Source organism: Melozone crissalis, unplaced genomic scaffold (genome assembly GCF_028551555.1).
Source record: "Melozone crissalis strain CALT ecotype California unplaced genomic scaffold, PUWL_Pcris_2 ptg000004l_1, whole genome shotgun sequence".
In the NCBI taxonomy this organism is placed as follows: domain Eukaryota; kingdom Metazoa; phylum Chordata; class Aves; order Passeriformes; family Passerellidae; genus Melozone; species Melozone crissalis.
The window spans coordinates 45,403,862-45,475,950 of NW_026535782.1; the positions used below are offsets into that span (position 1 = coordinate 45,403,862).

Genomic DNA, 72,089 nt, shown 5'->3' on the forward strand with positions numbered 1-72,089 from the left:
TGAGCTGCTCCTGCAGCACCCTCAGCTGGCACAGGTCAGAGCAGGACCCAGCCCGCTCCCCTCTTTGGTGGGACCAGGGCTTGCACTGGACATGCAAACACTAGGCAGTTGTCACTGTCATCCTGACAGACTGCTGCACCCCTGGCACCCAGCAAGACCGGGACTCTGATTTAATCTGCTTAAGTGAAGTTGCGCAGAGGTGAACACACGCCAGGACAATCTCTCACCTCTCCTGGCAGGCAGTCACGGGCACCCTTCATGTGCCCCCTAGGCCTCTCCTAGGCCCCTTCTGCCTCTTGCTGCTGCTGCATTCCCATCCCTGTGCCAGTCCTTACTTGCAGCAGGTCTGTCCTGCATTCCGACACATGGATGTCTCTTGAGGCATCCTCTCAAATGTGAGAAGAGCTATGTAAGTGGGTTTCAAACTGGGAGCATGGAAGTCAGCCAGGGCAGTAGCAGATGTCCCTCTGTCCCTCTCCTGCATGTTCAGGTAGCCCAGGCATTGCATATTCTGTGCCAGCTGGGGGGAATGCAACAGCACTTCAGAGCATAAAAACAACAAAAACCTTCAAGCTACAAATGTCATCTTGCTTCTTATAAAGAGAAGACCACAGAATTATTGTGCTTTCCACATTTAACATAAAGGAAGGGGTTACAGGAAGAAAACATCTGTTTTTTTTTTAAATGGTAACAGAGTGAAGCTTCCTTTACCTTTCCTACTTTAGAACAGCCACTTTTTGGTGCATTCTGTGAAAGACATGTTAGATTTCATGCTCCCAGACTTCGATCAATATTGGGCTTCCAAAGATCAAGAAGCCAGCATAGATGTTTCTTCTGAATGCTGCAGGATTCTTTCTGTCTTTTCCAACCCTTCTGGCATGGTGCTGGCTCCTGCCAGGACCAGGATAGTGCACTAGGCAGACTTGCCTTGAGCCAGCTGGACACTTTTGCTGATCCTAAAATGAAGGTGTAGTGATGTAATTAGAGAGAAACTTCTGTTTTTAAATTCAAGTCAGAGAAGATAAGGCTGCAACCTCAGGGCAGAGTGTTCACAGTCTCAGGAAGAAACCTTGCAGAAATCCAGCTTTACACACAGGCCCAGTGAGTTAGAGAAAGCAAACAAGCATCCTCACCAAAGCTGGTGCCTGGGTATCCCCCCATCACCTTGACACTCCAGAGTTAGTTGCCTTTGACAGAGCTGAGCCTTTGCAGGAGCCAGCCAGTAAAACTGTATGAGCACATGGATCAGCTTCTGTGCTAGCACTCCCCCACAGGGATGGGGCTATCGGCTCCTGAAATTCTGTGCCTTGATATTGCTGTGGCCACAGAGTGGAAGCCAAGATTTCAAAAGGTCTGTGTGTTATCTTTGCAGAGCAGACAACTGCTACTGTAATCTGCACTTTAAGAACATTCGGTGGGGAGGAGACACTGAACCAGGGCTCTCACTTGAAAGCCTTTGTGTTGTTCCAGAAAACTGGCCATAGTGGAGGATTCCAGAATTATTCCACCCCATGTAAATCTCCCATTTCTGCTACAAGTGACCATCTGCCTTCTCTGGCCATGCACCTGGGGATGGCTTCTTTTCTAAAGGGAACATATGATTCATCTTAACCTTAGTAAAATTTGTATATCTGTGTTGGTTTAAGTATTCAAGCTGTCTTTGAAAGAAATAACCCTTACTTTAAAATGAAGAAAGCATAAAACCGATGCATTCGTTGTATTTCAAAGATCCCGAAAGCAGACACGAGGTGTTCCTCAGCTCTTGGCGCAGATTTGCAAGTGAACCACAGCAGGACTGGGCCCAGGAAGGTTCCTCACCTGCAAAAACTTTGTGGAGCAGGCAAACAGTGCCTGCCCATGCCAAGGACAGGCGGCACCTGGGTGTGACTGAGTTTTTCTGCCAGCTCCACCAACATGGAAACCCGACAGGAAACCCTCGCCCGCTTCGTGAATGGGGAAAATTAGAGGTTTTCTGGAAAAACTTTCCAGACCTGTATTTGGTGTAGGTTTTCTCGAGCCCCTGCCCGTCGTCCCTGCAGGTGCACACACCAGACCCGCGGGGCCGGGGCCGGGGCCGGTGCTTCGCTTCGCCTCGCCTCAGCCCGGGGCCGCGGGGCCCAGGGGCTCGGCCCGGGGCCGCCGCGGCGCGGGGCTCGGCCCCGCTGAGGCGCCTTCCAGCGGCCCGGGAGAGCCGCGGCGGAACCTCCGTGCCCGCGGCGGAACCTGCACGTCCCCGGCGGACAAAGCAGTACCCCTAGCAGCAATCCCCACCGCTGCCACCCCCGCCCCATCCGCGGCTCTCGGGGCGGGGCGGGGCGGAGCGGGGCGGGGGGGGCGCAGGAGCCGCCCCACGCCGGTGCCGCCGCCGGGGCGGGCGGCGGGGAAGGGGCGGAGAGCGGGGGCGCCGCCACCGCCCCCTGGCCCGCCCCGCCCGCCGCGCCCCGTGGTGCCGGCGCGGGCGCGGGGCCGAGGCAGAGGCGGTGAGGCCGGCGGGGCTTTCGTACCGCGCCCGCTGCCGCCGGGCATGGAGGGCGCCGAGGCGGCCGCCCGCGCCAGCAGCAGTTCCAGCTCCAGCCCCGCGCCGCCCCGCTGCTCCTCCTGCGGCCCCGGCCCGCCCGGCGGCGAGGCGGCGGCGGCCATGGAGGAGCCGGTCCGGGCGGCTCCGTCCCCGGAGGTAACGGCGGCGAGGAAGCAGCAGGGGGTGAAACGGCATCACCACAAGCACAACCTGAAGCATCGCTACGAGCTGCAGGAGACCTTGGGCAAAGGCACCTATGGCAAAGTCAAGCGGGCCATCGAGAGGTTCTCTGGCAGAGTGGTAAGGCAACAGAGCGGCTTCTCTCTGCCTCTTCCTCTTATATGTACTCTTATGTATACAGGTATATATATAAGATCATATTCCAGCGCCTATTTCGGAACAGAGCTGGCCGGGTGCATCCGTCCTGTGTACAGGGCCGGCGGGTGGTGCCAAGGCGGGGACCCGCTCAGCATCGCACCCGTGCCTGCGGTCCGCGGCTTTGTTCAACCCTGCAGAGAGACTTTCATCTGAGAGGAGTGGTAGAGGCATTGTAGTAGCGCATTGCTACATTTTGGAGAGATGCGTTATTATTGGAAAATTAGGGTGACTTACTTTTTTTTCTGATTTTTTTTTTTTTTTTTAACACGCGTGTCCACTCTGAATAATTTTTTGCCCAGTGGAAATTCACGTTTTTGAGAAACCTGTCACATCCCCTGGCTAACCAGCGCTGCTCACAAAGTACTGTCAGAAGGGAAAACGTTTGCTTCTCTGGTTAAAAATGCTGTGATTCGCTCATACTTCTGTGAGCTGAACTTTGCTGACACCTAAAAAAATTGCAGGGACTGCAGCCCACCCCATTGGTTTTTATGATCCATTTCACTGCTCTGGTGCTGGCTGGCTTGAGACTTCAAGCAGCCTGGGGATTGTCCATCAATAACTCAGCTTCAGCATTTCCTCACTGGTGCAGCGCTCCAGCCGGGTGCAGAAATGCAATTGAAGCAACGTACGCGTTAGTCAGAATTATTGTCATTTTTCCTTCCCAGAAATACATAACTATCCACAGAGGGCAGGGGAATGAGAGGTAGGCATTTTTGTGTTAAAGAGATAGGAGTTTTTTTACAGAGGTCTTTGTCCTGAAGTGCACTATATGAGTTTTCACTGGACTTCATCTAAAAGCGAGGCATTTCCCTGGTGATGTCATTTACCTTTCCCTTTCAGTTGCTGGGGAGCTCAGCACGCACCCAGAAGCAGAAGGGCCTGTAAAAGAAAATGAAATTTCAGATGCTATGACTTTAATAAGGAACACTTTGCAACTGAATATCTTTGTGTTGACAGTGAAAATGAGAGTTCCGGCCAAGTTCTAGTCATATCATATATGCTTTCAGTTTATTAGCTCATTTGGAGGCTGGCTGAAGAGAAACCAGAGATGGACATCTCTGCACATGCTCACTCTAAGTCCATGATTTTTAAAGTTTGCTGTCTTGGCTGTTTTATGACTTCAGGCTAACAAAAGCTTCAGGGCTATATTATATGCTAACTACTATTTTTTAAGTAGATTAGTTTTGAGTTGCATTGTAAAATGTAGTAAACGAGCAAATAAGTTGAAAACATCTCTGTTCAAGGAGTTGAGAAATAAACAAAAAAAGGGTGGCAGTAATGTACCATGAGATTTGGGTTTGGAAAGAGCTCTCACAGAGGAAGATGGGCCGATGTAGAGTAGGTAGATGTGTGTCTCATCTAACTTAACAACACGCTAGGTCTTTCCATATTTTGCTAACTGTCAAGCTCTTCAGCCGCACAGTTAGAGTATACTTTGATGTTATCGTCAACTGAATTTGTATGGCTAATGCCATCTTGAAATGGAGAGAGTGTAAATCAGAATACCTATGCAATCTTAAATGCAATAAAAATATATCATTTGCTGTATCAGCTGATATGTAGAAGCTGAACAAGTCCTTACCAGGGTGTGAGTTTTTTACTGGAGTAATGCAAGCCTTGGCGTGTGGCACTCTGTAATTATTAACTAGTCTGCAGGCGAGCTCTGGCGTAACGTGTCTATTTGAACTGTAACATCTGTGAGTGTATGTAAAATATCCAGAGTTTGTCTGCTTGCAGAATAAAAGCTAGTTGTCAGGAATCAAGCCAGATCTCGGTGAATGGAAAACGCTTCTTGTTTTCTGACAGTTCCCTTGTCTGGCTGTTACTGATCACTGTGAACACTGATTCCTTTCCATGGGTGAGATAAGAGAACTGACTGCAGATGACTGATCAGAGAGCAGCAGTTTTTCTTTGCTTTTTCCACCCCTCTTTCTCTTCCCTTTCCTCTTCTCAGTTCTTTTTAGGGGCAGTGTTTGTGTTATCCATGAGCACGTTGGACCAGATGCTGCCGTGTCCAGCAGGGAATGCGATGTGGCTGGCGCTGTCTGTTGCACCATGTCCAATGCCAATCCTATTGCAACCAGCCGCAAGAGTCCTAAGGGTGCTCTTGTGCAGGCTGTTTGCTTCCTACTCTGTTACTGGTTTAGCTGATCATCACTTTCTTTACTCAGTGGTAAGCAGGTATTTGAAGCTGAATGGTAACAGATTGCAAAGCTGGACCTTGTGTTCCCATTCATCAGTCTTGTTCAAGCAATTCTCCTGTTTAGCCTTTCCACTTCTCTTGTCTGTCAAGAATTTCTTTAGCTGTATGGAATTTAATAAAGAGGTTTACGTGATTAGCCAGGCTTTTAATATGAAGCACAAACTTTGAATTTGTTGTCATCTATATAAACAGAGCTCAGAAATGAAATAAACTGTTAGGTTTTGGTAAATAAAGTAAAACCAAGGTGAGAAGGCAGTTCAGTGCAAAGTACAGATGTGCTTTAATGCTATGCCATTGGAAATCAGTAGCAGGATTTCTGTTGACTTAAATGAAATTAGTATTTGGCATGTGTTAGCAGGTTACAGGTTTATTCAAATTGTTATTCCTCTTAACTTTAACTTTGTTGTCTTTCCTTGTAATGCAGTGAGACGTGATCATAAAGTTTCCTGCCATAAAGCTCCAGGGTAGATTGTATGATACATTTGGTTTGTTACTGGAAACAACTTAGGTGAATTTGTGCATTAGTTACCACAGCAGCTACAGACAGTATTGCATGCTGCATGGAGCAGTTAAAATATTGCCCAGTATATGATGTATGAGGTGCCTAATCTTGCCAGCAAGGTTTCTTTATTTGTGCTGTCTCAGTATACACAGTTGTAACTTTCGACATTTTAAATTAAGGCACCTGTTAGCAACACTCACGTTTCTGTGGGTGTTTTTTCCACTTGTCATCTTGCACATGTTAAACCAAAGAACAGAACTTTTGTTAGTGTTATGTATTCAATGTTTGTTAGCCAAGAAATCCACAGTTACGCTTATTTCAGCCTTATTTAAGGTGTGTATTGACCACCTCTGGCTGATTCTATGCATGGTGCATGAAGATGGTAAATGCTGCTGGATTCTTCTTTGAGTAAACGATTCCACTGGAGTAAATAGTCAATAGAATGCAGATTTCGATTACAGATAGGTGTTTTCTGTTTGCCGTTTGCAAAAGCCGGGAAGTTTGTCTCCCTTTCTCTCCCTAGCCTGCGCTTGGGAGGTGATGGGGAGTAGCTGCAGGAGCCTGCCTCCCCTCCTCCTTCATCTTCCTCTTTCTGCCCAAGTCACGACATCTTTTCTTCCTCCTCACCAGCAGGTGGAGGAAGCACTATTCTCCTCCAGCCGTTCCTCCGGAAAGTTAATTCTTTTGGGAATTGATGACAAGCAGCAGCCCAGCATGGAGAGCAGGCACATGGTGCATATTTGGACAGCCATGTTATGTGTGGTGGCTGCCGTGTGTTATTTATCTCTTTTGCATAATAAGTGCGGGTAGAAGGATGTTGCCAAATGAAATTGGTTTCTGGATCAAAATCTTGTAAAAATCCCTCAAACTTTAGAGCAACCAAATATTTTATTTACAACTGCAGTGCAAGTCTTCACTTTGACACAGGTCTGGTTCTTGATGAGTTTGAAGGGTCGCACAGGGTCTTTGAAACCTGGAACAGCAACAGATTAGTGAAAGGAGGACTTTCGCTTTGCTGATTGTATTTCTCCATATCATGACAAAACCAAAATTTGAATATCCACAATTATGGCTCTGTCATGTCAGTAATTAAGGCCTTGTTGGGCACACAACCATTTCTTTGGAGTGTGGTTTTTATAAGTTCCTTGTAACAGGATAAAAGTGTGTTGATGGGTCACTGAGGGCAGTGAAAGCCAGGTGAAACATTTGTTCTCTCACCTGTGCTGCCAATATCACAGAAAATGTGAGTATCCCTCTGATGCATGTGATTCTTTTATCTTTAATAGTATATTTCCATTTTTTCCCCTGAGAATTTCTCCAGTTAGCACTTGGGTCACTGCTTCATATTGATTTTTATCTCAGTTGCTTGGTTTGCATCTTCTGCGGGATAATGTCCAAATCTGACACAGAATCTGTTTATTTCTTTTGAGGTTCTTGTTGCTCTGACTAAGACATCTTCCTTTGTGGCAGACACAGGAATAAGTATCTACACAATGCTGATGTGATGTGAAGTGTCTGTACAGTACTTTCTTAGCAGGTTCCTGATTCATGAATGTGGCTTCCACAGCTCTAATAATACACTTCAATTACAGTATTAATAGCTTGCATTACTACCCCATTTTATGCATGAGAAATGAAAAACTTGCCAATTAAAGCCAAAATCAGCAGAAGTTTCAGCTAGTTTTGAGTGCACAACCAAGTACCTGATTTGTCCAGACACGTAGTCTATGTGACATCAAGGTCCTGTGGATGACACCCTCCTCTTGCAGCACTCAGCCTGTCCTGCCTCCTGGCCTCTCTCTTTACCCAGGGCTTTTGTCCCTGTGTGACATCCAGCTTTGGTCTCCATTGCTGGCCCTTTTGTGCTGCGCTGCCTCCCGCTTTGTTGTGCGTGCCAGCGCGATGACCCGCGCAGGGTGTGCGGCTCTGCTCCCTGCTCTGGCAGCTGCCAGCAGGGCCTGTGCAGCCTGTGCTGCCTGCTGCGGGCACCTCTTCTGCCACGTCACATGGGGGCCAGAGGTTCTTCAGGGCAAAAGGGATTCTTGCAAAATATGTAGCCTAAATCTTATGCATGTGCATATGTATTTATTTATTTATTTATTTAAGATGTTCAGACTGAGTTCCTTTAGGGACTTGTAATGTGACTAAATCTGGACAGTGTTTTCATGGTGCTGAAGGCATGTTAGTGAAACTCGGGTCATCCTCTGCATGCATGGAAATTCTAGACCTGGAATGAATAGAAGTTGGAAAGAGTATATGGGATTGAAAACAGTTTTGCTGTTAATTTGTTATTTTTTCCACCCTTAACTATTATATATGTTCCGAGATTGTGGTTTAAAAAAAAGCAGCAAATGGAAAGAAAACCACTGGAATTATTCTAATGCAATTCACAGTGAATATTGTGGGCTTTATTACCATAGGAGTTACTACCTGGTTGTATCAAATTGCTGCAGTCTTCATATAATAGTCTTGGATAATTGAAATGCCAAAGAAGACCTTAACATTAAGGTGTGCAGACAGAAATAACTGATTACAGCATGAAGGTCATCAGGAGAAAGGCACTAGAACAGATTACTAGTTTTCTGCACTGAGAATTTCTGTTGGAGAAGCAGATTTGTTCAGGGAAGTATGGGTCAGTGGTATGAAAGTCTGAATTAATGACTTAATGAGCCAGTAAGGGGTCATCTGAATATATTTGTTTGTCAAGTCTTTTCCTAAATTAGAGAACAGCATGTTCTTTGAGCTTTGAGTAAAGATCAAATGATTTTTTCTCAATGATGTTGCACTTCCTTACAGGTGAAGAAATTAAAAGTTTCCAAGAGACTGTTGCCTTATTTTTTTTCTTCTGCATTGGATTGAGCAATTTTGGGCCGATAATAAACTTCCCTGTGTCTCAGTGTATTCCTTTCTGGAAGGGTTAGTATGGGAAAGTTAGACTAATGAACAGGGCACATTTTGGCTTGATGCATACATAGTGTGATTCCCTCTACATGTGAAATTTCACAACAGAATTTGAGCCAATGTTTTTAATGCAGCTTTCAGCTAAAAACACTATAAAATGCCTAAGTGTTTTTACAAATGGTTTCACAGCACCATGTGCTAGGTAACACAAGAGAATGGAAATTGCTTGTACAAAGTCTTTAATTAAATATTGCTAAAATGTACTGCATATTTTAGTGGCATGTGTTCTAAAAATTATTATTTTTTTAGGAACCGCAGTGTGGATTTGCCATGTGGAGACAGTTATTGTATATACTGTAGTTCGGGGTCATGCATGTTGAATGAAACTGTGTGGAATGTGCAGTTCTTGTGAACAATTGTTTATTTTTTACAGAACTGTAATTGTAGTTAGTCTGTGTTTTGTCTGGTAAATAAGTAACTGGAGAGCCTCTGCTGGAGTGAGGAATTGGGCGGAGGCACCCAGTGGGGCCACAGCAGTGCCAAGGAAGAATGACAAATGCGTGGGTTGAAAACCAGCTCTGGATATATCAGCCCTGAATACCAGCAGGTGAACATGTGTATAGCCATGATTATCCAAATGTAGAGCCTATGGGACGTGCTTTCAAAAGCTGTGTACCAGGCATTTGGAAACTGGTTGATGACCTTTGGTTTGACATGGGCATCTACCTGGTTCTAGTCTCTCCCTCCTGTATGCACTCATGTACCCTCTGTCTACATGAACTGGGATGCTGATGTCAAAGTTCCTCCTCTTGCTTGCAACCGTGCTCCTCTCAGCAAGACACTGTTCTCCTTACTGATGTCTTTTATGTTTTCCTCTAACAAGCGGGACCAAACAATGCTCTCTGCTACAGCTCTGAGCTATTCTCTGAAGCTAGAGGTTTGCCACCAGGCTTGGGGTGGGATAGGAGCATGGATAGCAAAAGCCATTGGTGGCTCCTCAGTGTGCTGGCCTGAGCCTTAGCAGCTCCTGACCTGGGCTAGGCTGGAGGCAACCAGCGTCCATCTCGGGTGTTCTGTGTTGATGGTTTCACACCACCAGTGATGGGCACATTGGCATGGGAATCTCTGACCTACAAGAGCATGTCCTTCTTGCCTCCTCCCTAAATTGCCCAGGTGTGCACCAGACACTTTATAGAAAAACCTCGTCATTAGCACTGATGGGTCAATGTGCTTAGGATAGTTGATATGTCAGAGGAAATGTCTCAGATAAAAAGGTCTCCAACTGAATATGTAAATGATATTTGTCAGTGTTTCCCTCAAATATCTTCCAGCAGATGTGAATACCATGTGTATCCATTTAATAAACTAAACTCAAAATAATTTCCACTTTGCTAGATATATAGGGAATAGCTGGGGAGGGTGGGGAGCGAACTACAAAGGAAGGTAAAAACTGCATATGTGTGTTGTTATATTTGATGACCGATTCATTAAAGCCATAAGTGTATCCAGGCTTTCAATAGTGTTCTCCTGCTGTTGCTTCCTGTACTCCCTGGCTACAAAATCAGTCTCTGTGGCTCTCATTCGTCTTACCCACATGAAAGACTTTGAGCATCTGCAAGTTATGATTTGGGAAGTATCTGCTTTTAAACAGAATATATTTTATCACTGTGTCTTCACAGGCAGCATAGTACGTTGTATAAATTAGGGGATCCTAGACCTTTGAACACTCGAAGGCTGGGTGAGGTACTCCGTGTGTGTACTGTGTCTGGCCATACCCCTCAAACATCCTGGACCCACACCAAAAATGCTGGATGTTTAGTGGATGTGGAGGCCCTCCTGTAACCTTTACTGTGTGCTGCAAAGCATGGAGGGGGCAAGGTTGCAACCATCCCTTGATCTTCCATGGTTCTTGTACTCTTATTTGAGCTCCACAATTTCTCTGTTTTCAACTACAGACCATGGGCCCATCCTCAATTCAGTCTGTTAAACTGTTGCATGGTATAAGTTCATTGTGTCCCTCAGCTCTCCAAAGACCGAACTTCCTTAGCTCTGATGGTTTATGAGCCATCAGTCCTTAAAGCTGCCATTGGTCCATGATGTGATGGAAGTCCTGGGTCTTGCTCAAGTATGGACTTTTCCAGGCTCTATGCTTACCAATGTAGGAGATAAAGAACCACCCATTGAAGTATTTTATTCACTTGAAAAAAACTCTGTCACAGGACAGCTGTGGGACAAGGGGTTAGCATGTCCCACACTTGTGAAACCATCCTGGCCAGTTGTAGATGAATGTGAAAATCACAAAATAAAAGCTGGTCTTGTTTTTTATAAATATTAAGAAAACTGCAGCTGAGATTGCTGAGCTTAACATGCTCCTAATGTAACTCTTAATTTCTGGATTCCTCCCCAGCCTTCCCTTCTCATTGTCAGCATTTCCCACTTCACCTCACCACACCTTCAGCATGGTGCCTGAGAGCGCTTGCTGCTTTGTCCCTGGGATGCTAGCCTGGTGAAGGGGAGGGTCTGCTGCACCTTGTGTGGGGCTGGCTGCCTCTTTGACAGAGCATTGTTGTTTGGCAGGCTGTGCTTCCCCTGTTGCCCGCCTTCCTGGGGAACATTGGTGATCCCAGAGCCCCTTGGCAACTCTGGTGCAGCATCACATATGGGATGACTTAAGGCTGGAGCAGTGTCTTTGTTCTGAGGTCTGGCTGCTTGATGGACTTGCAATTATCTTAATGTCTGGCTGGGCCATGGAGCTGAGTCAGCGTGTTCGGCCTTAAGCAGCACTGCTTCAGAATAAAGACACTAGTTAAGGGACATTAGGCTTAAAAAAATAATAATTTATTGTTCCTGTAAAAAGATACCAAGTTCAGGGACTAAATTTAGGTATTCCTTGGTAGATCAGAAAAATTGGGATCCTGCTCTTGATGGAGATCTCAAAGCCTTCATATCATGTTTCCTGTACACAATAAGGCATTTAATCTCTGATGGTATTTCTAATCTCTATTAAATGCCTGGTGGTGGAAGATATCTCCTTTTATTTGAGGTACAAGTGTTATTTTAAAAATGAGTGTGAATATTTTTTTAATCACAAAAGATAGCAATAGGGGTTGAGTAGAAATACTTCTTTGAGCTGTATGGTAACTAAGCAAATGTTTCTTTGTGTTTAACGGTGCTTTGTTATTGACACAAAAAGTTAAAGTCTTTTGCACACAAGTCTGACAGGGGAAGACAGCAAAGCATTTGTTAAAGAAATAACTTCCAAGACACGTGTTCAGAGCTGTCACTTATTTGCATATTTTTGCCACTCTGCACAAATCAAACATTATGGCTTCCCCAGCAGAGTGCAGCCCAGGAAGGAGGAGCAAAGGTTCCCGGAGATGCCTGGGGACAGCTGGCGCAGTGGATTCCGCAGGGCAGAGCTGAGGGCTGTTGTTTTGGTGTGAGAAATAAAATAGCCTTTGGGACGAGAAGAGGGGAGAGTGTAACCTTCCCATTTGGTATGTGCTCTAATGCCATGTGGTCTGGAACCGGCAAAATTCCTGTAAATACCTGGTGGAGGCAATGTGGGCTTAGCTGACTTGTGTAGGGATGTAACTGAGAGATGTTCATATTGGGAAGATACCTTTTTAATCAGGACTATACATGAGCAATAGCATCCTTCATGCTACTTCCTTTGTCATGTTTTTATTCTCTTCAGGGCACCAAAATGAGGTGAAACAATTAAATGGTGATCTGTGGGTTTAAGCTCCAATTCTTGTAGGAGCCAGCTGTTACAGCCATGCTTTGGACTTCCAGGAGGGTGAGTGGTTTCCCTGAGGTTCACCCAGAAACTCTGTGGTGGAGCCATGGGGAGAGAGCTGAGGTCGACCACAGCTCCAGCACTGTGCTGAGCCATTCCTTGTGTGGGTATAACCATCTCAGGAAAATTGCGCTTAAAATTAACATCTTCTTCCATAGTTTCAGTCACACTTTGAAGGGATGGTGCCAATTTTTCAAAAACCCGCCATCTCTTGTGCCTTGGAGACAGCTCTCACTGTTGATCACCACCTGATACAACTCAGTTGCCGTTGTGTCAGCACAGCCTGGGAGGAATGAGGGCCTTTAGGCTGGACTGTGCAGTGCTTTTGCACCCAGGCCAGAGACTAGCCATCCTTTTCAACTACGGGTTTTTTTTCTCTGTACAGTTTGAGAGTTTTCTACCAGTGTTTCAGTAAAACAAAGTATTCCTCCATTCTGTCTGGCATTTTATTGTGTAAATGTGGTCTAAGGGAACCTGTGATAGGCCTTGTTTTGGGTTATGCATTGCTCACAAGGAATTCATCAGGGAGAAAGATTTCATGCTGTACTTCAACCTCCTTCAGGCCTTTCTTGGATGAAAGGAAAACTCTGCAACCGTGAATGTAACTGATTATCATTATTGGGTGTCATTACTCACTCATTCTGAGCATAAGCCAAAAAAACTGCATTGCCTATGATGTATATGGGTAAAATGCTGCTCTCAGTTGCGTTAACATTTGTAAGCTGAAAAGTAGAGTTCGAGAGTTCGGCCCTTTTTTTTAATTGAAGTATTTGTTTAACACAGGCAAAGACTAAACAATACACTTGAAAGCGATTTGTGTTATTGTCTGTAGAGCAGAGCTTGTATTTTATGAACTGGCTGATCATAAAGACAGCATAAATCATGTAAAGCATTCTCATTTGTCTTTTCTTTCTTTCTTTTTCTTTTTTTCTTTTTGCAGATGGGTCTTATAGAGTAGAGTTGCAGTCAAATGTCTGCTCCAGGATATTTTAGTTGAACTGTGCAAGTCCATTAAACAAATGTAATGGATTTTTGGAAAGAAGAACTGCATGTTTCAAACCAAATGTTTTACATAGAGAACATCTGGTTAGTTCTGGATGTTTGTATGTAGAGCACATCAGACAGCAGCCGTAGTGAGTTCATCTGGGAGGCTGCCTGGGATGTCGTTGTAGGATATGACAGTTCAGTTGTTATGGGGAATAATTCCTATGAAGTATTGCCATAAATTGAATGTTTGGCACAAACAGCTGTATCTTTGTTTTACTGCACACCCAAGTTATTCTTCTTATCTGCCCAGCAAAACTCTAGACGCTGTTTAAATAACCCAGTAAAAGCTGGCACCTCAGAGGTGTATTAAAGCATACCCAAGGAGGGGATGCTTTATGTGTTCAGGGAAGCACTATGGATTTCTGCTGTGGGCAGTGCAGCACGAGTGAGCAATAAATGCAGTATGTGCAAATGGTTTGTGGGGCTGAGTTGGAAATGATCAGTGTTCCACTGGTGTTGTGTGGTGTTCCTTTGAGCAACATGTATATGCCAAACTGGTGAAATACATGTAATTAGCCTGACATTAGAGTTTATTAGGGCTACTGGAAGAACTTTAACCTGGGTAAATTAATAAGTCTGCTTTTATTTCACAGCATTGGACATAATATATTTCCCGGAAATGTAGAAAAATGTCTTACTTGGGAGTTGGTTCTTAAATTATTTCCTCAACTGAGGAATACGTAGTTCAAATGAGATTAAAGTTGTAATTTCCAGAGCAGCAATGCAGCTTCCCCTTTCAGGATTGTTTAACTAAAAAGTTAAACAAAGTGGGTTAGGCAGTCTCTTGGTCCAGTCCCTTGTGGACAGCAATTCACATTATACAGCACTGCTTTAATAGTCCTGCGTGGTCTGACATGATTTGTGGTATTTGCTGAGATGAGTTTCTGGAGCGAGCAGCATGGAAGGGAATTGCTCCTCACTCTGAGGAAGGGGGTATGTCCAAGTGTGTGCAAAGGTCACTGACAGGGTGAAGTGGGAATCCTGTGCTGCTGTTGTTACACTGCCTAACAGCTTAGCTTCTGGCAAGGGGATCCCAGAAACATGGGTTCTAACTCTCTCTTGTTCAACTGACTCCATCCAAAACACATGCCAAAAAAGGTGTTTGTGCATGTTGAAGAAGGGGGCAACAGTCCTGGAGCTCGCAGGGTCTGAAGGAGTTCTTAGGTAAAGCTTTCCATCCTGAAAAATAATTGCGTTGTGCTTTTTCCCTCCAAAGTTAAGTCTCCTCATAACTGCTTAGAGCAACTGCCTGCAGTTGTGAACTCCTCTTCTAGCAGGGAAAGCTGGAATTATGCATTTAAGGCTACAGAATTGCTAGATGGCCAGCCTCTTAATTGTAGGAAAGTATAATTCATTCCTCACCCTCTCACATTCATTCCAAGCCCAACTGGCTGCAGGGAGCAAGAGTGTTCCCGTTCCTGTTTTACTCTCTCTCCTGAGCCATTAGGGTGGCCCTGGTAATTTACTTTCAATAAACAGAAATGAACAACAGGAGGTTCCTCTACCTTCAGGGGTGTAAATATTTCTCAGAAATCAGAGACGGATGGGGAAGAAATCTTAGCAAACTCCTTTCCTCCCACTGTAGTAATTCCACCACATTCCATCATAAATTCTAAGATGATCCCTTCCCAGAAGGAACCATTAAATAGGTAATGTCCAGGCAGAACAATGTAATACCGAAGCAGTGTGTTAACAAAAACAAATTTAATATTGCAAAGCGATCTGTAAACCCTGGAGCAAAATAATCTGGGTGAGGCTTTGATACATGATTGCCAATCTTTTTGTATGCCAAGAGTATTTTTCCAGATAGGATATGGGTTTATGGTTTGTTAGATTCCCACCCGGAAGTGGTGTTTATATTTTGATCCACCTTAGATCAGTTTAGGAAAGTATACTAGATACAGGTGCTTCTGATATTTCCATGTCATTAACCCTTCCAACTGTGCTGCTTAAACACATCTGTGCACCCTCCATCATATAATTTCTGTGACCCACGGACTTTACATAATGAATCCTTGCTCATCAATGTAATTCTAAAAGACTAAAGTCTATAAATTCAGCTTTAAAAATCTCTTCACACTTAAAAATTCCATTCTGTTAATTAGGAATTTCAGGTGGTCAAACAGTATGGTTTTTGGTTTTAATGAGTGTTGTGGTGCATGAAAGTACAGACATTTCTTTCAAAAAACACTCTTCCCAAGTTTTTTCCTTGTACTATTGTAATTCTTGTGGTGAAACAGCACTTCTCTTTTTTCTCTGAAAGACTGTAGGACCAGAGAGCAAAATCAAAAGATCCCCACAATACCGGCTGACTTCACATTTGTGGTGGAAGAGGCATTGTAAATATGTGCAAAGCTCTCAGTGGTTCTGAGGTTTCTCTGAACTCACAGAAGCTACAGTGAAAAAGAGAGAATAATCCAAGTTACATTTATTTATCCACAACTTTTTCAAGCAGAACGTACCAATAAATGTAAATGTGCTGTGAGATGGCTTCTTGGGAAAAAATGGTTCTAAGAGTTCAAACAATGTCTAACCCTCTTCCTTGATTAACGTGAATTACAGCCTTGCACTGATGTAGTACCTTTCACCTAAACCTGCAAAATCACTTCAGAGACTCTGGTAACAGCTGAGGTTACCATTATTTAGCAGCACATTGTAACAGTTTGCAGCAGTTGCTTAGGGGGTGTGAATAACCCCATTTCCAATTTAAATTATTGGAGGAATTACAGGAGTAATTTTCAAACTGGAACTAGATCCAGGCACCAGGGCTTTTTACCTGTCTTCTTAAGAAAGTCATAAAGGGCTTTTTTTATAATGACACAGCCAAGATCTTGGTTTTGTGTTTCATCCCCAAATTGATGCCTTGAACAGTGTGCACTCCTACTTTGGAGGATTACTTCAGTGTGGTTCACTGCTTATTCACAATGAAAAAACAACATTGAATTAAAGTTCCTCTCTGCTGCCTCAGGTTAGCATTTTGCATTACATCAGCAGCTGTGGTAGCTGTGAGATCAAGCCCCAAAATTACTGTGAAATCTATCTTCCAGGTTTTGGAGAGTGGATCTGTGATACCCAAGTAACATTGAGAACAGTGAACTTGGGGCTTGTGAATTCTTTCAGTCCTCTTAAATTCTTTTGAGAATTCTTGTGAATTCTTTTCAGTCCTTGCCAGTAATTTAATTAGTGCTAAACAGTCTGCACACAGACTTGCAGAAATTAAAAGACTGACTGACACAGGATTCTCTTTCAGTGACTTTTCCTCTTTTGCTTATGTGCTGGATAGAGCTGTGCTGTTTGGAAGTCGGTCAGTAATGATTGCGCAATTCTAACCTCATTTAAACTATGATATAAACAGACATGATAGAAACGGATGCTACCAGGTTTTTTCCTACTTAAAAGTGAAGTCAGCTTTTTTTTTTCTGTTGGTTTTTTTTTCCCCCCTCCTTTTCCCTCCCTTTTTGGTTCCAACAAAATTGTAACCTGGAAGAAAAGCAATTAGACTTTGTGAAATCCCAACTCAGTGTAGTATTTGGCTTTGGTAAATGTGGAAGCCAAAAATAAACATCTGCTTGGCAACTTCACTAGAAGTTAACTGTAAGTGCAGTTTTCATCTTTTGAGTGAATGTGGCATTCAGTGCTGGTTAACATCTCTTAAGGAGAATGATCCATAGTTGAGGCTGCAAAGCATTTTTTTTTATTTTTTAATTACAGTTATGAACATCCATTGCCTTGGGGAAATCCCCTACCCCAGTTTCTTTCCAGACCTAATTTCTTATGTGCCAAAGCATGAACTTTTCTTGAAAGTCTGAAAGTAGTTGGATGGGATATTTGTGAGTTATTAGACATTGGAAAGGAGATGGTCTTCCATCAATCTGTGCATGATATGGAGTTACATTTGGAAGTGTATTAGAGAAAATGTAAACGGTCCCACTCTTTTCTCCAGGAGGGTGAAGTCTGCACATGATAGGGACTCTCCCAGGATGCCACACCAGCCTTAGGCTCCAGTTCTGATAGGACACAGCTGAAAATATCTTTAATAACCTGGTCATGTAATATCTTTGCTTTTCAACAAATCTTCTGCAACCTCTGCCCCTACCACAGCAAATTTGTTTTACTGTGGGTTAGGGAGGATTGAAGTGAATGCAGATTTGTGGTAGCATGCTATTGGGACAGTGGGGAGGGGTGAGAAGGGGCAACTTGAGGCATCACTAAGGGAAACACATCATTATTGCTAGGGATGGTGGTTATTTGTAGGATCTTTCTTCTAGAACTGAAGAGTGCTATGACTTAGGACTTCAGTAATGTGGTGTAAAAATCTTCTGGGAAGGGAGAAGTTTTTTGGTATATTTCTGACATACATTTCTTGAGGCAAGGATTCTCAGCATTAAATGAAGAAAGGTCTGCCAGGGAAATTTGTCAGAGAATGCATGGTGTAAATGTGCCAGACTTTTTAGACGTAGCTGAGGGTAGTGGGTACCAGACAATGAAGGGATGCAAATTTCCCAGTTAGGCAGTAGTTACTCAGAAAATGTGCTCACAAATCCTGATAACAAGCACCGTATGTGAGGGTGAGGAAAGAAGTGGAGGAAGGGTGTTGTATATTCCTCCTATCACCCACTTTATATATGTACAGTATAAATGTGTTCATCTGATACCTTCTACTGTTCATAAAAACTTGATTCCACAAACATCTTTCTCTGTGAATAAAGGGGGAACTAGAGAGAATATGTAATGCCCTTGCTGAGTGTTCGTGAATAGTTAATTCCTCTTCTCCACTTGGCGAATCATCGTTTATGATATGATAGCAGCAACTATATCCAGCAGAACCTGAAAAGGAAAATTAAACCTGAGGTAATCATACCTTCATTCTCCCAGAGACAGTGGCACATTGTCCCTCAGTTTATGCAAATAGAATTTTTATTTAACATTTACCACACTGACTCAGGACTTCTAGTGCCTTGACACAAGAGTGAGTTTCTCTGCAGTAGTGACATCAGCTTTGGTTTTTAGAAATATAATCTGTCTGGTACATTGTGAAGAGGGTAATGAAACAGGGAGACGCTGATGTTTGCTGTATGCTGTTACCATGCAGAGTGAGGCAGCTGTAAAAAATACCTTTATGTCCCACAAGCACATGGACCTGAGAGGTGCATCGAGGCACGTGCATCATTGCCCTCCATGTGTGCAGCTGCTGGCTGGCAGCAACAGTAATGATGTTTTGTTCTTGGTAACATCCAGGACACAAACAAACATGGTGGAACAAAGTAATGAGCAGAAGCTGAGATTTAAATCAGCATAAGCTCACTCGGGTGCAGATGGCACCAGTTACTGCTTTGAGCAACTCTCCCAATTACTGCACAGTTTGCCAGCATATCCAACAATAGAGTGGGGCTGCTGATAAATAATTAATAAGGATTTTGTTGAGTGCTTGTCTCCCAGACAGTATCACCACGGAGATGATCTGGCTTTTAGGATGTGAAAACTAACAATCTCTGAAACAATGGCATTGTGTCAACCTTACTCTTTCCCTGAAAGGGAGAGCTCTGAGAGATGTGTTAGCAGATTGCACAACGCCAGGCACTAATTTTGCTTACACTCACAGTGGCCTTTTGTCAACTTTTCAGTGACTGCATGAAATGTTTTCTATGACCATGCAGAATCTTATTCTTAGAATTGCATGTCCTGCATGATGCTCTTTAATACTGCATCTGGCCCAGGGCTGGAATCTCAAGATAACTTTTTTCAGCAAATGGACACGGCAAAGGTATAATCATGTGGTAGGAGGCTTACAAAAAGAACTCCTCATAAGTGTACCTTTTCAGAACCCTTTGGATGCTTCATTTTCCACTTTTCAGAACCCTTTGGATCCTTCTTCCCACCTGGAAGGTCCAGAGGCTAATTAGACAGTTATTCAGCCCTCCCCCTGCCTTTCCTTTTTCTCCTTTGTGCAACCTCTGGAAGTGCCATTTCAATGCAACTGTATTATCAGCATTCCCCTCCTTATCATTTGATTGCAGCCACCTCAGGGACCACATAATTTTGTAGCTTTGTTTCTTTTCCTCTTGGGTTGGTGATGTCTGGGCTGAGAGCCATAGGCAGAGACTCCCCTGGAAAAAACATTATATGGTGCCAGACTTTCTTACTTGGCTCTTTGGAGCTGGAGGAAGAACAATGTACCTTTTCTCTCCCCACCCCCGAACATCCTCTGCTCTCCCTTTCTCTTCCTCCCCTGGTTGATCAACCTATTCTTTACCTCCACACCCCATTGGCACTTGGCACATTGCACTTCCCACCTTCGAATCTCAAAGAAAGGAAGCAGAGCTGTGAAACTGGCTGGGCTCACCCACTTCCCATTGCTGGGTAGGGATGAATTCAGTTCACAGCTTTCAGAAAGGAGAGTTTTATGTGTGTTTAACCTTCCCCTCCCTCTTCACCCAAAGAAAATGTTTTTAAATAATTTTCTTTAAGCATCTTTTCTGACATATTGCTCAGTGGCAACGAGCTGGTTTCCCTTTCTCAGGGAACATCGCTCTCTGTCTTGATGGTGGTTTTTTAACTCTCCATAATAGTATTGCTAGAGCCCATTGGAATTTGTTTGAGCATGGATGGTATGTACAAGTGCTGGAACCAGCTTAAAAGTCACAGCCTCCCTCGGTGGAAAAAACCAGTTCATATCTCACTATGGTCCTAAAAATAGCCTTGGTAGATAATAGAGAGTGGAAGATAGTCTTCAATGGGTCTGAATGTACTGCATGCAGAAATTGCTGTGGAAGGGTCAGTGGTTTGTGCCATTTAAGTAGTCAGGCTCAGCTACAGCACTCACCCACTTAAAAATCTGTGACTCTGCACTGTGGCTAGTACTACCTTAATTTATATTCACACAACTCAGCTGGAAATGAGGCAAACTTAGGTTCATTAGACTAAAACAAACACATGAACCCAACTTCCTGAAAGCAATTAAAATAGATTTTCACTTTGATAAAAACACAGCTTTTTTTTTTTTTTTTTGCTCAGCTGTAAATGATGATGCCAGCAGAGACTCGGCAGACAAGAGGCATGGAGATTTGATATGGAAATGGGCACCTATTGCCATGCCCTTTGCCAGATATTTAGACCTGGAGATACCTTTATGTACACAGTGGTCTTGATCAGGCTCTGTAAAAATAAATTCTACCTGTTTTGCTCTGCTAAGCAGCCAAGAAGCTTGAAAAGGAAGAAAGACATTTCTGTCGCAGATACGACTGAATGTACAGAAACCTTTGCAACTGTCATACTTTTGAAGTATTTATAGTTCAATTCCAGTTATTTGTATGAAACAAAAGCAAAGAAGCATGAAGTGTGTTGGAAAATACTTCTTAATCTCTCTACACCAGTTCAGGGAGTGAGTATAAATCCTCTTTCCAGCAAATGGAAACCAGTAATTTATTGGAGCCTTGAAAACAATTTATTTCTCTACGATTCCTGTCCAGCACACTCTGCAAGCTGACTCATGGAGGGATGGGAAGCCAGAAGTTCTGCTCCCTCTTTTCTATCTGCTTCTGGAAGGCAGAGCAGCAGTCAAGCTGGGGCTGTGCTTGTGCAGAGCAGTTTGGAGGTGCCTGGTTGTATTAGAGGTTCACACCCCCTGCCTGTACCATAGATTTTGGGGAGGGTATTCTCTTTACCTCCTTCTGAGCAGAGACTGGTACCAGAACTGGCGGTGCAGGCGGAGGCATTTCATCCCATGTCTGATGGTCTTTCTCTCCCCCTGACCCGTTTGTGGGACCATGCAGCCATCAGAACTGCAGAAGATACTGGGGATGGTTTTGGTGCACACAGCCAGTAATGATCTCCAGAGGGAAACTTCACATGGCCTAGTTTTGAGCTGTGACCTTGGTGCTCATGCATGTATTTAACTTTGCATGTGTGAGCTGTCCCCCAAAAGTCGATGGCCTGCTCACATGTGTGAAGTTAGGCATGTGCTAAAGTGTTTTGCCAGATTGGATACTGTGTCTATAGGGGCTTTGGGTGAACTTGAACCTGTTTTGTTGGGGTGAGAGGCTTTAAATTTCATGATTAGGAATCTGATACGTTACTCTCTCTGAGTGCAAGGTCTTGGAGTTATCTGAAATTCTCATTAAGACAAGAAGCTAGGAAAAATACAAATTCCTCCACTAGTAATGTTACTAAAAATACTATAATTAAATTATCTAAGTCTTAAACCCAGTAAAATATATTGAAAAGTGTGGTAGAGGTATAAGTACAGTGTTTTGACAGTCCCAAAGGGACTAACAGCACTTTCTCTGCAGATATTGAGCTGGAATATTTTGAGTAGTTAATGTAGCTGATGTAAAAAGTGTGTTGCTTTTTCTGTACTCTTGATTCATAGGCTGTGACCCTTAATAAATTTTGATGTTGTCCACAGTGAAGCCACTGCTTTCAGAGAAAGCAAGAAAGCAGGCTAGAAAGAAAGAAAGAAAGAAAGAAATGAGCCTTAAGAATGAACAAACAAGTTCTTTCATAAGGTATTTTTCAATTTACCTTATTTCCTATTATGCTGAAGTTATTCAGGTCCTTCATGCAGCAGTCTTGTAAGTGGGGTTTAGAAAAATTTGAGCCGGCTCTGTCTGGTATTAAAAGCATAAGCGCTCTTTGAAAATGTATTTTCTGGAATATATTTCTGAAAGAAATAAATTTCATGAGAGAAGTTATATAATTATATATTTTAGAAGACCTGGAAGGGAGGCTTGTTTTATAGTCTGATACCATAACATACAGCCAGGGGTCTTGTTTTGCTGAGAGATATGAAAACAATCAAACATGTAATAAATACCTGGAATGTGATTGTGATTTGTAATATTTCCATGAAATACTGAATAAAACCCAACTGGGCTGCTTTCTTGTTGGTGTTGGTTTTTTTCACTTCGGTTGACTTGAGTCCAAGTATTCTTGCTGACGTAGTCTGAGCAGACTGGTGTAGGTGAAAGAATTGACTGGCAGAAATCTGTTCCTTAGAAGGGAATAGCTGGAATGAATGCTGTCCTGCTCCACTAATCCTGCTCTGGGATGCCACCTCTGACAGTCTGCTGACACCCATCACTCACTGTTTGGCCTTTCAGACCAGGTCACCAGCAAGGCTGTGCATAGCTGATAGCCTTTAAGTGTGGAACCTGTCCACCTGGGGATTGTGCAGGCCACCAGGCAGATGGCATGGGGTGAAAAGTATTTTTTGGGATGCCTTTGAACCTTTCACTTTGCTGTTACCTTTTTTGAGGAGAAAAATAGCAATCGAACATTGGGAAAGGTATCAGAAGTCATCCTTTAATAACAAGATGGTTTGTTGAATAAGGCACTTTTGTGGTGTGTTGCGCAGTTTGGGAGGAAGAGGCAGGCAGCAATTTCTGAGATGATACTGCCCTTGTTTCCTTACTGTCCTTGTTTCCTTTAGGAGTTATGTCATCTTTCTGTTTTGATTTCCTCACCTTCTGAAAGTGGATAAATTGTGCTGTTTCACCAATTGCTTATCAAGGTTTAACTAATAAATGGCTACAACTTATGTGCTGTGCAAATAGAGAGTGATACTACTTTGTGAGCATGTGAGTAAACCTCTCTTTTGTGTGAGTGCTTGTACTGGTAGCGTACAAGGTGCACTGCCTCCCACGCAGCGCTCTTGCTGTGTGTCAGGATTGCAGGGCATGGGCTGACCGTGGCCAGGTGAATGCTTAGAGCTGCCCTGGCTCCACTGACACCACTGAAGTAAAGATATTTCACACCTGCTGATTGTCTTTCCTTGTTTCCAAGTGCCGAGTGAGGGAAGAGAAAGTCTCGAATGTTAAAACCCAAGGGATGTGTTCAGCATGTATTCTTTCCTTATATTTGGGATGAGACGTTACAGCCTGGATGTCACTGACAAAATCTCAAGTACTTTGGCTGGGCTGTTGAATTCTACCTTTGCAACTGGGAAGTGATGCTTTCAGGAGAGCTTAAGTACCATCTTTGAAATCTGGGTAAACTTTTAGGAATAGCCTTTATAAATTAAGGTGCCTTAATCTTCAGCATGGGTTGTGAGACTGTAAACTCTCTGGTCCTGTTAAAAAATATGTTCCCAGGCAACACATCTGTTTGCATTAGAATAATGATCCAAATGTATACTTACAAAGTGCTACCACACTTTTCAATCATGTTTGCATTTTTGTATCTAAAAATATGTTTTCTTATATGCAATTGTTCTACAGAGGCCAGTGGGTAGATGTGCAAAAGTCCTGTCTGTGAAGCACGCAGTCAAGTTATCAGGAGATTGGCATGTCCTCTAGGCTGCTGTTATTACTTTACCAGCTGTGAATAGGGAAGAATTTGCTCCCCGTTGTATATTTGACAATGAAACCCTTCTTAAATTCTTCCTCAGAGCCAAATACAAGGCTGTCTTTTAATAAAAAATGTGGTTTTACCCATGTCTATATTTATTGCAGGAATGCACATACTGCTCCAAGAGCCACCCACATCCTTCTGTATACAGGGTGTATTTGCATTTGCAATCAGTCCCAATGCAAACGTGGGAAGGGGAAAAATCCGTTGTCATCTTTAGAGTTGGTTGCCTTTTCCATCTCTAGAATTACTTGGAGGCTATCTTGGTCACTCATTCAATTAAGATCTGTTGTATTACCTTTTCTAGAAATATGTGCCATGTAAAGAAGACTATAGCTATGTTGTTACTTTTAAAGTCTCTATTCCAAATGTTTGGGTCAAGAGGAAAAAAAGAATTGTTTTGAGTTTAACATGCAAATCGTTTTGTCCCTTGATTTCTTTTTGTTCTACTGTCCCAAAGTAGGGGAGCACTTGAGAAAGAGCTTAATTTTAAGCATGTGCAGCAGTCTTTGGGAATTCAAGGGGATGAGGCATGTGCTTAATGCTTTTTTGAACAATGTTGCTTTTCAGAGTTGAAGGCTTTGTAGGAAACCTGATCCTTTAAAGTGGCTCCTGTTTATGTACATTTCAATTTTATAATATTGTAAGTTTTTCTCTTCTTTCTTCAATATCCTCAATGCTACATCATATAATGAAAACAATACTGGTCATGCCACTTGCAATTACTGCCTTGAAGTAGGCAGTGAATTTTTTTTTTTCCTAGAGTAACTGAGGAAATAACGTAAATCATAGATTTAAGAATGTTTTCCCAGGAGAAGTCCACAGTAGTTGGCTGCAAAGAATGCCACAAGTTTGGTTTACCCATAAAAGGGTGGTCATCTCAGCAGGTCAGTGATGTTTTTCAAAGACTTATTGTTGATTTTAAGCTAGCTGATAATTTATTCCCTGAACTCTAGCTTAAAAAAACAATGCAGGGTAGATATTGAGCATAATAAAGACCGTGATGCCATTCAGTATGCACAATGCCCTCACCTTCCCTCTCCCACCAGCTTCTCTGCATTGTTGCTTTCTTCATTTCTCATAGGGCATGAGATTACCTCCACAGTTATTTATGGGAGTGTTCAGATAAGCCCTTTTTTCACAGGCAACACACATACACACACAAGGACTGTTATAATTTGAGTTTATATTGCAAGTTCAGCTATCACTTCCTCTGTTCCCACCCTGCCTTTTGGAAAGACATCCAGTCACATGATATGCTTGTAAAAAAGCTTGCTGATTGAGGAAGGATGCAGGAAGGATATGGTTTTGCAGTGACTGCATAAGTGTTGTGTACGACCTGAAAGCTTGGGTTTATATAAGGACGAGTTTAGATGTGAATTTTAAAGATTTATTTATTCTGATTTTTGAATAAGTCACAACTCCTGAACAGTATGCCTGCTTTAGAGAACTGTGGACTAATCTGTGTTAATGGGATCATTTATGTATTAGCATGGATATCAATACATAATTGGCACCCTGGATTCCCTGCCTCTGTTCCATCAGAGATATCAAAGTTTTTTCAAATAAATTGTCTCAAAAGTTTCTTTTTGAAGTTGTCGGATGCAATCATGTCTTAGCTCGTGTGCTTCCCATCAAAATCTCTTGAGGAGTTTTGCCATTTGCATAAGGAGAGTGCTTAGGCTAGCACAGAAATCTTTCTGAAGGATGCTGTGTTCCCCCTCAGTAAAGTTCTAAGACCTGAAGAGCCCAAAACTTCATGTCACCCATTACACTGTCATGAGAGTGTATTTATTGTTATATAGTGAGGGAGCTGGAGCATGGAGGTTTGTATTTTAAAGGTTTGTTTTGGTCATTCCATGTTCTGCCAACATCTAACATCTGTATTTTTTAACTCTTCTTAGTGGATTAGATGCATCTGTTCAGTTCCAAGAATAACGCTTGATTTCCTGCATTTATAGGTTGCAATAAAATCCATTCGTAAGGACAAAATTAAGGATGAACAAGATATGGTTCACATCAGACGGGAGATTGAGATCATGTCATCCCTCAGCCACCCTCATATCATCACCATATATGAAGGTTAGTGAATGTGATTTTCCTCCCTGACTGCTCTGTTACATTCTTGCAGACCTGATGTTCGTGTTTCTTGAGATCGTGCAACCCTTACTCCTGGTGTAGCTCATCCCTTACCAATGAGACTGCCTTGAGCACTGCCTTCCCTCTGAGCTACCAGTGTTTCACAGATGCATAAACCTTTGCTAGGAAGAGCTTCTTCTTGTGTGAGTTCATTGTGTCAGTCGCAGGTGGGAGATGGTTGCATGTATCGCCTCATGTCCTTGCTCCCACTGTACAGTTCAGTTTCATTTCACCCTCACTCATGAACCAGCCTGATGTCTGTTCCTATTCCCAGCCCCTAGATCAGTCCTTGTTTGCTTTATTTTCCCTGGACTGCACAGGACTGCTCTTATCTGCTCTAGGACTTTGCACCTCCCTTACCAGTCAGCTCAAGTTGCTACTTCTGTCATTGCAGCTTTTCTACCTGAATCCCAGCGTCCACTTCCTGTCCACCGCTGCACACTTTCCTGTCACTCTGGTGGCTGGCTTATCATTCCTTTTTCCTTATCCTGTCTTCCTCCTCTACCTCCTTTCTTCCGGGGACACAGCTAGGAAGATTTGCCAGTTTGTTTATGTCCCAGTACTAACTTGGCAGGTCATGTTATGTGCATGCTAAAAGATGCCAGTCAAAAGGCCTGTTGCTGCAGGGAGAGAGGCTGCATGTTGTACGTGGGATGTAGACTCCAGAGGTTCAGAGGGACCTGGGTCAGGCAGTCTTATCCCTGGGGATCACCCTTTTTCCTCTGTGAAGAGCAGGAAGCCTGAATGTAGCCCTACACATTTCTATAGCTGTGAGGTAAATGAAGAAGGTGATGAGATGTGTATGGCAGCTCTGCTCTGAGAGTTGATACGACTGATTAAAACAAGGGCTGTCTTGGCGTACTGTTACACTATCGCATATTGAGTTATTCAAAAGCATGTTCTTGTACTTGAAAAGAGATGAGTATCTGTCTTTTTATTGAATAAACTAATAAAAAGGATCTGGGAACAGAAAAGGGGAGGGATGCTGTGTCAGCATGTGGGTTGCAAATGGAACAAAAGTTACTTCAAATATGGATGGGAACTCAGGAAGAAAAAATATTAAGCATGCTGTGGTTCTTTGACCAGTTGCCCTTCTCATACTTACTTAAAATAGTTTTTACTGAGTTAAAATATTTGTAAAAGTGAAAAAGATTACAGCATTTTTAGGAAGCAGACACTAAGTCCTGGGGGAGTAAAACTTCCCTCTCTGGCCCTGCGGAGACAGGAGCAATGCTTCTGCAGCAAAGCCAGTTGAGCTCCATGATGGAGAATTCATCTTGTCGGAGGAGGATGAGCACCCGTATCAGGTTCTGGTGTGTTTTCCAAGCAGTCAGAGTCAGTATTTGGCCTGAAGCAGCCAATGCTGTAACTTAAGATACGGTAGCACTGGGAAGATGTGTGGTTATGCAGCTGAACCCACAGGAGCTGCCCAGAGGTGAGGGTGTGACCTCAGGGGCCCTTGAGTGTGTGCTTCTCTTGAAGCTGAAGAGTACTTGTTGTGAAGTTAAGGGACTACTACATCAAGTGCTGAAGTATTTTTATCCTCGCAAAGTTGGACTTCAAACACATAGGTTTTCCTCTTGAGTGATGCATAAAGAGTGATAATATTGCTATCCCCTGACACAAAATGTTGAAGTCAGTAAATCCTAAGAGGTGGGCTTAATCTCACTAAAATTAAGCAATCCAACAATTCTGCAGTTGGTGTATGCTACAAGTCTAGTGTCCCTCTCTAGTCAAGAGAATTCAGCATCTTCCCGGTGTGGTTGACTCCCTCCTGGGAGACCTTTTTTCAGATGAGTGGGATAAATGACATATTGGAGGCTCCTGTTGGAGTCTAGTTGACTAACTTAGATCAGATTGACTTTAAGACTGAAGCCACCCTTGAGATATTTTACTCCTATCTCACAAATTTTTACTGCAGGTTTCCAGACTGCCACTGCACTCTCTATAGGTGCCAGGTTGCACAGATGTACCATGGACAATGCTGGATATCCCTGTAATAATATTTGAAAGCTCTTTGTACTGCATTTACAAACGTGTTTTCCTTAAGTAGGATCTTGTTTAGGTATCCTTTTGACCTTCCTGTTAATAGCAATTAACCTCTGAATTTGTCTACTTGATGTAAATACAACCTTATCTTTTTTAATTGATACCAAGCAAATAAAGATGTGTGGAAAGCAAACTTTCCAGTTTAGAGGTGCTTCTTTGTAACCTAATCATAAAGCATGTACCTTGCCCATTACTGCCAGGGCAGATGCACAGTTGTGACTAAAGAAATTACATCCTCTCAGCAGGGCTGTAATTGGCAATCTGTTGAGTGTGGCTGTGAGGGAAGTGCTCCTTTAAGTGACTTTAAACTCCTTGAAAGGGACTGGATAAACGAAGTCGGCTTTGCTGGCAGTGTTCTGATTTCAGCACATAAATTTTAGTTTATAGAATAATGCCCCTGTCCATTCATCTGTCTGTCTCTCCCCTGCCACTCGCCCTTCCTTTGCCCTATTGCTTTTTTGCCTTGAAAACTCCAGGATTTTATAATAAAGCCTTTGAGAGCTAACATATTTTTCCAGGAGTAGCTTGAGTGCAAAATCTGCCTCATCTGGCAATACTTTATAAAAGTTAAACCAGGGAAGGAACATTCTGTGAACATTTAAACACATGTTGGGCCAATCATGAGGGTGAAGTTACACTAGATACGTTTAGGAGTGAGCTCTTGAGTCTTTGTAGTGTGAAGTACAGTTGTCTGCATTACTGTTTCTGTGCTGAAAGAGTTGTCCTTGGTCAGCATAACCATACAGAAAAGTCTGCCCTTTTGCAAAATGTACTTAAAGGTGAACAGACTATTAGCTAACATGTCTGTAGAAATGGTTTACTGAAGATCTTCCCTGGAGAATGAATAAACGTTAGGATCAAAATTTGGTACTCGTGGAACATGATGGCATTAATGTAAACGAGAAACTGAAGGAAAATGTGTGCTGAAGTGCTCTGCTGAATTGGGGCCAGGATGCTTATAAGAGTGCTGCACACTTTGCATTAACAAGGCACAAAATATGGATCTCCCAAGTGCTTGAGCTAGGTTGCATGCTTAATCAGGAGACTGGTTCAGCTCTACTTCCAAACCTCAAAGGCAACAGGAGATAATCTGACAGTGTGTAACAGCACTGGCACAGTATTCCAGGATACTACACTTGCCAAATACATGTTCAGTCTCACGTTTTGTGCCAGACTTCATGCAGCAAAGCATAAACACACTTGGTGTTTCACCCACACATAGGCCTGTCTCCAGTGTGGGGAGCTGTGTCAGTCAAGTCATCATATCATCAGCAAAACCAGCTGCATTGTCAGAAATCTGCCTGTGTGGCAGCTGTTAAAGGTGTGTGGACACAAGCCATTGCTGAGGAACTGCATCCTTGCAGCTGTGCTGGCTCAGACGAGTGTCTCCTGCCGTCAGCTGTATGTGGGCCTCAGGGTGGGACAGCGGCCGGGGCCAGGGTGGCAAAACAGTCACCTATCTCAGGCTGTGACAGTTAAGAGCAATCCCAGCCTCTGTCCAAGCCTTTGCTATCTCCTGGTTTTCAGACATAATCAAAACAAACTTTGTTGCCTAATGACCACCCTCCCCCTTCTGTGTGCAAAACACCTGAAAAAGCCATGAGTCCCTTTAAACATCATATGGATGACTGGGCTTTAATCAAGAATGTTGGAAGTTGGACAGCTGAAATTATTCTTTTTTTTGGCCAAGAGAAAGTGCTTCCGTAGTGATACTGTTTAAACACATTTCTAATTAATTTCCTCTAATTATGTAGGCTTTTGAGTTTTGAGTGCTTTATTATCATTGTTTTCAGTTGATTACAGCCAAGAACATCAAGTAATATTTCAAGTGTCTGGAGATATTAATGAAACAAGAATAAACAAACTTAACTCTGTAGTTACCATACCTCAGCTTTATGAATTTCCTGCCATTCAGGGTGGTCACCTAAACAGACTTCATTGGACATGATATAAACTCAAATGTGTGAGATCACGGGCAGGTCTAGTTTAAATGTCAAACTGATTGCCAGCAGGGATGAAATTTATTTTGATCTTCTCATTTACACAGTCCTGCCATAGTAATGTAAATATTTGCCTCTCTGAAGTTCCTCGACATTTAAATAATATTTAAATAAAGGGGAGTTAGTGCTTTTATTCTTTGCCGAAACAAAGACAATTAGTGTAATGTGTTATTGTGACCAAATTGGTAACTGTCATTTTTCCTTCCTTCTAAAGAGCAAACCATCATAATCTGCATATCCTCAGTCTTGCTCTGTGAGAAGCAACTTCACCAAGGATAATAGTTCCCATTCTGATTTAATCTCCTCACTGGGGAAGAGTAAAATATAGCATGTTGTATGATTTAAAAAGATTATTGCAGGATCTTAACAACGTTCCTTTAATTAAAAAGGAGATTCAATTTGGCTGAAAAAGGCCATTATTTAGAAGAATAATTTAACACAAGTTTAGCATTAAAACACATACTTTGTATCTTGATGTCTTCAATTATAGTTAAGCATATGCATAAATTTATGTGTATGCATATACATGATATTCTCATTTGATCTGGGATATTTTAATGTCTGCTATATGCTCTGTTAAAAACAGTAATAAAATAATACTGCTGCTAAAAACCAGCTAAATTAACATTATGCCAGGGGGCTGTAAAAGAGTCAAAACCACAAAAGCTGAATCAGGCTGAATTTCCAAGGTAAAAGACAGTTTTCAGTACTCACATGACTTTTTGAAGAATAATTCAAGGCTTATTTACACAAGTGAGGTAAGTGGGTCATACATGAATTTTCTGAATGAAAAGGTTGTTCTAGTCTGCATCTCCGAAATTAAAAACAAACTTACTTGTTCTTTTGATTTGGCTGACCTTTAATAAAAGAGCATTTTGTAGCAGTGGAAAGGTACTTCTGTCTTCGGCTGTTAGGAGAGTAATAAAAATACCACTGAATGGAAAGACACCAGATGGAAGGAATGTCAACATACTGGAACTAATTTAGGAGATTGCTCTGATAGAGAGCAAAGGCATGAGGAGAATTCAAATGGTTCCAGTGCAAAGAGATTGGCCGCCTCTCTTAAACTAACAAACTAAAATCCTTACCCCAGGGTTACATGTAAACCAAATGGAATCAGCCCACAAGGAGATAGTCCAAGAATCCTCCACCCTCAGCACTCACTCTGACTTTAGTATTCTTTGAGCTTGGAGGAAGGACTTCTTTTTATTTTGGTAGTAAGTCAGTCCAAAGTGAACTGTCCTAATAGAGAGGTATACAGTGTACCATTAAACCTTTCTGACTGATGTTTGCAAAACCGTGCCCATCTGGGCTTTCAACAATTTTATGGTGAAGCACATCTTAGCAGAGAAGAAATATAGTGAGTGTGTTCATTTGGTGTCTTGTCCCATGAGTTTCAAAGGAGGTGATTTTGGTGTAGCTGGAGGGACGAATTTGGCCATAGGGTTGAAAAGAAGAATGCTGATGAGCTAGAGGTCAGCCAGCTATTTGGAAAATGGAAGGCTGTAGATAGAAGCTGAGTTCATAATTTCACAGCCTCTAACTGTAAATAAGTGGAGAGATTTTATGCAAGAGCTATTACTGTAGTCGAACAGCCTGTGAAAGAGGCATGGATTATTCATGTTAGAAAATGTACTTTGTCTCAGATATCTCTTTGATAGCAAAAAGTGAAATTCTTTCCCAATTTCACATTTATGTTCTTCAAGGAACTTTGAAGTCAGCGGATTTGGTTTCAGTTATGAGCCTGAAGGTATAGACTTTTTCCTCTGTCACTTTTAAATAAGAAACAAACATGTTAGAGTTAAGGGTGGGATTTAAAGAAAAGTAAGACATTTTTGACCACTGTATGTTAAGCACCCTTTGCTGCTTAGGTTCCCAAGGCTTTTGGAAACCAAAACCAAGTGGTTTTGACCAGACCAAGCCCAAGCAAACTTGCAGCCCCTGGAAAATGGTGTTTCTCTGCGTTGCTATGGCCAATGTCTTAGTCTTTTGTTCATCTCGTGGGGATACAATCACATTTTTCCTTACACCATGAGGTTCATGCTGTTCCTGCTCCTGGTTCCTGATGTGCTCTCACACTGCTGCCCCTGCTTCCTCCCCTGTGGCCGCATAAAATGCAGTCATCTCCACAGTCAATCCTTCAGCTGGCAGGCTCTGTCTGCTAAGGAATAGTAGTGATTTGCAAGCACTGCTCTGCAGCAGCACTTGACCACTGTGGCTGAGGCAGTGCAGCAGCCCTCCTGCCACATCAAGGTCTTGTTGCAGCTCTCAGAGTAACTCAGAGTGGTGCAAATAAACACAGACGCTCAGAAATAGATGACACACAGCCAGTAGCAAGCATTTCTCCTGCTGCTGTCCCCTCTAATAGATGAAGCTTGTGCCTTGTATCTAAGCAACCCCCCTATCTTGATTCTTAATTGACAAACCATCTCCCCTGCTATCCATGTATGGGTGTTGGTATTGACAGTTCTCTGCTTATCTAATTTGGCTAGCCATTTACAGAGTATTGATGGTTTGAAAGAAGCTAAAGCAGCCCCACCTTACTCATACATGGTCTCCATCCCTTGACCTTGCTCAGGGCTGAGGAGCAGGCTTATGTGACATGGCTGTCCCAGAAGTAGCAAGATTTGGGAAGTTCCTGGGGTTCAGCATCCTGCCAAAGCTATGCTTCTCTGCTGCTAGTAGGTGCAGCCAGGGTTCAGGCACACTTCTAGGTGAGGGTGAGTTTCAAAATGAATATGCAGTAGGATGGCAGGTTATAAATCATCTGCAACAAAAACAAAGAGTGAACCAAGCATCCCCAAAGCTATATGGAGGCAACTCGTCCATCATCAGCCCACAAGTTACAGCCCAGGTGCTAACAGGGCATTATATTTATTACCTCATTATTCTTTGCAGTAAGTCAATCCAGCTTTAATTAATGCCCTCTTCTCTTCCTCCAGTCATTGGCCACAAGGCTTTCTTCAGCATTTGTTTTTAAAACTACATGCTGTGCTCAGAAGGGAAATTCAGACGTGCCTGTGTGAAACCTACCTGACATCCTAAATACTACTGGGAAAATTCATGGTGTACTTGGCTGATGGTGTAAGACTTGCCAGAATACCACCTTTTCATCTGCCTGATAGTCTTAACCACTAAATTCCTCTTTAAGGCTATGTGTGTGTGTGAAGTCATAAATCCCACTGCCTTTCAACCTCCTCTTCCTTCAGCTGCAGCTCTCATTTTAGATTTTTCTGTCTGCTGTTCAGTTCCCTCTCTGCAGAAGTGCCCACTCCTGAGGTTCAGCTGATACTGTGGAGGTGCTCTGATGTGAAATGACACAGTTGTAAAAAAATACCTCCCTATTCACCTCTGCTCCTGGGTGGAGAAACAATTTGCTGTTTAATTCTGTAATTGTTCAGCTATGATGATGGTGAGGAAGGCTCTGTAATGTCACCTAAGTTCAAGGATAGTTTCCCTCTCAAAATTCTCCCTCGTGAAAAAAAGTGTGCCAGTAAACTGAAAACCAAATACGAGTTTCTGGAATAATTCTCTTTCTATTGATTCTAGTGTGGCTTTGTGACAAAAATTTGAAATTTGGAACAGGGATTTATGCTTTCCTAAATTCAGCTTGATGATATTATCTCAGTTTCCTAGAGGGTGTAAGAGAAAATTTGAAATGGAAAATGCCTTTGAATGCACATTCCTCCAAACCAAATGCTTTCCACCTCATTTCTGTAGAAATGTTGGAAAATACATCTGGATCAGGACTTGTATTAATATGGCAAATTTGAGTCCAAAAGAATTACATGTTAGGATTTAAAAATTCAGAACATCAAGGATGATTTGAGAAGACTCTTAGAACTGAGTAATGAAGGCAAAACTTTCATAAAAACACAGTCTGGAAGAATGCTCTATCGTGGCAGGACTGTTGTTGCTGTTACTGTCACCAGGAGCACTGCACACCTGGTGGGACATCAGCTTTTGGAGGAGTGGGGCAAGAAGAGCCAAGGGCAAACGTGCCTCTGAGCTGAGGGTGGTCCTCAGTTGGAACTGCTTGGGATATGTATGGGATAATTCCATGAATATGGGATATTTCCATGAAAGTACACTGAGATCATCTCTGCCATGTGGCAGCTTCACCTACATGTGTGTGATACATGTTCGTGCGTGATACAATAACCCCTAACTCATGGAATCAGCTGGGGTTTCAGGGAATTTTGTTGTTATTGTTGTTGTGTGGTTTATGTGTTTGTTTTAAATCATATGTCTTATATGAGAGCATTTTCAGTGATTTGTCTCAGCTTGCTATTTCTTTTTGCCTTCTTAAAAAAGCCTGTACCTAACATTAGAGAAGCAAATGTGCACATTACTGTTTTATTGGTAGCACATCACAGCACTTCCCTGTATGACATGGAGCATGTTCAGTTTTTCCCAGACAGTATCAGTCTGTGTTTCTTGGAGAGGATACTGTATGTATAATCCATCCAGAGACGGCTTTCCCAGTTTCCGAAGTTTATTGCTAATGAGGATGCACATAGGATGTAATCACTGGCAGAGGCCTCTGCTTCGGGGTACAGTGAGGCCAGCAGACAAGTAAGCAGCCAATTTTATCTGGCTGTTTGCTCTCTCTTTTATCAGAGCTGTTTGGCTGGGATTCAGGGGTGTTAGAGTGAACTGCAGAGGCTTTGGCTTGTAGATTTGAGTGACAGAGTGTGAGAGGACATGAGACAAGGCCTAAGAGAAGTAAATATCTGTGTGTTAAGAGAGGCAGCTTCACATTTCACTGAAAAAGCTGAAGCTTAATTCTGTTTTTTTTTAAATCACCAAAGACTACTGGCTGAGCTTTGATAAAGAGATATAGGAAGGCATCATTACAGTTGGGCTTGTCAAAACTAGCATCTATTTGTAATAGATCCTTTAGCCTCATTAATTTGTATTTGCCTTGCTGCCAGTGTGACCACGGCTGCCACAGATAAAAAGAAAGGAAAAATCACCATGTTTTCATATGGCAGTGGTTACTTATGACAGGTGCAGGAAGTTTCCAGTGGGTTGCAATGGATTTTCAGTGACACAAGAGAAGAGCTATTTAGCAGCCAGGAAAATACAGCAATTCCAGACTATTAACAGCCTGCTTTACTAGATTAAATATTAGTTATCTGCCACTCACAGTGAAGTCCTTGACAGCATGTGACACAGCATACTCTCAGCCCCGAAGAACAGTCAGGCTGTGACGTGGATGAGATGATTTTCCTTGCTCTGCTTACGCTGGCGTTGTGCATTGCCGCCAGCTCTGCACAAGTGACAGAGAATTACAGCATTCAGTCTGTGACATGCAGTGGGACACATGGTAGGGGCAGGAAATAAGGAAGCTTGAGGAAGAGCTGTTTGCATGAGACGAGGTCAGAGCCACACTGACAAGAGCTATACTGCTCTGGAGGTGCTGCAGCCGTAGCAAGTTCAGGTGTCCATGCCCGCTACGCTGTCACAGAGAGTTGGGATGGAGGAGGGCACATCCATCAGTTGGATACTTGTTGGATTTTGGTGGTAGGTGAAAGACAACCAACAGTCATTGTAAGCCAAATGGCAATCCTGTTTCAGTTACTGAAGACAAGAATGTATTATGCCTTCTATGAGCCCTTTCCAAACCCTTTCCTGTCTGCTTCTATCCTCTGGCCTCAAGTGGGCTACTTGTACAAGGAATTCTGTGCTGGAGCAGGAGCTGGTATTCATATATTACTGGCACAAGTGTCCACCTCACCTCACTCTTTGCCACCTTGTAACCCCGTATTATTTGAGACAAAGAGGTTCATGTAGCCATATGAAAGAGAGGATAAACTCAGTTTCCTTCTCTTGGTCTGAGGTGTTGTAATCTTCCTCTGGCAAAAAGTAGCTTTGGAACTTGCTTTTTTGCAGTGAGATTTGTTAGTACGTCTTTCCAGGCCTCAGTGGTGGTCTAGGATGTGATCAGACATCCCGAGTCTTCTTCACTCAAGTGTCAATTTCAAAATGTATTTAATCAACTGTAGTGGTTTTTTCTTTTCTTCTGTGCAGTGTTTGAAAATAAAGATAAAATTGTGATCATCATGGAGTATGCAAGTAAAGGAGAGTTGTACGATTACATCAGTGAGAGGCGGCGATTAAGCGAAAGAGAGACAAGACACTTCTTCCGACAAATAGTCTCTGCTGTGCATTACTGTCACAAGGTGAGCAAAGGATTTAATGGTAAAAAATGCTGTTTCAAGGCTGATTACTGGCATATATTTCAAAGCATGTCTGAGGCAACAACATTCATTATTAAGTATCAGAATACATGATTTTATCAGTACAACAGAAGATCTTCATTAAAAGCACTACACTGAACTAGTGCCTTTTTAAAGACTAATGATGCTTTCCTGTGCTATGACAGATACCAGACACACCCTTACTTTAGGCAAACCTTGCATTTTTGCCTTTAAAATATTTCTCCTGACATTTAAAAACTCAAAAATTACAACATCAACTAAAGAACCTCTACAGCTTTAATATTAATGCATTCAAACAAGTGTTAGTTTGCAATTTGAATATACTAGTAAACAACTTTAGAATAGGAGATATATGAAAGAAAAAGCCAAGAGAAAGCTATGAGGTTCATGCATGAGCTTTAGTACATGCTCATTCTGGATAGGTAAAAGTAACTTTACCAGATGTAGCAGGAAAGATACCATTTGCTAATGACCTTACCCATCATGGTATCCACTTGGAATAACAAATCAAGCAATTAAACCCAAGGTAGCTGACTGGCTGTCGTCATGGACCTTTTATTTCTGTTTATGAAACAACTGCATAGAGTCAAAACTTGTTTGAGGCTAAAGGCATTGAGCAGCTAACACAATTTTAATTTGAATTCTTAAAACACTTAAGTCTCTACTTGAATTCTCATAAAAAATGGGATTTCTCAAAGTCCTCACCGCATAGTGCTGAAAAGCTGCAGTGCCATTCCTGATACATTTAATTTTCCCAAGTTTCTGTAAAGAAGGTTCTGACCTAGACCCAGTCTGTTTGCTTCCATCTCTAACATTTACAATCCTTTGGGATTATAACTCCCCCGATCCATGATCCACATGGCTACTCATTGGAGGAATGTGGACTTTTATAGGGGCTAACGTCATTGACAGATATTGGTTTCTCGTGTCTGGGAAGAATATCCTGCTTTCACACAGTGGGGGCAGGATCCAGGATGAAATTCAGTTCTGAAAAGACATGCCCCAGCCCTCTGCCCCCCCCCACCCCCACCCCCTGATGTTTCAGAGTGTCTGTGGGAGGACAGATTCCAGTCATTCTTCCCTTAACCACACACCAAGTGACTAATACAGCGCCTGCCGCTAGTCACTGGGCCATGAGTGTTATGACAGTGAAATCAGCCCTGAAATGTAGATGCAAAGACCACCCTGCCAGCTCACCTTTAATTTTTCCAATATTTTCTTATGCTCTTCCCAATTTTTTTCTTCCTCGTTTCAGAATGGTGTTGTCCACAGAGACCTAAAATTGGAAAACATTCTTCTTGATGACAATTTTAATATTAAGGTAAGATTCTTTTTCTCAGTTTCTCAGAATGGATTTGCATGTTTTATAACATTTTTACCCAAGGCATTAGAAGAGCCATTGTTATGGTAACAGCTACTAAGCAACAGCATCTGGCAAGAGGCTGGAGGTTGGGGGAAGACACCCCTGATTGCCAGTAATGCACACTAAATGAAGCATTGCATACTTTGGAGGTGAAAGCCCTGTCCTGACACACAAAGGCCACGATTCTCAATGCAGTATCTACCCACTGGTAGAAAACAGCACAGCATTTCGTGCAATGGGTCTTATTGTACAAATCATATTATTGATGGCTGCTTCTGAGGCTAGGAAACAACTGTTCTGGTCTACAGGGTTCAAGTGCCTCCTACAGAATAGTATGAATGTTCTTTTGATCATGGCTGGAAAATAAGCAAATAGAGTTTCAAAATAAACCTAGTAAAGCACATGTGCTTCATTAGGAAATGGCCTTGAAACTTCAGACACAAATGTATACTTTGGGTAGTGATGTCATTTCCATGCCAGTTCTCCCCAGTGAAAGCATAAGAGTGACTTTTTTTCCTGTCTTTTTCTTCTATTGTTTATAGCTGTAGCACAAAGTTAAATAATGCAGAGATTTAATTTCCATAGTAATTTCATATATATATATATATATATATACATATATATCCTATCTGTATTCCTTTATAAAATAAGTGTAATTTCCAAATGGCTGAACCTGTTTCACTTTCAACCTTTTTCCTCCTTGGGTAGCTGGATGTAAGGGTGGCTGGATATGCTCATCCATGGACAAACAAGCAGAGGGAGGAACACCAAACAGTTTCTGCTGATGCTTGAGCATCCTTATTTAATTTAAAAAGTAATCAAGGAGCTGCTTGCGTAACCCAGTACCTAAATAGCCTGGGTCTTCCTTTTGTCTCCAGTGAAAACCCTGGGGCTGTAGGCACTGCCTTCTGTGCTTCACAGTGGAGAGATTGCCTTCATTTTGAGCTGATGTGCAATGGAAGTGGAAAGTAACATGTGGTAGCTGCCATCTGTGTAATGCTGATGACAGAAGCTAACTTGGATCAGCTAGTGGATTAAAGACACATAAATATGCGGTTTCCAAAAATAGTCTTTTACAGAAGGCCCATCCAAGGCAATATTTGGATGTTTTGCTGTTAGCATCCAGTGTTGGAGCAGACCTCCCCTCTCCTGTTCCTACAGGGACACTGTCTGCAGCAGCCAGAGCCTTCTCAGCAGTGCTGAAAACAAAAAGTAGCCTTTCGAGGACATTGTATACAAATCAGGCTTCCGCAGGCAGGATGACCTTTCTTTTCACATTACATGCCAAACGATCTTCCCAGCTAATCAGAGAATTCTTGAGAGAAATGAGGAATTTGTGGAATTTGCTAGCTGTGGAGAGCTGGATCTCTGCACTGAGGTCCTCATATGCAAAACCAGTTATTTCCTCAAGCCTCTGAGGAGCTGGTCTTTGTCAGACTGTTCTGCTCCTGCCCCTCTGTCCTTTATGGGAGTTGTTCACCTGTGGGTAGAGTGGAAGGATGGGGCAAGGACAGGTGGCTTTGTCTGGTCTGCACTTGGAGCTGACCCAAGGGCTTCAGAACCACAGATGCATTTCAGCTGCCATAGCAAGTGGCACTGTTGTGGAAGAAATTCAGGTGGCAATGCCTCCTCACATACCTTCCAGTTATTTGGACATGCTTTTCTTGAGGGTTTCCCTTTCCTGACTTGCATTGTGTTTAAACTGCTGTAGGTGTTTTTCATATTTCCAGCCTTTCCTCAGCTACATCTCTTCACTGTTAAGGCTTCTGAGCAGTCAAGGCTGCCTTGGCATGGGGAAGTGGCTTCTTGGCTGCCCCCTAGTCACTACTTGTGCAAAGGGTCTCATGAAACTGAAAAAGACTGAACTCAGGAAGGTATTGGTATTTCATACATCTTACAGTCAATAGTGTTTGAATTTAGATTGCTTCAAGAGATGCATAATGGTATGATTTTTCTTTTTCTCTCTGCTCTCTTTTTCTAAATCTTGTGACTAAGGTCAGCTTTGAATACTTGATGGTAAACATACAGCCACTATTTCCCTGATGCTGAGGTTTTAAATATGTTGCTGTGGTTTCTGTGTTACTTGCACAGAATTTTACTTCCCACTTTTTCTTTGTTTCACTAAACAGTAACCGTTGGCAAGGAAACACATATGGAACTGTAAATTATTTATTAGGAGTAAATTTATCAGGTCCACATTCTGAGAGTACTTACACGTGGTTTGTTCAGGCAGAAGAAAATTGCAGGCATTTGGTATTGACTGAAGGCTTCAAATACTCAGGGGAAGGCATTTTCTAGAAATGGATTGATAGTATTATCTGTACTTTCCTAGTATTTATATTTCATTCAGTGGATTACAAACACAAAATTGGTAGTTTGATTTTAAGAATGATAAAATTAAAGGAATCTCTTCATTCTTGGGTGCAATGTGCAATTAAATACATGTTTCTGATGAAGCCAGTGATCTATGCATTATGATTTAAAAAACATGTCATAATAATGTGAAGAAAAAATATGATGTTGTAAAAATAGATCCCTGTATAGCAGCTTAAATAATACTTTTAAAACAGGGAATAAAGAAGACAAGTAATCCATTAGAAATTATTATCCAACCTAAAAGGGTCCCGAGTCATTTTACTTGTTACTACACTAACTCAGAGACCATTCTTAAGCTTTAGATAATTAAATGAAGGTCATGAAGGAGTGTGGAGACATAAGAAGGAGTTTGTTTTGTTTTTAAGAGCTGTGATGGTGAGTAAAAATCTCTGGAAGCAGAGTCATGTTAGAATACAGCAACAAGGAAACACCAGTGTCTGGAAGCACAAAAAGTACATATTTTGAAGAGTTCTGCATATCCACAGGCCAGAGATGGAGTGCAATGAGAGGAAAAAGTGATCCAATCTGTGGTGTATTACTAGGTTTTTTATGGACTTGTATACAGTACTATTTCCTGGAGAATTGTACTGAAAACAACTAAATGCAGCAGACATAAATGAATCAAATGAGCTTTAAACGCTTGTGAGACTGAGCATCCTTGTTCACAGTAGGGATGAGAACGGTTCCTGGGCTGGGAATTGCAGCTAAAAGAGATGTCTAGCAGAGGTTAATAACCGTGTGATCAACCCCAAAGTGACAGAAGAGTAGAACAATGCAAGTATGACAGTAACATAATCCTGCTAACTGCTCATTCTCTTGGGCTGGTAAGGGGACACCAATCAGACTAACCACTAAAAACCCACGAGGGTTTTGTATATACAGACTAAATGTATGGAATTGGGATTTACTTTGCTGGAAGTCTCACCAAATGCACATATATTTCATTTGCTTTAAGAGACGTAATTACTTCTCTATCTGCACTACAGAGAGACAGATTCTTAAGTGGGATAAAGCTGACAATTTCCATGAGTGTGAACTTCGTGGAATTTACATTCCACGCTTCAACAATAACTTACATCTGGTTTAACATAGCTATCAATAAATATGAAACATATACTCCTGAAGCAAGAGGAATGGAAGTCCACTTTTCTGCTCCTCCCAGTTTAGGAAGTTTTTTTGACTTAGTTCCATTTAAGTGCCAAGAACATGAAGTAATGTTGGCTTCTATTAATCTTGTTTTGGGGGGGCATGACAATTTTAATGGGAAAAGCTGATAAACATCAGTCTGTGAGCATGGGAGTGGATTGTAACATAAATACTCTTTTCCTGAATGGTCAAAATGAAAACATGAATGCCCAAGTCTGAGAGTTTCTTAGAGTGAACAATGGCATGTATCGCTATATGTGTGTGTGTGTGTGTAGTGTGTACATATATATATATATATATATATATATATATATATATATATATAAAATCTCTTTATATATATTCATGCACATCCATATGCATTTTATACATTCCATGGTGTTAAGGGAATGTATTTTCATAAGGAATCACACGGTGCAGTGTTTGTCCTTGTCTTAGCTGCATCCTGAACTAAAATAAAAATCAATGACCAGCACGAATTTTTAACACTGAAATGATCCCATTCTTCCCCTGATTGACAGGGAAGACTTCATAAGGCTTAAAACCAACTTCCTGCAAGCCAGGCAGGGTGACTTGATAAGAAAGTGGAATTTAAGGCAATTAAGTGCAATCTGAGCCATGAGAATATGTTTGCAGTCTGCAATTCAACACCAGCTGTTTTCAATGACATTCCAACCATACAATGAAGATTTTACAAACAGCATGTATTTAAGGGTTGAATTTTCTGCTGTTGGTTGATAATACGCTGTCTGAGGGACTGAGTGGATTCAATCTATGAATGAACATGTTGAGATGAATTAAAATTAATGAACAGAAATCAGCTGCTCTTTGATCAGGATAAATACAGATTGTCAGTGAAACACCTGCACAAGCAGAATATCAAAATAGGGAAGAGTGAAGCAGGAAATCTCGTATCTGACTTGTGACTTTAAAAATTGTGTAAAAAGGATATATAAAAAGTTTGTATTTCCAACGCAAAAGTACCTAACAACTATATATCTATTTCTGCCAGTTCATAAAGCATATATGTGTTCCTGTTTTCATCTCAACTGTGTCATTTTTCAGTGTAACTGTACTAGTTGAGGTAGTAGAGACAAAGACTTAACCTCTTCCAAGAGTTCACTGAACAATGTAATTCAACAGGTATTAGAGGCCTCGATGATACACATTTTAGAAAGCCGAGAGTGAATGATGGTGCTGGCGAGTCCTTTCCTTTCCCACTCACTTTGTGTTCTCATGAATTTTCCCTGGTATAAATTCCTGGGATTTAATTTCTTTCTGGTAGAAAAGACATTAATAAGGTGAAGAAAACCCAGAGAAAACTCCCGTCTTTTATATCTACAATATCTTTTTTATGCCTGTGCTTTATGGCTTTTATGTAGGCATTATGTTGATTGTGGGCAGTAATACAAGTATCTCTGGGAAGCAGAAGCATTTGGGTTTTAAACAAGATGAAAATGAGATGTGTTGCCTTGTGCTATGTTGTATTTTCAGGGACCCCCGACAAGGGAAGGAATGATAAATCTGACTCCATGTTCTTAGAAGGCTAATTTATTATTTTATTATCTATATTATATTAAAGAATACTAAACTCTAAACTATACTAAACTATACTAAAGAATACAGAAAGGATACAGACAGAAGGCTAAAAAGATACTAATGAAAACTCGTGACTTCTTCCAGAGTCCTGGCACAGCTTGGCACTGATCGGTCATTAAGTAAAAACAATTCACATGAAACCAATGAAACAATCACCTGTTGGTAAACAATGTCCAAACACATTCCAAAGCAACAAAACACAGGACAAGCAAATCAGATAATTATTGTTTTCATTTTTCTCTGAGGCTTCTCAGCTTCCCAGGAGAAAATCCTGGGCAAAGAGATTTTTCAGAAAATATGACAGTGACAGTGTAGAGAAACAAAGAAAATGCTGAGGTTGTGGGAGTATTTAGTGTTGCTGTCCTCAGCCTTTGTTTTGTAAGAACAAGAATGGAGAATTGAAGTAAACAAAATATTTGGACCTGATCCTGCACTTTTCTGGAATATTTCTGGAATATTTGGCACTATTCCCAACAGTCCCAAGGGAAGTTTTGTTTGTGTTGGGCAAGCCGGATTTGGGCCTGTTGTTTCCAGTTAGGAACCAGACTTGTGTTTATTATCTCATGATAGACATCTTGTGATAGACATCTCATGGGCTTAACAGCTCAGATTCCTCAGACCCATGTCCCTGAATCTGGAGGAGTGAGTGACTGCCTTGCTTTGCCCCTTGTTCAGGCATAGCTACATTCCAGATGATTTAAAAAATCACTTTCTTCCAGTAATGCTCTAGCTTCCTGCAACACTCCTGCCTCCCTCCTCCTGTTGAATTTGAAGGTCATGGCTTTTGGCTTGCATGAGTGTGATAAGAAGGGTGGTACTTTCTGCTTGCTTTCCTTTTGTATTAGTGACTATACAAGATGAAGAGCAGTCAATGGACAGCAGGCTTCCCAGTATGAGATTGTCTTTGCAGGCATACGCAATTCATCCAGGATAAAATTACCAGCTGATGATTGTACAGTTGGTGGCCTCTCAGTGAATGGACCCAAAGCATCCTTGTTCCTAATCAGGAGGCCTTAACCTGGGGACCCTTCTTCTCTGAGGGATCTTTAGAGAGAAAAGTAAAACCCACATTGAGTTTTCCCTATGGCAGAAACAAATACAGCTAAGTCTTTCCTAATAAAGGATTTTTTGTTACTTTAAGAAATCGTTAATATTACAAATGCCTTATGCAATTCTGTTTACAGATTGCTGATTTTGGACTCTCCAACCTTTATCATAAAGACAAGTTTTTGCAGACCTTTTGTGGAAGCCCACTGTATGCTTCCCCTGAAATAGTTAATGGACGGCCTTACAGAGGCCCAGAGGTAAGAAGGGTCAGTTTTTCTGTGGTGGTATGGGGATGTCTTTGATGATAATGTTCTTAAGAGGGAGTCTTAATGCAAATGTTACTGTACATGTGAGTTCACTTGGGTCTGTCCTGTATTTGAAGTTCTTAAGCTGCTTCACTTTTGTTTACATTGCCTGTGGGTGGTTAGTGAGATGTTAGATACCATTTTGCCCAGCAGTAGTTGCAGCTGGACACGATGCTGCTCTTGTGGTGCTAATGGCATTGAGAAGGGCAGGGATCAACTTTCCTGGGCTTCACACGTATTGTGTCTGTATTTCAGGTTGACAGCTGGGCCCTTGGTGTATTGCTTTACACTCTGGTTTATGGAACGATGCCCTTTGATGGCTTTGATCACAAAAATCTCATCAGGCAGATCAGCAGTGGAGAATATCGTGAGCCAACACAGACCTCAGGTATGAAAAAGGAGGGAGAGCCACGTACTGAGCTGACAGCAGTTCAGAATGGAGCATTTTGTTTGGCCCCTTCCAACATGTTACAGTGTCATTTTAGAATGATGTAAGCCCAAAGAAAAAAATCTCATTCTCCTACTGAGTTCATCTGCTATAAATTCCCATCTGGGTGCAGCACTTTCCAAAAGCCCTTTTGAAATTTAAGTTTTGTAGCAGATAGATTTTGTTGCCTTGCGGAGCTGTAAAGGGCTCTTTTAAGTAGATCCGTGACAGTGGAAGGTCTGTTAGCTATTGCAAGTGGAATTGTTCAGACAAGCTGTAAACTTGTCCAACATACTGGTCAGTCCTCTCACTACACTTGGGCTACCACAAGCAGCGAGAAGGTGAATGGTCAGAGCAACACAGTCTCTTATTAAAGAAGGCAGTCCAAAATCTGAATTAATGCCCCTGTGTTCACATTGGCGTCGAGGATAGCTCATTAAGCAATCATCTGACAGAAGAGTAGCAACTAAGTCTGGCTCATGGATTATAATGACTCCTTCCAGCCTTAAATATCTATCCAAATATTATATTTAAATGAATATTTATCTTGTTTTGGTTGTTTGCCATTCCTTTCAATTTTCTGTCTTCTCTCTCTCTACATGGAAATAAAGCTTTACAATACACAGAAGACGACATTGTTTATGGAAAAAGTAAATACAGAAGCAATAATGTGTAGATAATTTAAAATACCCCAATTTTGTTTTATTTTTCTCTAAGTTTTGTCATTAGAATCAATAGGTTGGTGACTTCCTTCAGTAATATGGAACTATTAACTATCTAATAGAGTATAAACATTAATTTATTGGATAGCCCAGAGTACATTTTCCAGAGTGAATCATATTCTTCTGATAAAATAGTGCTCAGAGGCATTTTCCATCATTGACTGACAGTCAAAGCCTTGTTCCTTTTCACTTTCTCTGTAGTATGGAGCATTATTTTTGCTCATTTGATTGTCTTCACACTTTCAATTTAAACTGACAAACCTAAGAATGCCCATGTTCTAAAAATGTTACATGCCATTCTTCACCTATAGATGCTCGTGGTCTTATCAGGTGGATGCTGATGGTGAACCCTGAACGCCGAGCAACCATTGAAGATATTGCCAACCACTGGTGGGTTAACTGGGGCTACAAGAGCAGTGTCTGTGACTGTGATGCCATGAGGGACTCTGAGTCCCCACTGCTGGCAAGGTTCATTGATTGGCATCACCGTTCTACTGGCCTCCAACCAGAGACTGATACCAAAATCAAGTGCCTTTCTAAGCCCAAAGGTCCTGAAGTCACACTAGAGAGACAAAGGTCTCTGAAAAAATCAAAAAAGGAAAATGACATTTCACAGTCCATCCAGGAAGGAGGAGCTGAAAATGCAACCAAACCAACCTCCAAGAGACCCAAAGGCATCCTGAAGAAAAGGAGCAACAGTGAACATCGCTCTCACAGTGCAGGTTTCATTGAAGGAGTTGTCAGCACAGTGTTACCATCTGCTTTTAAGTTGGAGCAAGAGTTGTGTAGGACTGGTGTGGCCATTAAAAGTGTTGTAGAGGGAGAGGTAGCTGGCAAATATGGCACTAAGCAGTCTTCACTAATGCCAAAAAAAGGAATCTTAAAGAAAACTCAGCAGAGGGAGTCTGGCTATTACTCCTCTCCAGAAAGAAGTGAATCTTCTGAACTCTTGGACAATAATGATGAGACAGTAAACAGTGACACTTCTCCAGGGGTCACAGAGCCATCCAGAAATGGGTCTTACAGCCATTCCTGCAGGCGTAAAGGCATCTTGAAACATAACAGCAAGTATTCTACCAACAGCATTGAACCTGCTTTGATCAGCTCTGACACACCAACGCTGGAGGCCATGGAAGAAATGGTCTTGCCTGGGGACGCATTACCTCGAAGTTACAGTCGCCCTTCCAGCGTAATTAGTGATGACAGTATTTTGTCCAGTGACTCATTTGATTTGCTGGATTTGCAAGAGAACAGGCCAAACAGGCAGAGAATACGGAGCTGTGTCTCTGCTGAAAATTTTCTCCAGATCCAAAACTTTGAAGGACTTCAGAACCGCCCACGGCCACAGTATCTAAAGCGTTACCGCAACCGTCTGGGGGACAGCAGTTTTTCTCTTCTCACAGACATGGATGATGTGACTCAGGTCTACAAGAAAGCCCTAGAGATCTGCAACAAGCTCAACTAGCAGAGGCAAGATGGAAAAGGGAGGGAAGGGAGTTATTTGTGTACCTTTATGATGGAGTAAGCCAGGTCACTGATTTGCTGACAATGGTAGGTTTTGATTCAAAGGAGCTGACTGTACCTACTTAGCTGAACTCCAAGTAAAGTTACCCCAAAGCCATCTCACACTTCTCTAATTTTGTGTCCTCAAAATATTACCTACCTGACCAGAGAAAAACCTTTGGTCTTTGTATCTGTGATGAAAGCACATCAGGAGCTAGCAGACAAAAGCATCAAGACTTGATGGCTCAAAGTCAAAGCTAGACAGAGTTAAAACTGGAAGTGAGGGACACACATTTTGAGAGGTTTGTAATTAATGTTAGATAAGCTTATTGAAGAGATGAGCTGAATTCTTTAAGTCAGATTTGGATGCCTTTTAGAACAAGAGGCTTTATTTCCCTCTGAAGTTATTTGTCTGGGTATTGTGATTGCTCAGTGGGAATCTTTGGCTTGCATTATGCAGGACACCAGGCGAAGTGGTCATCATGGTCCCTTCCAGCAGAGTGACTTGAGAGGTTCTGAACATGTTGTAAGATAATTTTAGAGACTTACCCAAGAAAATCCTCATGAGGTGGTTGTGGACAAGCAATGGAGCAGGCATTCATATCTAGACCTTCCACAGTGACCAGACCCATTGCTCTTCAGTGGGTAGAAAGTTCTAAAATTGTTTCCAACTACCAGCAAAAACAGAGCCACAGAAATGGTAATGGCAACTGGAAGGAATGGATGTTATCAGCAGCTAAATGACCTTTTAAGGCATTTCAATCCATATGTTCAATCTGTGACTCTTTCGAAATAGCCAGCTTGATGAATGCCCAGAAAGAGATGGATCTGACAAAGGGTGCCAACGGTTAACTGACCCTCCAGTCTAGAGTTCAGTCACTATCAGCAAATTGTGCCACCTTGCTGCTACCTTGTAGTATTTGGGGGTGACGGTAGTTTGCAACCAGAATGTTAGGTAACAAAAAGGTTGTAGAATGTAGGAAATGGATAGAGGTCAGAAAGTTAATGGGAAGATGCCTTTCTGCAAATGAAAATGTGTTTAGGTTGGTGTTAACAGAGCAGAAAGAACTGAATGATGAAATGATAACGGTAGATTTAATGACAGAGTTAGCATAAAGTTGTGGGGCAGCCTCTATCTAGTGTAGCTGGTACTGAGTGTGCAATGATACTAGTTTGAAAAAAAAAAAAAAGGATATGCATTTGTGTTCTCAGACATATCCAGCCATCCAGACCTTAGGCTTCAACTCCCATAAAGGTACCATGTGGGTCTACTGGATTACCTGAATGTAAGCCTATGTCAGAAAGGCACTGTGTGTTTGACAGGCCTGGGCAAACTGGAATCTTCAGGCCCATTTCAGTCTCATTTCCATGAGCACATAGTCCCTGGCTTTCTTGGAGGTGCACTCGTGTGATTAAATCACAGGTTTCAGCTGATGATGTCAAATGATCCACAGCTGCAAAACTTGTATCCACACTCATACCCAGAGCAGGGGGGCATGGGACAAGTTCTGATCTCACTCCTGCCCTGTAAATGGAACTGTAAGCAGAGTTTGACCCACTGTGTCCCAAATTGTAAAGATGGTGCAGAAACTGAATAGAGTTCCTCTGGGGATTCCTTGGGAATTGGGGATAAGTCCATATATCGATGGCATCTGGGACCAGGAGCAATTTCATTTGCAGATTCCTCTTATTCAGTGTGTCATGGTACTTAAGTCTGCTGGTTCCTCCTAAAAATCAATTGGGCTACTTAGCATAAAGATGAACCAGCTTGAGTTTCCTAAATCAGTTAATCTGTGGAGAACCTTTACCTTTTACTTATCCACTTACACTGGACCAAATTTGACTCTGAAGTAAACGGCGTCAATACCATGAAATCTCTGAGAGATGTACTCTCAGGTGGTCAAGTGAAATCTGGCCCACTGTCATTTGCTCAGGAAGGGCAACTGCAGGTCACAGATGTGTACCTCTCTGTATGATATTCAGACATCTCATCTTCTCTCATAAGCCCTGCATGTGCTCTTTTACCCATCCCAAACCAGCACCATTTTGCAGTGTGTTGATTTAACAGGTTTGCTGTGGTGCATTTTAAAACAACTCAACATAGCCTCCATGGCCTTTCTGAAAAAAGGGTGGATGTGCCTTGCAGCCACAGCTTTTAACTCATGCCCTGGGATGTAAGAGCTGCATCCTCAGCTGGTGTGAGTCAGTGCTCTCCTGTGCAGTGCTGTCCAGTGCATCACGCCTTCCGTGCACATCTAGCACTAGACTTTGAGTGGAGTTATAGAGATTTCAGGATGAAGGGAAGGGAGCTCAGCTGGCTGTGGTAGGGAAGTGAGGAGCACCCTGAAGGCTCCTATCTCCGAGGCTTTTGCCCAGGCCTGCTTCCTTGTGTACAAATGTGAACGAGTGAGTGACTGCTTGCTGCCAAACTGGAAATGTTACGTAGGGATTTACTGGCATGTTACTGGCATGTTACATGTTTACTGGCATGTTATCATTCCTAGAAGAGAAGAAAAAAACTTGACTGCACATTGTTACTATTAGTGTTGTGATTCTTATTTAATTTTTTTTTGTAATACAAAGTCAACTTTTTTATTTGAATTTGTCTTTTTTTTATTTATTGGTCTGAAAGCCATTTCAAAGTTATAATAATATATTTGGTGTAATTTAATTGGTGCAACATTATTTTACAGCTCCAGCCAAAATTGTTTGGTGTTATTTTTTGGGGTTTTTTTTGTTTTTTTCTCCCAATCCTTGGTTGGTTTGAGCTCTTCGAGGCACACAGGGAAAAACGCTGGATAATCACCTGAAGTGTTTGTATTTTTAATCTGATACTGGTTTTTATTAAATAAAATGAAATTACTGTAACTGTGAACTGTCTCTCTGTCTCCCTTTTCTTTTTCACTGTACATCAGCATGAGCCAATGCCAAATGGTAATGAACTTGTCATGCAGAAATACAGCAGCATCTCAGCACTTTGTACCAAGTTGTTTATGCAAACCTCCTTGGCTCATTTGTGCATTTGAATATAATGTGGGTGGCCATAGAGACTCCCTTTCTCTGAAGTATTTGGCACTGCAAAGCAGGCAGGGCATTCAGCTCTAGAAAAGTTTGGTGGAGAACAGTCGGCCAGGGGTTTTCTGTGGGCCAGGTGTGCTGTAGGTGAGACAGAACTGGCTGAGCAGACAGAGCACAACTCATTTGTAGCTCAGAGACAGATGGTCATGGTCCTTTCTCCTCCCCGTCTGGGAAGGAACAGTTTATTGACAATGTTTTTGTTGGTAAAATTTAGGGGGTTTGAGCAGTAATTTGGTCAAAAAAGACTGATGGCCATTCACTGCTGTCGAGTGTGTGTTGAATTTGGTCAGATGGCTTTGAACAGATGGAATAATCAGCTAGTGAGAGGGTAAAAAGGGGAGTGAGTTTTCTTTTTTTGGAATCTCTACGATCGCTAGAAGGCTTTAGATTGTTTTCCTTGGAAAACAAATGGACATCATAAGGGAAGCTGGATGTTAGGTATGCTGGGGACTTGTTAAAATAAAGGAAATGGTTGGCAATGTCTTTGTATTGGCTCTGAGCAGGACACCATTAAGCTTCACCCTTGATGCAGCCAGCCAAGATACCTGTGGTGTATATTCTGCTTTTTTTTAATTATAGGCAGTTTGGATTAGGATCCAAGGTATGGATATTATGAAAAAAGAAAAAGGCTTTAATTGTTCTAATTCATTTTATCTCTCTTGAGCTTTTTAAAACAAGAAGCCATGGCTGTAGCTGCTAGATTACAACCACTTAAAACCCAGTGGGAATAAAGGGAAGAAGCCAAAAATACAGAAGGGTAGGCAGACGTTAATACATTACAAAAGGAATGATTATCTGCTGTGTCCTAATTGAGTCAGGAATTATGAGGTGTATAGTCAAAGTCAGCATGCCTGTTCTTGCACCTGAGGTGAATAAGGTCTAATTGTGCTGGTGGTGGAAAATATACTGCAAGTCTCTTCTGTAACAGCAATTATGAAACAACTTCTTTTTTCTTTTTAACACACTAGTTAAAACGTGAAGCTGAGGGCAAACTATTTGTTTAATTTTAAAAATAATTACTTTTAGAAAGTTCTGGATGGCTGGGCATGATGCATATTTGTGGCAAGCTCTGAGGTGTAATTATGTACATGTTTGTACAGCTCTGATTGTACAGCTCTGATTGCACAGCTCTAGGGTGGGGTGGGAGCTCAGAGTTTTAATTTTCCTATTTATTACAGAAGATAAATGCAGAGCAATATGCCTTAGCTGAAGTTACATAGTCAATCTCTAGACAGACCTGGTCTTCCTTTATGTTTACTGCATAGGCATTCCAGTGGTTCTCAGAAATTGTTGGGTTTTATGGTTTGGGCAAGGCAGGAGCAAGGAAACAAGAGAGGAGCATTTTTAGTTACTGCAGACAAATGAATTTGCAGACAAATTTGTTATTGACTCCATAAGCATGTACAGTAAAACTTTGCAACAGCAGAGCCTCAGTTATAGCTACAGGGTAAGTTGTAACCAGCCTAATGAAGGGAGATATCCGATACTCATGTAAATTTGGTATATATAAGAAGCTTATCAGTTTGATTCGACATTTATCTCTGTGATTCACAGCTCATTTTAATGAGCTGCTTCTGGAGATGAATCTGCAGGAATGCTTTTGTGGAAACAGAGTTATAGAAACTCCGATTTTTGCTAGCATCAGCTCAAGGTCTCTGGTACCTGTTCGAGGGTTACTCATTTCAGGGTTTCAACTGAAAGTTTTACCACAACAGAGAACAAGCTGGGTTTCCACTGCCATTTTTGGTATTTAGAATTCAACTGGAGCCTTTTTTTATTGTCTTGTGGAACTGTTTTTTCCTCCCTTCCAAATCAAGACATCTTTCTCATAAAAGACTGAGTAATTTGGCTGGAGAAGCAACTTTTTTGGATAGATGAGCTGAGCATTTTTGTTTCTGGCTATCTCTATTCCTTACTCTCTGCCCTATATTTCCTGGAATTTTATCAGTGCAGAAAACCCTTTGATTTGTGTGTCATCTGGCCATACAGAGCCCTGAATTTTTAAGGAAATGATATTTATTTGCACTAATGCTTAATTGTTCCTTGGAAAAGCATTTTACAAGACAACTCTCTGAATCTCCAGAAGACTCCTCATATCAGCTCAAGTTCACACTGAGTTTTGCACCAGGCCCAGGGCCACAAAGGAGTTAGGTAGGTGACTGCTATCAAAATAAGGAAATCAGCTGTGGGTGCTGGCTATAGGTGCACTTCTGGGTCAGGATATCACCCAACTTCTTCATTCAGCAAAGCATCTTGACTGCTAGTGTGAACTCAGGTGTTTTTTGGCACGGAGCACCTCTGAAAATCAATACCCAATCTGTCACACAATAAGCACCCTGCACTGAAGCCTTTACTGTCAGAGACCATGTGGGAATGTTGGCATCGACCCGCCTTGACATTTTCTTTTTTGCCTTTTCCCCTTTCACTTTATCCTATTTACTTAACACAAATAAAGTGTGTCTCTCTTTCACATAGTCCAAATCCTGCTTGCTGTCCTGTTTAGCTTTGCTCCACAGGCTGCATAAATCTCCTGTCAGGACAGTGGGTTGAACTTTGTTCCCAAGGTCTTTCTGCAGCTCTAACCCTGGCTGTGGCATCGTTTGGTCTCGGAGGCCATTGAGATCCATCTCTGCAGTGGTAGCTCCAGCACTGGTCCTTTGCAGCAGGCAGCTTTTCTCTAAGAGCAGGCAGCTCTCTGAAACAGGCACCAAGCTGCAGGACAATTACAAAGCTGGGCTGCCAGGGCAAACGGGTTAGACTGACCCAATATAAATCCCCGGAAGTTAGTGGTGAGATTGTACCCTTCCCAGCAGGAATCCACTAAGAAAACTGTTCTCCTTTCATAGGCTGGGGAGATGCTAATGCATTTAGAAATATGAGAAAAAAATAACTGTAGAAGGACTGTCTGAAAAGCTGTGGAGGAGGGAGAATATTTCTTGTGGCTCTGCAGTACATATAGTTTTTTAAGAAACCCTTCCAAATTTTAGCCTCAGAGATAACAGGACAAGACATACTTTAAATAGAACCTAAGGGAAAACAAATTCATAACAGATGCTAGGAAATATGTAAATATATATTTTTATTTACATATAAAGCCCTAGCCCTCGCTTGCCAGGCAAGAATGCTAGGACCAGAGTGTGTGTCATCATCCCAGCTGCCCTGGGAATTGTAAAAAATATTTCTTTAAATGTTCCTTCAAACTCTGTTGTTCTCTTTAGCTGCACGTCCCATAGCTTGATGATTTAATCAGAAGATTTCTTGAGACAAGGGATCTGCTGCCTGAGAAGAGATCTTTGCTAAATTCCCATACAACTGTGTGCCACAAGGAATGTTCAGTTAGCTCCAGCCCTTAGAAACCCCAAGGCAGTTAAGACCCTTGCATTCGCAGGACAAAATTGTGTCAGGGTGGAAAGAGGCAATGGGTAACAGTCAAGTATCCCCAGATGGTGCAAACTGATGGTGACCCAACGTGGACAAGCATCCAGCCTTAAAAACCAAATTCCAAGCATTGTGAAACTGTGACTGGATTGAGTGGGAATGGCTTCCAGCCACACGTGCTCACGATTTGATCTCTCCATATGAGGACTTGTACTTTGTACTTTCAAAAGTAGTGTTAGAAATACCTGTTTCTGAGAAACCAATTTCAGCTGCCTACACCTGAATTTTTGAAACTGATGGCCACCATCGACTCTCTGTGACTTCAGCCTGAACGGTGGTCCCATGTGCTTACAAGGATAAGGCTTACTGGACCTCAGGTTGGACTTTTCAAAACAGAGATACTCAGAAATCTTGAGTCTTTCCTTAGCTCTTCGGAGTCTTTCAAAATATTGACACCCATTGTAAAATTTTGGGGAAATTGTACAATTCTTCAGCTGAATAGGAATTTTATCATTAGTGTGATTTTTTTTTAGAAAATCAAAATGTTTTTAATTTCTCAAGAGTGTATGACTGCGAGTACTGCATAGAAGACAGGAAGCTTCAGCCCCTTGGAAAAACAAGACACTTGCAAAGCTTTCAATATCCCAGAACTTGAGTGTTGCAGTTCAATAAATCTGTCATTTCCTAAGGGAAATGATGCTTTAGTCAAGTTTCTAGTGTGGTCGTATCCCAGGGTATCCCACCAGACTAGTCTGAATGGGGATGGAAATTGTCCTACTTTGACATTAATAGAGAAGTCACAAAAAGCCCAGATGAGTAGCACATGAACAACATTACGTGGCATATGAAGAAGTAACTGCAGTTGCTTTTTACTAGAGCCAGAATGTTGCTTTCTGAAAAGTTCCAAATTATTATCCTGATCTAGCAATGACTTAGGTAACTCTGGAACAAACAAAACTATTGACGATTACAGAAAACATGGCAGAGTAAGGGCAACATTTTTCTTGGTGAGAGAAGAGAGGAACAACCTTCTCTTGCACTGGATACGAGTGAATAAATTAATTTCCTCCTAGTGTTCCAAGCTGAAATTGGGGCACATTTACTGGACCCTCCCTTATTTCTTTTCCCAGGGCAAGTACAAGTAGTTAGGTTTGCTCACAAGAGATGCAGATTTGTCCCTTGTCACCATTTGCGGTGGGACCACAGTTGCAGTGAGAATGGGATCCTGCTGGCTGACATGCTGAGGGAGAGCCCTTAGAGCCCCGCCCAGGAACCCTGGGACAAAGGCAACTTTAGCGTGAGAGAGGGATCAGAGCCCTCAATGCACTTTAATGGGGCTGGCAGGGACAGCTTGTGTTGAAGTTCTGCCATGCAAACAAAGGAAGATTTGCATATTTTCCCCTCTGACATCAACATGCTCCCAAACACCTGCAAAAGCACCCTAGCCATGAGGGCGTCTCTAAAAATATTTCAGAAAATACACGTGCAGACCTGATTGCTTCAAACAGCAGAAAAGCTTTATTTGTCAACACACTCACTAAACCTTAATTAAAGCTGTACTGTTCCACCACAAAGTTATCTGGCTTTTCTTCTGCCAAAGCTGGTACAACTGAGACAGGAATTCCTGCATTAGTTTATCTGCCTTCTCCCTTCAAACCTTTCCTCCTCAAGAAGCCTCGGTCAAAAGCTGATGTCCTCCAATTATAGAAGCTAAGCTCAAGTCAGTTTGAGGAATGGAACAAAAGTGACATCAGTTTTGACCAGTCAAAGCTTGTCCACACTGCCTGCATGAACATTCCATGTCTAGTGCCAAATTCCCAGAAATACTGCGAGGCCATACTGACTAACTGCCCACTAAATGAAAGTGTGTTGGAAGCATCAGAACGCTGTAAATTAATTTAGCCCCCTGCCCTGGTATATACAGTCCTCAGCACACACAAACACTTGATTGACTGGTTTTTGAGAGGACAGTAGAAAGCCTGCAAAGCTCAAAGGAGAGATTTGGGTTTTTACCACTAAACCATCCATACTCTCCTTCACATGCATGTGAATAGAAAGCCTTTGTTCAGATCAAGCCACGAAGAAACAAACTGTTGTTGAAAGGTCATTTCAGCTTGTTTCGAGGGGTGAGGAAGAACTAGAAAAAAAAAAAGTGATCTTCTTACCAGTGATAACAAACATTGTCTTTCATGAGAACAGTCAAGGTTTTGTTAGAAATATCTCTTTTTGTGTTGGACTAATTCATTGCAGCTTCAGGCTAGAGGTTTTGTAACAGCTTTAGCCATCATGGTTCCTGAGTGTCCCACTTGAGGCATCCTGGGGAGGTTTGATTTTTAGAGAATGAGTGGTTCTTATGAGGGCACAGCAAGTATAGGCACTCTTCTGCCTTGCAGGTCTTGGTGATTGCTTCTTTGAGTGGTGCCTGTCAGCATTCAGGAAACTATGAATTCAGCTGGGTGTTAGCAGAGGAAATATCCATTTATCTGTTCTCTATTGATATTTGGAGGCTTTACTTGGATTTCATACTCCATCATAATGTGACTCTACCACCGTGTTGGTAAGCATCCATGTTAAGTCTGTCTTCCCACAAAGTACTACCACTTTTATTAGGAAGAGTTTTGCTGCAACTAATGAATTCATTTTAAAAGGAGGGTAGGGAGAGGGCCCATGTTACATTTCAAATGTAACTTTGCCAGGATTTGCTCTAGTTTAGCCTTTAGTTTAGAAAATTTTATTAAAATTTTCCCCCTTTTCTCTCTCCTATGAACCCTGATTCACTAAATTACTCCTATAAATAAGTTTCGCATGTTTAAAGGTAGGTCTGCCTGTTCCTTGCTGACTCAGGGCCATGGCTTTCTATCTGACAGTGAAATGCTACCCAGGAAAATCCCCAAAGGTCACTTTTCAGTATTATTTTTTAATATGAACTCAAAAAGGTTGGCAAAAATGCTTCAGTAGTTTTTCCTGAAAAATGCTTCAGTAGGTTTTCCTGAAAAAACTGAGCAATATTATATATCTGTCTTTCTGCAAATATGAAGCTTTGGTACAAACCACAGCTTACCTGGCTGTGTCCTGTTTTCTTCTTCTATTTTGAATATTTATTTCTGCAGATAAATGGCTTGCATTACTCTGTCATACAAATGGTCATTAACAAATCAAAGCTGGAATTTTCAAAAACAGTCAGCATAAGCCTAGCTCTACTCTTGTTCAAGTTACTGGCAAAACCCCTAGAGAGGTTATTTTTCTTTTTCTACAGATAGCCCCTCATAAGCCTATCCTATACCCAGAAGAGTATTTCCCCATTTCTGGTAGAATCATTATAGGAGTTATTGCATAAGGAATGAACATTTTTGATCTTCTTTTATATAATTATGGATTCAGAAGGAATTAAATCAGTAAGTTTAGTAATGGAGACAAAAACTGAAGAGGCTGTTTCAGTACATCCAGGGTCACTGTTATATTTGATTTTGTAGCCCATAAAATCTTCCCTGCTGTAGTGGATGCCTAAAATGACTGGCTTTATGTGCTGATTTTTCTTTCCCAAATGGCACAGGTAGGCTCCTTAGGCTATGGTTTCAACTTCTTTAAAAACCCAAGAAAAATAATAAAGCTGACCTTTAACCTGCTCAATTTCTTTTTAAGTACCAGAACAAAGTCTTTGAAGGAAAGAAGATGCAAAGTCAAAGCTCAAAGCAAATGGATATTGTAAGGAGTCTTTCCCCACCTCTTTTTGTACTGTGTTTCCCTGACACCCCTTGGGCTATGTAGCACTTCTAGCACTGGCACAGGCTGGGCACATCAGCAGCAGCCTCCCTGCAAACTCACACCTTGCTCCAAAAGTGCCATCATACCCAGGAAACCTCCAGGATCCCTGTTGTGTTGTCCCTTGCAAATATCCTCTGCACCACACACACCATGAGCTGCATTACTTCAGGGATTCCCTGAAGGGTGTTTTTGTACCCACTTTCATCACTGTTTTGTTTTTTTCCCTTTTTTTCCCTGAAGCATAGCCTGCTGCTGCTTATTGCTACTCAAAGGCCACGGTGACTGGACCATGTGTTTCCCTCCAGTTTGTTCAAGCTAATTTGATTCGTGGATTTGCAGAGACAACATCAGAGACTGATTCTTAACTGGTCATCCCAACCCAAAGTTCCTTCCCCTTAGATAAGGCTAATTCACACCTCCTGCTGGCACAGACAATTTGCTTTAAAAGCGCAGGAAGGAAGGAGTGGCTGGGGGGACTGGAGCAGTTGGTTTCTGTGCTGGGAATCTGTGTCAGGCTGAACAAAATCTCTCCTGCTTGCTGAGAAAGAAGGGAGAGTCACTTTGTGTGCTTCAGACCTTCACTAACCTGCAGAGTTTGCAGGCTCTGCCTTGCCTGCTGCATCCAGGTGGACTTCACTCAGTCGAGCGTCTGTTCCTGGCTGCTCATCCGGCTTTCTTCCAATAAGTAAAAACAAGTAATGTTATTTTTATTTTAAAAAATATGAACTAAAAAATCAAGCTGCAGGCTGCATCTCTCGTGCTGTTTGATTGCTGCTGTCTGTGTGGGGCACACTGCAACACCTTGTGGGAGTACAACACGTATACACAGCTATGCCATTTTAATGTGCATGTACCCACAGTCCTTCGCTGAGCACAACTGTGATCACTGATGTCATGATTACTCATGTCAGATGTCTCATGGTGGCTTTCAGGCCTTTTGTTCCACTTTCATGATGACTGTAGGGAGATCTTGCAAAAGTACCATCATCAGCAAACGAAATGAAAATCAGCAAGGATTTTGGCTTGTCAGTGTGCAAAATCTGCCGCTCAGGAAATTTTGAGCTATTGTTATAACAAAAGCAGCTCTCTGTCTTTTAATTTTCATTTGCTTGGACTTGTATCTTTCTCTCAGCTTTTCCACAATTGAATTCCTTATGAATTTACTGTAAGCTAAACCAGAGAAACTGGAGACCTACATAACACAATCACTGTCTCAGTGATTTTGGGTACAGAAACATTTTCATAGGAAAAGTTGTGAAAACACTATAAGACACTGAAAAAAAGAAATTTTTCCCCAGCTTCCCTTCAATTTATAATTAGACCACTTAATAGAAATTTCAAAATACCAAAAACTTCAAGCAGCCATGTGGATCAGTCATTCTGCAATTGTATTTAGAGGAGACTTGAGAATTTGTACATAAGAGGCCTGAAGAACAAAGACATCTGCCCACAGGAAGGATATTAATATTGAAGGAGGCCTACATTTGAGCATGCTTCTATCCCTGCTTCAGGGGATTTTCTTCCAGCAGGAATTTTCCTGCTTCAGTTGCTAATTTCCCTGAAGGTGTTTTGACAAGTAGGATGCCTCTTTAGACTTTTTGTCATAGCTATGGTATTTGAGGGAACCGAAGTGAAAATCTATAAATCTGCAGGTATACAACAGAGGAAGGAGGTGTTAGTATATGCTTAAGGGCAGACAAAGGATTATATTCTAATTTGTTCATTTTGCTAAACAGAAGTTGTACAGATTTACCAGGTATTACCTGTGTCTGTTTAAATTACAGTTTATCTTTTAAAAATTAACCAGCCTTGGTACAAGCATTCCAGTGGATGAAGAATCGATCGCATTCCTTGGGAAATTGTTTTAGCCATTTATTAGTAATAAATGAAGTTGAGATTTTCAGAATCACCTTGAGAAGTGAGCAAACCAAGATCTGGCAGCAGTTCATCTTTAAAATCTCCATATGGAGGAATTTCTTCAGCATTTTGATAATGTACCTCTGGAGCCTAGCTGAAATTAGAGTGGTATTAAGTCCCTGAAGTCTTTTGATCTCAGTTCATATTTGCTGTGTGTATTTAATCCCGTCTCTTTCTTCCTAAAGGTTGCATACACACATATATACATACATACATATATATATGCATATATGCATATACATATACACACACACACACATATATAGATGTATAAATAATGACTGAATGAGTAAATAGAAACTGCCGTGTCCAGAATCAGTAAGTGCAAAACAGTGCTCTGGTTAGGCTTCCATAGAGTCCTGTGGTATGCATAAGATGGGAAATGCTTCCCTATTGTTTACATAGATCTGAAAAATGAGGTTTTGGCCTCCTGTAGCAAATGCTTAGGGAATGTGTGCTGGGACATTGGAACACTTGTTTCATTAGTGCCAAACAAACAAAAAACCCCCTCAAAATTCCTGGATAATATTTTCTAATTGTTTTTGGGGAAAAAAATGTAATTTTTTCCACATCAGTTAACACATTGTCATGACAATTAAATTTATTTTCCAGAGTGTTCTACTGTTTCAAGTCTACCCATAGAATGTGCACAAAATACCTAATTAATCTTTTACAGCAATTTGCTTTTAAAGTACTCTACAGTATTTGAATTTTGTGAATATTGACTGATAGAAAAATTCAAAGGAAATCCTCAATTATTTGACAGTGGAGCGTGGCCTGTGTACAAAATCCAAAATAATTGACCTGGACTAGAAACCATCCCTGACCTACTGTCTGATTTTCTGATGCCTCTTCCTTCTTGTATCAGTGATAGCATGTGAAAAGTAACCACAAAATATGTAGCTTCATCGTGACACGTAAGTAGGAGAAGGGGACTGGATTTCAAGAAAGCAAGATAGATTTATAGAGGAAGATTAAAAAAGCTAATTATTTTTAACTTGGCTGACAGACAGCTAAAAAGGGGGATATGATAACTGCCTACAAATATTTGAAAGATGCATAATACACCAAGGAAAGAGGGAAATAGTTTGAGACAAAATCTGGTAAAGCAAAATTTAGGCTGGGTGGAATGCTAATGAGACCTGTCAGACTGCAGAAAAATTTCCCGAGGGAATTAATCAACCTCATTAAAAAAAATACCTTGGACTGAGGGGGATTGCAGGGAATAATCCTTCAGCGAGAAAGTCAGGGACCAGGGAGCTTCACAGGCCACATTCTCTCCATTATTGCTGCTGTTGTCAATGGCTTATGATTGTAAAGATTTTCCCAACAACGTTTCTGAGCCACAAGACTTTTATTTCCTCCCTGCAAACAGTAGATGGAGGGAAATTCTCTTTGAGGGAAATGACTCTTTTTATGGAAAAAATTGAAACATCAAGAGAAAAGTCACCGTATTTGGAAAGGGAGCAGTGGAACACACTGAGATGGTGTCGTGCCAGCTTCCCTGTCCCCAGGAAAGTTTCAGTGCAGCTGACAGGAGTGCCCTCATTGGAGTGCCATGGAATTGGAGACAATCTGACTTTTGGATCATGTATACAGCTCCTCTTCAAAATAAGCTCTGTGCTGGACTGGCGCTTTAGCAGCTATCCTGTGTCAAAAGCCAATCTGCCTTGAATCTGATTTTTTCTTCTAAATCAGCTAATTTGATTTTGTCAGCCCAGCTCCAGAGCACATTATTTTTTTCTGCAATCTATACCTGCCTTCACTATTAGGGGTTGCATTTCTATGCCAGAAATACCAGCCTATATTTTTCCCCAGGACTTGATCCCCTGCATGATCTACCACAGCTGAGACTTAACATAGCTGGAGTGGAGCAACTGTGAATCTACTTAGCATCAGTGTTATGAAAGTCAGTGGAAACAGCTGATCCCTTAAAATGAGAAGGGAACCAGTGTTTCACTGCACATTTATGCCAATGTAACTCCTCTGCCTTATACTAGGATAAGCTGAAGCGAGGCAGCAGTGACTCAGACCTAATACGTTTAGTACTTGTATACTAAATTTATGAGGCACCCAGTGACATTTGCCTTATGTATAATGGTAGCACTCCCAGCAGGATGATCTAATCATTCATGAGGAATTATGGTACAATGTTGGAGTTTATTTAATGCTTAATGTTCACAACAACCTCCAGCATTGATTTTAATCTGGTTACTGCTCACATTGTGAAACAGATCTCTGCGGAGCAGCAGCAGCAGAGATCAACCACATCCTGTGCAGCATGGCATATATCAGCAATACAAGGCTGCACTGTTTTTCTGACAGGCAGAGGAAGCAGAGTTGATTCACACACCAGAACAATTCCTTTCACCAAGACACTTAGGAATGCATCAAAGGAAATATTTCTGCAGGCTTCCTGTGAGCAATGGTCTTACTGGAAATCAAAGGCTAAAAAAATAGCACTTTTAAAAAATGGTGCCCTTGACAAATGGAGCAGGAAAACCTGTGAAAATTTGGATGCAGCAGAATGACTTTTCAAGGAGTGCATGTCAAGGTGTTAATTTTGCAATACGTTCTTGGAGTGGCACATTTTCCTTCTTCTAACATTGTATTCCCTCCAGGAGGAGACCGAGGCCAAGAAAGATTTGCCACCTCCAGGAGATAGACTGTCCCTTAAAAAGAACCAACAATAGAGGGAAAAAAGGAGGAAAGAGAACTTCCATCCAAGTTGGTTTCTCAATTTCTAAGGAAAATGTTCCAAAAAAGTGAATGAGCTTTTTATAACCAAAATCTCCTTCGCCTTCCCAGCTTGGTTCATATTCCCTTCAAGTCATTTTAACAGCAAATATTTCCTGAGCAGGAAAGGCAAATTGTTCTGCTAGTGGAATTTAGTCAAAAGATTTTAGGGAAATAAAATTAATATTCACAGCTGTTGTGTCAGTGCCACAGAGTAGTAGATTCACGAGGATGGCTGGTTTGTATCCTGTCCAGCCTTCATCTAAGACTGGCGAGCTCATTTTGCTAATTTTCCCCTGGAGAGATCACTATTCTATCCCCTCAATGACTTCTTGAACCACTTGCTTAAGAGATGTATTTTAGTGGCATCTGTTTGCGTGATTGATTGTTCTTATGACTTGTTGCTTGGTAGCGGCTTAAATATTACATTAAAAAAAAAAAAAGAAGCATAAAAAATTCCTTCCTAGTAAGTTAAAGTTACATCAAAGAAGTTGCCACATTTGACAGTCCTGCAACCACATGTGACAACGTGGTGAGCAACTGAACCTATCCAACTTCTTTGCTTGGGCTATCAGAGAAACAAATGACTGTGGACTTTTCTTAAAGAAGTTTATAGTAGCATTTTAAATGTCATGGGGCAACAGACAAGGATCTTGTACTCTCCAGACAAAAACACACCACCTGTGAGTACTACCAACACAGATCCTGCTTTCTGGCCTAGAGGAAAAGCAACCATACCGCACCTCCCACAGCAACAGAAACAGCTGGCAGTGCACAGCCTCATATGGATCCTCTTCCCAGCTGCCCCACATTTGCAGCACAGTGTCCCTGCTGCCCCCTGCATGTTGCTTTGCTCAGTGAAATGACCCTCAGCATGACACTTCTAGGCAGGTCTCTGTGTGTGCCCAGGCCAAGGATGCTTTGAGGTAGGGGACATGAGCCCTCGGCCCAGCATAGGGTGCTAAATGCCCACCATGAACTCTCCTGAGCAAGAGCCCAGACTGCAGCGGTGTGCTGGGTTTTATCCTGGAGGCATAGGGACGTCAGAATGAGACAGAGAAGGTAATATGCCTGGTTACATTATAGACCCAGTTAACAAGAAGGGGGGAGGGGGGGAAATTCCTACATTGTGAAAAGGACTCTTTTCTCTCTCCCTCTTGTTTAGATCTTTGTCACTGTTTAAATTTAAGCAGATTTGCTATCCCAACATCTGCAGTTTGATTATTTGACTATTGCCTGGCTCAGGGTCAAACCACAGCAGAATACACTAGTCTGTGATTTAGAGCCTGGGCTGTGATTATAATGGTTTTATTTTAGTTGGACCACTATTTACAAGCTCATTTGTATTAGTGCACAGTGTTGTAATAACAATGGTAGAATTATTAGGTCTCGCAGAAACAATCACACATAGTAAATGGCTGCAGCTCACAGGGTGCTGCTTAAGTGCTCCAGCAGCCTGGTGATGTCTGCAGCACAGAGGTTGCCATTTTAATAGCAAGGTGGGGAGGAGAGTGAGGAGAGGGCCAGAGAGGGGGAAGAAACCAGGAAGAAACATGGTTGTTATTAATTCTTTTCTAAGTAAATAGAAAGGACGTGTGTTTCCTGGATTAGCCACTGAAAGCAAATGCTGAGAGGGGAAAGAGCTGGTGTTTCCCTCAGCAGGGTTAAATAAGGTACTCCCGCCTCGGCACTGACGGCCAACAGCTGCTAGGAGCCACTCCGCATGCCATGAGGGACCCCACAAGGCCCTGCCAAGGGGCACTTGTGGCAGTGGGGAGGGTCCCTGGGTGTCTCCACTTGCACTGGAGAGCCCATGGCCACCCACGGTGGAAGTGCCTGAGGTGCAGAAGCTCAGCCCCGGGGGCCTTACCTGGCAGCAGGTGGGTGGGAGGATGAGGTGGGCCTGGGGGTTTCCTCGCACCTCTGAGGGGCCTGCTGAGCCTGGCCCAGACGGACTGGGCCGAGATGGCGTGAGCCATCGTCAGGGCATCCTGTCACCATGCAGGGCTGGTGCTGCTGCTCCACAGGCATTTTCAGGGCTTGCCTTGGGACCCTATGTTGTCTCTTTTTTCTCCTTGTGAAAAGAGGAAGGATACTCAGGGTTTTACCTGGTGCACCACAGTGCCAACCCCACAAGGCTGGAGCCGACCACTGCTGCAGGCCTCATATTTGACCTGCCAGTGTGAGGAGCACTGGGAGTTCCCGCTGAAGACTTGCAGGTGTCAGGCAGTTCTGAAAACTGGGTTTTTTATGTGATTTGTGGCCCTGGGGAGGTCAGTGACAGGGTGGACAGGATGGAGAGGAAGTCAGGTTCCAGGCCCTGCCACTCTCTTGCTCTCCCTGAGGGGAGCAGGGAAAGGACAGCTTATCCATTCTCTGGCAGTGCTGTCCGAGGACTTCCACCTCCTGCCCCACCACTGGCTGAAAAGTAAATATAAAAAAATGATGATTATCTAGTCTCAGGCAGGAAAAAAGCATCTTCAAAATCAAACAGAAAAAAAAAAAATCAAAAGAAGAGTAGTATCAAGAGTTATTATCATTCATTGTGAAGAATGTAAGACAAGGAAACAGCCCGGTCCTGATTCACAGGGCTTAAGTCCTTTCTCTGACATTACTCCCTCGACCATCACCTGAGTCTGCACATGAGAGCAGGTGAGCTGAATCACCCTCTCTCCTGACTATGAAAGGATCATAGGCCAAAAAAGCACTTCATATGGATGTTTCAGATAAATTACTCAAGATGCCTGAGATTAAATCAGATTTAAGATATCCTATTTACGATAATGGTTATAAAATTGTGTGTCCTTGAGGCCTGTCCTGTGCTTAGCTACCCTTCCTCTTACAGATGTTGCTCGGTATTGCTGACCAGCTCTGTTCAAAGGTAAAATTCTTCAAAGCTGAGAGAAAAAGTAGTATTTCTTTCTCTGGCTGACCTCTGTGTGTGTACCCCTCTCTGTTTAAAAGCTGCTGGTTTCCTGGGTGTTTTGGCCTTTTAGAAAAGAACCTTCTGACTAGAATTCTGTATAGTGAGAATTTTTAGGGATTTCTGCAGTCCTTTTGTACTAATTGATTCCCCAGTGCATTAGCATCACCAAAGCTAGATTAATCTTCTTTTCATTTTGGTGCTGAGATCAGTGATAGTTTATTGAACCTGGTACAGTTTTACTGCTTGCATTTGCCTCCTCTAAGATGGCTTTTTTCGTAAGTATGTCCTGAGACAAGATCCCACTTTAAAACTCTCTCTGGCCAAGCTGCCAAGCAGAACTGGTCTCCTGTGGAATACAATCCAGTGCCAAAATTCCTCCTGCTTCATCACAGATGCAGAATTTCCCAGCAGCTGGCATGTCATCCTGTAACTTTAGGAATTAAGCTGTATCTTTTTGTCAGAGAGAAATTAGGATGGACTCCTCTGCTAAAGGGAAGGACTAGTAGGAGATTGTTGGCACATAGGCTGTGCTGCCTGGGCTCTTCTCATGGATGTAACACAACAGTTCTGCAGTACAAAACTTGCTTTCTGATGGAGTCAGATACCTTCCTTGTATTTTTCAGGAGCCACTGAAAAATCAGGCTGAGAGGTAATTCCTATATAATTACCCAGCCTTATAAAAGAGACTGAAGAGAAGAGGATTTATAGATGGTCTTGCCTGAGCTCATTTATATCATGCCAGGATCATGCTGGAAAAGCAATCTTTCTGCTGGTTTTTGTGGAAGGCACAGACAGCAAAGGATCTAGCCCTGCCCTTAGCACTGTGCCTGCTGAAGCTGAAATTGGTGATGAATTGCCATCAACTCCAGTGGCAGATGCACGTGATCCCCTTCAAATTGTGTTTGCACTGTTTTCTCTTCTCTTGGCTTAAATAAAGATCAGTCCTTGCAAGCTTTCTGTGCATCAACTGCTTCCACGAACTTCAAGGATATATTTGAGAGGATGAAGATTATTTCTTTATATGTGGCCTGCAAGATTAGAATCAAAGATGCACAAAACTTGCCTAAGAGGGCTGAAACAGAGCTTAGCTTGCTCATCTGCTTCTGTCACATTCAGTGAACCTGACTTATAGCTCTGCTCTGACTTCAGCATGGTGCTAAATACTTTGCAGCACAGTGCTTCCCAAAAAAGTTGGGAACCCTACATCTGCAGGGAAAATCAAACAGATTGGAGAAATTAATTGTAGAGTTCCCACACACAGCTCTACATTTAAAGTGAGTGCAAACAAATAGGTCTGATAAGCTGGGCTACTTGAAAAAGAAGTGAGCAATGCAAACCAGTGAAAAATACATTTGCATTGGTGATATTTTAATCACTTATACGTTCATTAAACAAAATACTTGAGTAGATCTTATGCTTCAGTGAAGTTGAAGGGACTTGAGTATACTCTTTAAATCCTGTAAGTGCTTAAAAGTGCTGCCAAGCAAGGATGCAAGTCCTCAAAGTGCTTGGGCTGAGAGTATACTTAAGTGTTTTGCTGAATCAGATCCATGGTGTCACAGAGACTCAAAGTGAGCTCAGAGGTTTCAGCCAAGATGAAGGATAAAGCCAAACAGCATAACAGGAAACTCTCAGGATTTTCCAGAGTCTAGTACATAATTAGATTAATTGCACAATCCTATTTTAGGATTATTAGTGAGTTTGGGGGTTTTAGACCTTTAAAAAGAGAAGGAGTCTTCCTTTGCAGACATGCACAAAATCTATCAGGTAACTTCTCCTATGCTTTCCTAGTATGTAGCATTTCAAAATTAAACAAATGTCAGTGACACTGCATTTAGTTCTGAGTAATTAAAAACATGCAGCTTGTGAAAACGATTTATTCTCCTGTGTTCAGTTAGGTAGCAATAAATTATTTCGCAAGTTTTCCCTGGGAAACTAAGTGGAATGTAATGGTATTGCAAGTAGAACATAACACTGCCATAGCAATTACATCTAAGCATTGCTAGCCATACATTTTAGCAAGAAATTCGTAATTATATACTTTATGGCACACAAGCATGTTTAATATAAATATTTAATTTACAGATTTTAAATGTTTCCTCTACCTCTGATCTGCATTAGCCACTTCTATTGCCTGCAGAAATGCATTAAGCAAAGCAGATAGAACAGTTCTGTCCCACTGCTTCATGTCTTAATTCCTCTTAAAATTCTATCCTTGGCCACAGCCCGACCATGACCTTCAGCACTACTGAATTTCAAAGAGGTGATAACTGCTTTGAAATTGATGGAAAGAGCCATAAATGAGACTAAAGACATAAAAGGAGTCTGTTACCTTCATGCTGACTTTGTCTGCAACTGCTATGTGATTCCTTTCCATTGTTTGAATTTATTCAGTTATCCCAGAACAAGTCCTGAAACTGTACACTCTGCTGAGCAAAATTTAATTGGTTTCAACAGACAATGCACCTCTGAGGAGCACTAGACAATCTCTTGCACTTATCTATGCTAATCTTATGCTTCATTCATCCTGTTTGCTGGTGTACTGTAAGCTCTCCAGTTCAGGGCCAGGGCCCTTGGGGCAGCAATGTCTGCCAGCCCCTGTTGGCTGGGCTCAGATAGTTCCAAATGCTGGTAACCTGCCAGGAGCTGAGCTTGAATGATCCAGGCTGATTACTTGCAGTGACATTGGGATGTCTGCACCACATGTCTTGGGTAGCAGATTTTCCCTTTTCTGGGATATCTCAGCAGTCCCCCATCACCTTCCTCCCTCCCAAGAGCTCGCTGGGGAGCAGTGCCCACCACAGAACTTAATGTGCCCTGATGTCTAGAGTTGGGATCACAGACCAGACTTGACAGTGCTTTAGCAAAAATGAAAGCAACCCTAAACTGTAAAACCGGCTTCATTTCCCAGATGTTGTTGGCTTCCTTTGCCTTTCATACTCCCCGTATATCTGACTTTAAAGTGGGTTAGCAGCAAGACTTAGCATCCAGAAGTTATGAAGATATATGAGGGTTTGATTCCCCATGGGCTCTCCTTCTCCCGCTATGGCTCCTCCAGGATGTCAGAGCAGATCCGTGCAATGTAGCCCAGACTTAGATTGAGGCCCCTTTATCCAGCATGTGCAACCTGTGCCAAGGGCCCTCCTTGGGGGTCACAAGCTGTCCCAACTCCCGTCTGCTCTGCACACAGTTGTGTAGATACCACATAGGTCCTTTCTCTTAGGCTTCAGCTCCACAGTGCAGTAGCCAAGTGCAGAGAAAGCCAAAAGTTACTGTTCTCACCTCAGAGATGAATCCAAAAGGAGGTGTGGAGGCAGGCACAGAACAGCACTTGCATGGTGCTTGGTTGCTGCTGACTGCTGCTCCAAAGGGGACAAAACCTAGGCATTGACTTCTCATATGCATCTTTAAAGGCTGACTATCATTACTTTAAAAAAATGCCATTATATCACAATGGATAATATTCTACCACATCAGCTTTAAAATCTACTGAATGTAGGAGCAGTCAAGATCTAGACCTGCTGTGAGAGATAGGGTCCTTAGTAATAAGGAAATGAATAGCTGGAGGATAAATGTGCCAAGGAAAATGTACCAAACAGACTTTTCAAAAGCAGTTGAGAAAATATCATTGAGATTGCTCAATTAAATATGGATATTGTTTAAAATGAATGGGCGGTGGTAGCAACAGGCCAGGAACAGCTGTGCCTGTTGAATCCTATCCCTTTGTTTGAGCAACAGCACAAATCCCCACACATGTGGGATCTTTTTTATTTTCTTTGCCCCCATCCCACATACTTATCATTATTTATAGGATCTCTAACAGCATCTTAGATTGTGACCTTGCTTTATAATACTAGAAATGCTGGCCCCACATTTTGTTTGTGTGGAAGTGAGCTAGGTGGACTGCATAGCTGTGCTGTAATGTTACTGTGAAGAACAGCAGATGTTTAGCTGTTTTCACTTCCACTCCTCAGTGGACAATCAACAAGGTCTGATAACTTCTCTTGCTTGCTGTGGGGTGGCCCAGAAATCTAAGTGGGGGGTCTGGCCTGAGAATAACACACTGTTGGATCAGCAGAATACATCCATCAGCATTTACATAGGCAATGACAATAGATAGCTCAGTAACTGGGGCATTGTTTAGAGCTTTTCTTGTACCTCTGATTGCCCTATGTCTGTTGCCAAACTTTTTGGGGGCTGTTTTGCATATGTGATATTGTCCTCTTTGGGACTTCCCACAGGAGGTCAGGCACCTTTCTTATCTCTTTTCAGGAACTGAAAGTACAGATGAGAAACATTTTCCCCCGGTAAATTTTTTCACTAAAACAGAGACACCTTTATATAACTGCATTTCCTGTAAACTCTTAATGAGAAACCTCCTGCTTTTTGGAGGAAAACAAACAGGCAAGCAAAGTCCTCAGCCCACCCTTGTGCTCAGCAAGTTCCTCCAGGAAACAATCTAGCCATGTCTGCAAAAACTCTGTTGTGTAATGCCAAGGAAATGCAAGAAACCAACAAACACTCTCGTTCATCCCAAGTTTTCTTCCCACTCTTTTCCACTTGTTTTAAACTAATAATACCATCTAGTGACTGCAGGGGAGCTTCTCTCCAGGGAAGTCATAGACTGCATGGTGCAGGGCCTGCGTCACCCAAGCAATGATTTGCACTTGTACAAATAAGCTCAGCTTCTCTCATTACTCTTAATTGATCAGATGCATTGGAGCCTCACTGAATTATAAACCAGTTGAGTCAATTCAATATCAAAGCTGAATCATGATGAATGAGTGTAGATTGATCTAAAATGACCCAAGAAATGTGGCTACTTGAAAGGGTGTTAACCAATGTCAAGGGAGTTACTCTTGTTTTATGCCACTATAAACAAGAGCGCTGCTAAGCTGTGAGTCATAACCCATTTCTCTTTTGCTGCTTCTATTTTCAGAGCAGATCTACTGTCTTTGCTGCTAGATGAGGTTGCAGAGATGGTTTTTGGATTTTCTTGCTGGTTAAACAGGGGTACACTTTGTTCTCTGTGGGACAGCAGAGAGAATCAGGATGTTATGACCTGGGAAAGACCGAAACCCAAAGGCTCACACAGTATTTTTGTGGGATCTCAGCACAGCAGTCCTGATGTGCAGAGTCACCGAGACAACCCTTGCGGGGCTCGGAGGTCCTGGAACGTTGCCAGAAGTGTCTGGTGGTTGGACTTTGACCCTGCACGGGAGACGACACCTGTATGAGGATGGGAGGATCACACGGGGATAAATGGTGAAGAGATAGATTAATTATAGTGTAAAACACAGGTTTTAGAATCTCGGTACAGGGGGGTTCTAGGGAGACAAGATGGAGGAATTAGGGCGTGTCCTGTCCTTCTTCTTCTTCTTCTTGTCGTCCATCTTCTGTGGTGGTGGTGGCACTTTGAGATTGGTTCTTACTGAATGTGCACTTGTCAATAAGGGTGAAAGGTATTGGGGAGAAAAGGTAAATATCTTATACGTAGTTTTGGGTATAAAGATAAGTGACCGCCCCAAGGGCAGTCAGTGTGCTCATGGCTGACATGCTGTGCGGACCTCTGTTGGGCCGAGAGAAAATATTGTAGATAAGAATTAATAAACACTGAGGACCGAAAAACCTGAAGACTCCTTTCGTCCTTTGGAGCACGGGCTGCCCCAAGGCCATCCCGAGCCTTTCCTTAAAAACAGCTGAGAATGGGACAAATTTTTAGTAGTATTATAAAATACCAGTGCCCCAAACCGTACGTTGTATCTCAGCTGGTAACAAGCATTTGAGGGCAGTCATTCTGTGGCCATACTGGGTTCCCAAAAAAATGCTTGTCCCCAAGCAATTAAAATAGAGGTTCCAGGAGAAAATGATTATGATAGTACTTGGACCTGAACAAAGATGCCTGATGGGTATAGTTGCTTTGAACCCCTGAACTATCTTTGCATTGCCTTATGATCAGAAGGTCCTTCTTGTAGGGATAGCTATTTTCAAACTAACTCTTCTGACACAGGTATGCACAGGCAGGATGCATCCGTTTCCTAAAGCAGGCAATGTAGCAGTCTGTCAGCTGAGAAACATCTGAAAAAGGGTGGCTTTCCTCAAAAGGAAAATGGCTAAAGAAAGCATGCGCTTTCAGAGGAGAAATACTTTATTATTATTATTATTATTATTATTATTATTAATAATAAATAATCCAGTCCCCAAAACATTTTTAGTCTGACATTTAGCTTTTGAACTATACCATGTGGTCCAGCACTGTAGTTATTAAAATCACTTTTTTGCACCTACCAGTCAGCAAGTAATTCTGTGGCCCAGGTGCTGTGTTCATATCTTCCTTTTCCACCTAAGCTGTCCTTAGCTGTCTGGTCTTGGCTTCCATAAACCACTCATTGCTTTCACCAGGACTGAAAAAAAGATGTGGTAGGAGCCATCATAAATTAACAGATCCTGTTTGCCCAGATGGATACCATGACCACAGAAGCCAAAGTGAGTCATGTCTTCCATGCTCACATTGCTTTTGAGTACAGCTTGTCCTGAAGAATGCCATGCTGGCAAAGATCTGCAAACTAGGGTGAAACTTTCCCCTGTGTGAGCAGTCAGAATGGGGTACGTGCTTTACCCCAGTATCCTTTGAGCTTTATTTTGACAATGCAGTAATATATAGCCATTCTGTTGGTCCTCTGAAAACAAGTGAATTCCAGTCTCAGAACCTAACTGGTGTCATATTGTTATGAATCACTACTTAAATATTTCAGTGCTCCTTGGAAGAAATAGAAAACTCAAGCAAAAGCAGAAGAGCTAAATAGGAATTTAGTCCTTACATCAGGAGCCATAAAAATTACTCCTGTTAGAGCCCTGTATGTCTTGATATAGAATATTCTGACTAAAGTTACCTCTTTTTTTCTTTCAGGCTACATTTTCCTTAAGTTTCAATCAAGCTGAGTTGGGCTGATTTGTGTTTCTGTGCTGCAGCCCAGCAATCTAACAAAAGAACATACCATGCTAGCAAATATAAAGAGTTTGTGGACTGCAAGCTTCACTCTGGTGTGTGTGCAGGCATCTGTAGATATTCTGCCTCAGAAGAAGCTGGAAGAGATCCTCCTACCACTAGGATGGGTTGTGCTGCTATTGTGCCCAGGCATTTTCTGTGAAAACCTGTTGACCTTGGTGGAGTTATTCCATCCACTTGACAAGAATCCCTAAAACAGAACTTGGACTACAGGAAATCAGTGGGAACTATGCCACATCCATTGGCTTCAGGAGGAACAGGGATATTATTTGCTTAAAATTAAAATCAGCATTCAATTTTTATTTCTGGCTTAGGAGGGAAGGACCTAAAGAGGAAAATGGATAGAGAGAAACATTGATTAAAAAAGTTTGAAAGCAACACCATTATGCTTTCTCAGAATAACAGAAACACAACACATCTCCAGAAAAAAAGTAGGCTGAAGTCAAATTGCAGGATTTGTATATTTTTCCTTAGGAAAAATGCTGTGGTGAAAAATGTTAATGATTTATAAATAATGCTCCATTTTGCAGAGAACAGTTTTCCAAGCAGTCTTTGCCTGCAAAGCAATTGCTGACCATTTCATGGCATAGTAAGTATCTAATACTAGAAGCAAGTCCATGTGGTAAGGACCATATAATCACAAAGTAAGTTCACCAGTATTTTTGCCTTAAAAACCAGCACAAGTGTT

General features: G+C 42.0%; 1 protein-coding gene across 1 annotated transcript; it reads left to right on the plus strand.

Moving 5' to 3' along the window:
* Positions 1 to 2,524: 2,524 nt before the first annotated feature.
* Positions 2,525 to 48,455, plus strand: NUAK1 (NUAK family kinase 1). Its single transcript, XM_054278101.1, has 7 exons — positions 2,525 to 2,818; positions 25,654 to 25,774; positions 35,914 to 36,065; positions 37,360 to 37,425; positions 43,773 to 43,892; positions 44,196 to 44,328; positions 45,401 to 48,455. Exons 1-7 carry the CDS (start codon positions 2,525 to 2,527, stop codon positions 46,552 to 46,554), a joined length of 2,040 nt encoding a protein of 679 aa, XP_054134076.1. The 3' UTR covers positions 46,555 to 48,455.
* Positions 48,456 to 72,089: the final 23,634 nt, after the last annotated feature.

Bases quoted from the DNA above. Each gene is read 5' to 3' on its own strand.
- NUAK1 (XM_054278101.1), top strand. From the start codon at position 2,525: ATGGAGGGCGCCGAGGCGGCCGCCCGCGCCAGCAGCAGTTCCAGCTCC. The intron at 25,775-35,913 runs GTTAGTGAATGT...TCTTCTGTGCAG, and splicing joins TATCATCACCATATATGAAG to TGTTTGAAAATAAAGATAAA. The intron at 44,329-45,400 runs GTATGAAAAAGG...CTTCACCTATAG, and splicing joins TGAGCCAACACAGACCTCAG to ATGCTCGTGGTCTTATCAGG.